At 34.9% G+C, this 72,089-nt stretch overlaps 4 protein-coding genes across 4 annotated transcripts; 1 reads left to right on the forward strand and 3 right to left on the reverse strand.

Moving 5' to 3' along the window:
• Positions 1-13,073: 13,073 nt before the first annotated feature.
• On the reverse strand, positions 13,074-32,001 carry LOC142639208 (putative leucine-rich repeat receptor-like serine/threonine-protein kinase At3g14840). The gene is made up of 22 exons (XM_075813337.1): positions 31,919-32,001; positions 31,766-31,834; positions 31,605-31,676; positions 30,965-31,036; positions 30,675-30,746; positions 30,472-30,543; positions 30,303-30,374; positions 30,126-30,197; positions 29,969-30,040; positions 28,692-28,766; positions 27,862-27,927; positions 25,610-25,666; positions 25,495-25,530; positions 24,620-24,660; positions 23,369-23,745; positions 23,077-23,272; positions 22,300-22,446; positions 21,901-22,019; positions 21,545-21,755; positions 21,199-21,436; positions 16,254-16,404; positions 13,074-13,701 (listed from the first exon to the last, which is right to left on the reverse strand). The coding sequence occupies exons 1-20, from the start codon at positions 31,999-32,001 to the stop codon at positions 21,420-21,422; spliced, it is 1,998 nt and encodes a 665-aa protein (XP_075669452.1). The 3' UTR covers positions 13,074-13,701; positions 16,254-16,404; positions 21,199-21,419.
• On the reverse strand, positions 13,309-16,379 carry LOC142639620 (putative leucine-rich repeat receptor-like serine/threonine-protein kinase At3g14840). The gene is made up of 2 exons (XM_075813770.1): positions 16,317-16,379; positions 13,309-13,701 (listed from the first exon to the last, which is right to left on the reverse strand). The coding sequence occupies exons 1-2, from the start codon at positions 16,377-16,379 to the stop codon at positions 13,309-13,311; spliced, it is 456 nt and encodes a 151-aa protein (XP_075669885.1).
• An 8,163-nt stretch (positions 32,002-40,164) lies between the features above and the next one.
• On the forward strand, positions 40,165-43,275 carry LOC142639621 (uncharacterized). The gene is made up of 4 exons (XM_075813771.1): positions 40,165-41,078; positions 41,125-42,099; positions 42,162-42,417; positions 42,976-43,275. Exons 1-4 carry the CDS (start codon positions 40,165-40,167, stop codon positions 43,273-43,275), a joined length of 2,445 nt encoding a protein of 814 aa, XP_075669886.1.
• Positions 43,276-63,277: 20,002 nt separating this feature from the next.
• On the reverse strand, positions 63,278-63,829 carry LOC142639236 (dirigent protein 22-like). The gene has a single exon (XM_075813376.1). The coding sequence runs from the start codon at positions 63,827-63,829 to the stop codon at positions 63,278-63,280; it is 552 nt and encodes a 183-aa protein (XP_075669491.1).
• Positions 63,830-72,089: the final 8,260 nt, after the last annotated feature.

The following is a 72,089-nucleotide window of genomic DNA, read 5'->3' on the forward strand; positions in this document are numbered from 1 at the left end:
TTGACTTCATCCAATTTTGCAATCAAATCATCTTTTTCAAGTTTGACCTTTTTAAATTTAGCTTTTAATTTTGTAGAACATTCAAGAGATTTCATACAAAAAATTATAAAACTTACAATAGGCATCATGAATATCATCATCATCATTTAACACAAGATCATGCAAATCAAAACAATCAAGAGTTTCCATGACAACAGGGGTCAATGGATCACACAACAAAGATTAACCCTAATCAGAGTGCCTGCTCTGATACCACTTGATGGGAAATTTAGACCCCGGTTGATAGTGTTGGGACATATGTGTTTCATTTGTTTAGAACATATGTCATTCATTTATGTAATTGGCTAATCCTTTGACAAAATGCACTTTACTTGTAATTTGGTAGAATTAGGATGAGTTTTATACTTCAAGAAACTGTGTTTTAAGATCAAGCGTTGAAGTCATCAAGTCTGTTCAAGAAACAAGCTAAAAAGTGCAAGTTCATTAAAGCTCGACAGCTAGCATGTGTCGAGGTTTAAAGAGCTATTCCAGCCCCGTGGCTCGACAGCTGCTCGACAGCTTCTCAATACTTCTATCTGTCGAGATTTAAGAAAAACAAATTATGAGTTCTGTTTTGATTCCAATTCGTGGCTGTGTCTTTGGTCTTTCTTTTCTCCTAACCTAGACATATAAAATGATTATTTTAAGGGCCGTCAAAGTGTACGCAAGTTGCACAAGTATTGAGAAATCCTTGTTCATGCAAATTGTGACTTGAGACGAAGTTCTTGCCCTAGTTCATCTCTCTTGTGAAGAAGTTGCTGTGTCTTTCACCGTAGGATTTTGTAACCAAGCATCTTCTTGATCTTCAAAGTGTGGATGAATTGAAGAACTTTGCAGCCAATAATCTTCTTTAGTTGGTGATTGAAGCCGCGTACTGGGATCCGCGCAATTGGTTAGTCACATACTTGGGATCCGTGCATTAAAAGGAGAAATTGTCATTACAGAACAAGTCCAATTGGATATTGGGGTAAAGGTTCAACTGTAGGTTGGTAAGGTACTTGAGATTCCTTTACTTGTAACCACTTGCTGTAAAAATAGTGGAATTTTTGGAGTGGTGACCTTAAAATCAACCGGTGGAGTTTTTTCCGTGTAGGTTTTTCCCATTTGTAAATAAATCGCCGTGTCATTTATTTTTCAGTGCATACTTTAGATTATTGGTGATTTGTTTATGCTACCATGCGTTTTCATGTTAATTTGATTAATTAATAACTTGACTAATCAATCAACTTAATTCATCACAAAGGATCAATACGATTTTGGCCTATCAAGTGGTATCAGAGCAAGCACACTTTGATTAGGATTAATATTTGTGTGTGATCCATTGACCCCTGTTTGTCATGGATGGAGGTCAGCCTCTTATTATACCTCCATTGTTTGATGGTACTAACTATGCATACTGGAAAGTACGCATGAGAGCTTTCTTGCAGTCACTAGATGAGAAGGTGTGGCAAGCTGTGGAGACAGGCTAGGCCAAGCCTAAAGAAGCGCCGGCCGATTGAGATGAAGCTAAGATCAAGGTGACAAACTTCAACAACAGAGCATTGAATGCCTTATTCAGTGCGATCACTAATGAGGAGTTCAAGAAGATATCCTCCACTGAAGCTGCTAAGGAAGCATGGACCATCCTCCAGACAACTTATGAAGGAAAAAAGGCTGTAAAAGATTTGAAGCTATAGAGGCTCACTACAAGCTTCGAAGAAATTAAGATGGAGGAGGATGAGTCGTTCGATGAGTTCTATGCCAAGCTCAAGGTTATCGTGAACTCAGCCTTCAATCTTGGGGAATCCATTCCTGAACCCAAGATTGTGAGGAAAGTGCTCAGATCTCTGCCTGAGAGATTCCATGCCAAGATCATGGCAATAGAGGAATCAAAAGATATTGACAAGATTCCTCTGACTAAGCTGGTTGGTAATCTACAAACCTACGAGCTAGGGTTGACAGGAATTGGCAAGTCGGGTAAAGGCAAGAGCATGGCATTGAAGGCCAAGAGCAGTGAGACAGATGAGTCTTCAAACGATGAAGATTCTAAGATGAAGTCCTACATCACCAGGCAATTCAAGAAATTCATGAAAAATGCCAATGAAAAAGGCTTCGACAAGGACCGTAGGCAATTCAGTTCTTTCAGTCAAGAGCCAAGATAAAGGGAAGAAGGATGCTAGGGATGGCAGTCAGTACACTGTTCCCACAGGACCTAAGTGCTTCGGGTGTCAGGGCTTCGGTCACATGAAATAGGAGTGTCCCACATATCTCAAAAGCCTTGGGAAGAGCAAGGCACTTGCTGCTACTTTGAGCGACACTGAGCTTGAGGATGATTCCGACAATGAGGATGACGGAATTTTGAATGCGTTCACTGCCACTGTCAATCCTACTGAAGGGGTTGTTGAAGATGTGGATGAAGAAGAGAAACTGGTGGAATCTAAGTTTGAAAAGATGGATAATCAAAATGATATCCATACAGCTTATGAGAAACTTCTGAGAAGCATGAGAAACTCTATAGGCTAGCCACCAAGAAACTTAGTGATGTGGAACTTGACCGTGAAGAGCTTTCCACTAAGTTTGATGAATCTAATCAGACTATTAGGGCACTAAGATTTGAGAACAATTTCTTAGCTGAGAAGACCAAGAAACTTGAATCGGAGCTGTTTCAAGTTAGAGCTCAATTGGAGAGGACATCAAGTGCGAAGCTGGATGAGATACTCAGCAATCAGAAATCTGCTTCTGATCGAACAGGATTGGGGTATGAATTCTCTTCCTCTAATATTGCTTCTACTAGTACTACTGTTTTTGTTCCTCCTGCTAATAATATTAAAATTGAGAACAATGATGATAAAACTGAATTAGTCAGTGAGAACCTAGACAAGGGTAAGTCTATCTTAGGAGCACTCCGTAAGCTTGAGAAGAAGGAAACTAAAAACCCTAGGACTAAGAAGGCTAACTCTCAAAAGCCTAAACAGAAGAAGCAGCATCTCTGTTAGCATTGTGGTATTACCAGTCATACTCGACCAAATTGCTATAAGTGGTTAGCCACTCAACAGAGCAATGGCATGATAGTATCTGGGAGATCTTCTCTTGCTCCTCTTGGAGATCTTCTCAAAGCTCTTATGTTTCTTTCGAACTTGAACGGTTTCAATCCTTCCCCTTCATCACCGGTTCAAGGGTTTGCAAAAAGAAAAGGTTCTTCCAAAGTGTGGAAAGAAAAGGGTTCCAAGTGATTTAATCACTTTTTCTCTCTCTCCCTTTCTTGTTTTGTTTCTACATTACTTGTGTGTGTTGCTTTACTGTTTTGAGTCAGTCTAGTTTTATGCATTGTTTTGCTTTGATTAACATGTTTTTGTTTGCTTACTTTCAGTTTTTGTTTTATTTTTTTTTCAGATAAAAATAAAAAAAAATTGAAAAAAAATTTGAAAAATACAAGAACAGTGTGTGTATGTGTACATTGGTTCTTGTGAACCTTAAAATGGCCTTTGAAACAGAGTTTTCTAAACTTTGTATCTCTTGTAACTTAGATGAGTTTCTCTATACATAACTAAGCAAGTGAGCTTTGTGACTTTTTGTTTGTGATGAGTAAGGTTAAGTGATCTCTTGTACTTAACACTTATATCACTCTTTTTGACGGGTAGGACTAGAAAATCCTAAGAGAAAGGCATAAATAACCATCTCACCACTATTACCCGCCAATCATGATATGACATCTGTATGCTTCGGCATAGCAAAAATGCAATGTCAATGACATCTGTATGCTCCAACATAGCAAAAGTGCAATGTCAAAAGTTTAACATATTTGGGTATTTCTTTTCTCTCCTTTGTATACCCATGCATGGTATGCTTAATAAAAAGAAAATATACAAAGAAAATAAAAGCAAAAAGAACAAAAATGCTTTAAATATGATTGCAAGCGTGTTTTTTAGGAGATGTGAGAGTTATAGGATGTACCTCGAAGGTGATAGTCCCTATCAAAAAATTATGATTGTGTGTGAGTTAAAGTGATTTTCTCATATCTCAAATCGTCATAACTTTGAGACACTTACGCATTCTTGTGATGTTTTCACACACAACACGCAATATTCTTTACTACTCTTGATACATGTGCAGGTACGATGTGATTTGGCCATCACAAGGTTTACATATGTTGATGTATACTCACTAAACTGTCTTGATTTGTTTTTGAAATATAAAATCAGTTAAACTTGTTTAGTATGTGTGTGTGTGTGTTTTGGGATCCATGTGCTTAAAATTATTGTTGAGAGATGATTTTGAGAGTCTAATATGTTGATTGGATCATTGGTTGAGTTGCACGTGTAATTGCATTCATGTCTTTGTTTTTCTCTTCTTGAAAAACTGTTTTTAAAAGCTGGCTCGACACCTCCTCGACACCTCCTCGATAGCTCTATCTATCGACGTTGTGTTCCTCGACAGATGTCTCGACACCTCTCGACACCTGTATCTGTCAAGATTTACTGAGGATCTATATATAAAGGTTCTGTGCGATCCGGTCTTCTTTTCTCTCGATCTCTCTCTCGATAGCTCTGTCTCTTCACCTCCCAAACCTCTTTCTCTCACTCCAAACTCTACCTAAGGTTTCCTCACGCTTATTCAAGTTTTTCTTCACTTGGTAAGCATCTAATCTTTTTCATTTACATGCATTTCATGTTTTGAAACCTAGGTTTTGGGGTTTTTTTAAAAAATTTTGGGGTTTTTCAAAATTGATGAGTTATTATTGCAATTTTTGGGATGGGTTTTGTAGATTTGATCTTAAAAACTCCATGCATTGCATCACATTAGCATTCTAACTATATTCTCATGCATTTAGATATGTGCAAACTGTTTGTGTGCTGGTAGGATTGGATTGGGCAGAGCCCATGATATTTTTATTTTGCATGTCACGTGCTCATGCGTTCCCATGCATACGTTCTCTTTTTTCAATGTACTTGTTATATTTGAATTGTTTTGGGAATTTTCTGAGTGTTTTTTTCTCCCCTCCCTTCTCTTTCCCTTTATGTTAGTAGTGTCTATGGCACCAAAACGTAAGTCTATTCCGACCCAGAACCCTCTTCGTTCTAGAGCCTCTTCATCTTCCAATCCTACTCCTCTTTCTATTCGGTTCCGTGATGAGAAAGCCCATGAAGACTTCTCGGAGAACTTTTCTAAACGAGGTGTTCATCCGGAACGCCAAGTTGTTTTGGCGGACTTCACTGACACTGACCTTCCCGATGTCTTTCACAAAAGGGAATGGGAGTCACTGTGTGATGTCCTGGTCACATGTCCTACCGTGCTTATCTAGGAATTTTACTCCAACATGCATGGATTCGATTCTTCAGTACCTCTCTTTCACACTCGCGTTCGAGGTATGCGCATTGTTGTCACATCGGAGTTGGTATCCGATGTGCTTCATATACCAAGGGTTGCACGTCCTGATTACCCTGGTTGTGAGAGTCTATGGACTATGTCCAAAGATGAGATGATCACTACCTTCTGTGAGCGCCTTTCTGATTGGGGTGAGCACCAATTTACGTCATGTCGACCTTTTACTAAAGGTCCTCGTTTCTTAAACATGGTGATGACTTTTGTGTTGTATCCTCTCTCTCACTACAACTCTATCACAGAGCCTCATGCTCATTTTCCAGTTGTCTCTTCTTGAGGATCTCACCATTGATTTTCTTTCACATTTCATCTTTTCTATCATAGTTGTGTATAAGGATACGGCTACCCATGATAAGCTCATCTTTCCTTCTGCTATCACGAGAATTTTACACCACTTTTCCATCCTTTTTCCTATCTCTGACCCTTTTCATGTCATGGTTGCCATAGACGTTGCTACCGTAAAACGTAGTGAGGCGCAGTTTAGGTCGCGACAAATAGGTTCAGCAGCTCCTTCCTCATGTTCCGCTCCATCTAGATCTACTCGTGTCTCATCTGCTCCCTCCTTTTCTTCGAGCGATGTGTCATTAGGAGACATCATGATGCAGCTTCAGCGCATGGATGCTCGCCTAGATACACTCTCTACAAAGTTGTATCAGGTGAATGTTCGTGTTGGTCGCATTGCTCGGCGACAATCGACCATGGGTGGTTTTGCTCCTGAGATTTCTCCTCCACCACCTCCTATGGCTTCTGTGTCTGAGGATGATGATGGTGATGACGATGATGCTTCGAATGATGATGATGGAGATGCTAGCTCTACCGATGAGATGTCTACTTGACACTTTACCCTTTGTCACTCGTGACAAAAAGGGGGAGTAGTTTTGCGTTATGAGAGTAGTCATATTTAGGGGGAGAGCTTTTGTATAGGGAGATTTTTTATAGGGGGGTGTTGAGGGATGTAGTGAGGATTACTTGTATCTTTTTCTTTTCTCCACTTTAGATACATTTTCTTCTTGTACCTAGGTCTTGTGACCATTTTTACATACACTGTGCTTATATTTGTTATATATGTGATGATATATGTTTCTTTCACCTATCTCTACATGTGTTGTTTCTTTTCTCTCTTTATACACATGATTCTTTATTTGTTTGCAATCTATTATTTCTGTTTCACACTAAGATGCCTTAATGAGTTTTGTTTAAAGTGTTTCAGAAATACAGGTTGTCAAAGTTTACTTGTCATAAACTCTCTTCTTACAAAGTTTTTCAAGAGTTTGTGTTAGGATAGATTTTATTGTATTTAACAAGTGAATATGAGTTGAGTGATTTATGACTTCTCTCATATGTTCCTTTGTTGGTTGTGGTTTTGTCACGGATTGCCAAAGGGGGAGATTGTTAGGACATATGTGTTTCACTTGTTTAGAACATATGTCATTCATTTATGTAATTGGATAATCCTTTGACAAAACGCCCTTTACTTGTAATTGGGTAGAATTAGGATGAGTTTTATACTTGAAGAAACTGTGTTTCAAGATCAAGTGTTGAAGTCATCAAGTCTGTTCAAGAAACAAGCTGAAAAGTGCAAGTTCATTAAAGCTCGATAGCTAGCATATGTCGAGGTTTAAAGAGCTGTTCCAGCCTCATGGCTCGACAGCTGCTTGACAACTTCTTGATACTTCTATCTGTCGAGATTTAAGAAAAACAAATTCTGAGTTCTGTTTTGATTCCAATATGTGGATGTGTCTTTGGTCTTTCTTTTCTCCTAACCCTAGACATATAAAAGGATTATTTTAAGGGCCGTTAAAGTGTACGCAAGTTGCACAAGCATTGAGAAATCCTTGTTCATGAAAATTGTGACTTGAGACGAAGTTCTTGCCTTAGTTCATCTCTCTCTTGTGAAGAAGTTGCTGTGTCTTTGCACCGTAAGGTTTTGTAACCAAGCATCTTCTTGATCTTCATCGTGTGGATTAATTGAAGAACTTTGCAGCCAACAATCTTCTCTAGTTGGTGATTGAAGTCGCGTATTGGGATCTGCGCAATTGGTTAGTCACGTACTTGGGAGCCGTGCATTGAAAGGAGAAATTGTCACTACAGAACAAGTCCATTTGGGTATTGGGGTAAGAGTTCAACTGTAGGTTAGTAAGGTACTTGAGATTCCTTTACTTGTAACCGCTTGTTGTGATAATAGTGCAATTTCGGGAGTGGTGACCTTAAAATCACCCGGTGGGGTTTTTACCGTGTAGGTTTTCCTCATTCGTAAACAAATCACTGTGTCATTTATTTTCCACTGCATACTTTAGATTATTGGTGATTTGTTTGTGCTACCACGCGTTTGCATGTTAATTTGATTAATTAATAACTTGGCTAATTAATCAACTTAATTCATCACAAGGGGTCAATACGTTTTTGGCCTATCAGATAAAATTAACAAGTTTTAAACCCAAGTTGTTAATTCGATTTATTATACGTAAAACTTGTTAAAACAAATAAACATCAATATCATGTCAAAACTAAGTACATCGGAAAAATAAATAAGACAAGATATGATGACCTAGGAAAACCAATGAAACCAACCAGTTTCACAGTAAAAAACCTAGGGGGAAACCTTCCCGAAAAACAATTCACTATAGTAAAGAGAAGTTTCAGATCTAGTACAAAACCTTTGTCCATAGACTCTACAGTCCCTGTAGATGAACTCACAGCAGAAATCTTCTACCGCTTCAGAACCTCTGAACTCTTCAATATATGAACGCCACCCTTGCTGCACGGATCCCAGTAAATGAATCACTCATTTGCACGAATTCCAGTACGTGACTCACTCACCAACTTGAGAAAAAAGAATGTTGGTTTCAAAGTTCTTCACTTCATCAACAATGAAGATCAAGAAGCACTTGGTTACAAAACTCTAAGGCGCAAAGACAAAGTAGCTTCTTTCTAGAGAGAATAAGGCTTTGGTCACCTTTTGCTTATGTTCTCCTTTTTATTCTCTTATGTGACGGCCTCTAAAATAAGCCTTATATATGTCTAGGGTTGTGAGAAAAGAAACCCTACACAAATACAAAAGCCTAGCCCAAAAATTAAATTTGAAAATTCTGATTTCCGTAACCTCGATAGATACCTTGATAGATAGCAGGTGTCGAGCCTCATTAAATCTCGATAGATAGTTATCTGTCGAGCAGTTGTCGAGCAGCTGTCTAGATTTAGTAAACACCTTTTCTTCACTTGTTTCTTGGTCCAATCTTCATGGCTTTAATACTAGACTTGAACAGCATGTTCTTTGAAGTATTAAACACATCTTAGATCTACCCAAATACAAGTAAAGTGCGTTTTGTCAAATAATTAGCCAACTACATAAAATATGTCCTTAACAACAATAATTTGTTGCAATAACTTATAATAATTGGTTGCAATAACTTATAATAATTGGTTGCAATAAAGGATTTAATACTTTATTGCATTACAAAAAATTGTTGCAATAACATGTGATATTTTATTGCAATGAATATATCATTGTAATAATTTGATATCAATTATTTTATAATAGGTTGTGTTAATGGTGCCCTTAACATCCAACTTTATGTCAGTATTTTTGCCAGCCATATACGTAGTAGAGTCAATTTTCTATAGTGTCATTTTTTTCTCCTATTTATCCAATTTTAACCTTAATAAGCACCACACAGGGTTTATTAACATTTGCCATTTATTATTTAAAACATGAAGTGCATATTGTTAGGTGCAAAGCACCCATGCATGGGCAAAGCTCAAATGAGCTTGACTTATCAAACTTCCAGACTCAACTTTTTGTTTAAGGGTCATTTTAACGAATACCCTCAATTATGGCAGTTGTTAATAAATCATAATAGGAAAGTTTTGAAATACTTTCATGAGAAATATAAAAATTTGTCAACAACATTTATTTTTTTTATCATTCTCCCAATAAAATGTTTCTAAAAATAGTTCTTAGGCATTGGTTAACATTTTCCATTGTTTAAAGCAAAGTTGAGCAAACATGTACGACACACCAAAGAAAAAAAGAAGAAAAGAAAAGAAAAGAAGCCATTCGGCCTTGGGAGAAGCTGAAGCAAAAAGGGTCATTTTTGGCCACTTTGGTGAGGAGAAGTTCCAGTGACTGTTTGAGAGAAACACACCAAGAGCTTCAGTGAGGTGCAGCCCTTGATAGAGAGAAAATACGGTGAGAATGTTAGAGTGAAAAAGATAAAGGAGACATTTTAATTTCTTTGCTCAAGCTACACAAACAAGAAGATAAATTGGTGGAGTAATCTTGGAGATTTGAGTGCTACAGCCACAAAGTGTTGGAGTGTTTAGAGGAAGATCTTTGCTACTGGTTTTGTGGTGAAATTGTATTTACTCCTTGAGATTAATTTGTTGTATATCGAATTATTGTGAATTCAAGTTTGGCATAAACTCAAGAGTTGTAGTCTCTATTTTCATAGAAAATATTTTTTGAAGCCGCCTCGTAGTTTCTCTCTCTACATTGGAGGGTTTTTTACGTAAAATTTGGTGTTCTTGTGGTTGTGTTTCTATCGGTGCTTGCTGAAATTTTTGTTTCCATATATATTGCTATTGCTTGGTAGTCATTTATTTTTTATTCACACGTAAACATTAAGGGGTTTAGGATTTTTCCCGAACAAATATATTTTTACAATAACTTGATATCAATTATTTTACAACCTATTATAATGACAAATATGAAGCAATCATTAATTCCAACGAATATATCATTGCAATAACTTAACCCGAATTATTTTCAATCTAAATTCGTGAAGTAATAGTCTATTGCAATAAGATATTCGAAGTAGTAAATTTTTTATTGCAACAACATATATATCATTGTATCATAGTTGTCATTAAAATATCTAGAGTTTATTGCAATGAAATTTTTTGTTGCCCAATCTATTACCTCAAATTTTATTGCAACACCTTGTATCAAGTATTGCAATGACATAGTTTATTGCAACGATTTTTTTCGTTGTAATCAAATTTTTTTCTTGTAGTAATATCATGTGCGTGGTGTGTGTATAAATTTTCACATTAAAATATAGTAGGGACAGAATCGGGATTTAAACCTAGGGAGGCTAAGGTATAAACAATTTTTTTTCCTATGAAAATCTAAGCTAGCATATATTTAATATGAAAAAAAAAAAAAGAGGAAAGAAAATTATCATTTTGTAATACCTTAAAACTACATCATCTAAAAGATAGAACTCGATATTCTTTTAAATCACAAAATCACCTAGGATTTATTGTGCACTAAATTTTGATCATAAAATCAAAGATGAAAATCTCTAAATGAATTAATTAGGAGGTTTGATCCTATTTGAATAATTATGTTGATTTGATTACAATTCTAATAGGTTCTTGATTTGTAAGGACATGAGACTTTTTTTTGATGAATAAAGACATGATACTTTATCATATAAAAACCTAATGTTTATAATATTACATTCCATTATTTTTTTAATATTTTTAGATATTTCATCATTTCCATATCTTATAATTTTATTGAAATTAAATAGAATATATTGGGGGAAAAGAGGGATTAAAGAAAAGGTATATAGGATTCATAACATATACTATTGTAATAGTTCAACAAAAAAAAAAACATAAGTAATGCTACAGAAACAAACTATTTTACAACATTTTTAGAAACTGCTGATGTGGCATTAAAATTTGTCACCTCAATAGTTAGTAAAATAGTTTGTCTATAGCTTTATTCAAAAAACATATACTAATATAGTAATAAGTGTGATTGGTTCTATTTCAACACAAAGTAAATAAATATTTTAATTACTGTTTTATGATTGATAACACATCAATTTGTAATATTTATTTACTAAAATTTATAATGTTCATAGCGTTAATCTGTATATATAAAAGATAAAAAATTAAATACAATTTTTACTTAGATTATTTTCATTAAGTTCCCCAATTTCACAATAATAAATAATAATAAATATATTTCACTCACTCACCTTAGTTGCTTGGCACTAATTAATTTATTAACACAACTAATTAATTTCACAAAGGCTGGAGGCCCCAAATTAACACTACTTTATTAGCACAACACTCAAAATTGGTTAATGCCACTACTTTAGCAGGTTTATATTTCCTTAAAACTACAAATATATATATATAAAAATTATAGCGTAACACATTGCTCCCCACCTCAATGAGATTAATCAATGACCACACACACAATAGTCACTTGCTACTGACACTTTGACTTGGTTTATGCCAGTCCACCACCAAGCTCAAATTATTCATCTATTTCATAGTCTAAGTTTTATACAAAGAAAAAAAAAAAAAAGTAGTGAGAGAGAGCCAACATACCATCGTTGAGCAACTATGCAGTGTGTAGATGCTGAAGTTTGATTTAGAGTCAAGACCAACACCGATAGGTAAGTGGGTAAAAATTGGGGATTTGTGTTTTATGATTTCAGATTTTTGGTTGTTTTGTATGTCTTTTTTGTTTAGATTGGATTGTTGCTTAATTTGTTGATAATTTTGGTTTGTGTAAAGGTTATTCTTGTTATTTTTGGGACAATTGGGTTTGTTTAGATTGGAAATATGATATGTTTTGCGGGTATTTTTGGTTGTTCCAAAAGTTTTTCTTATTATTCTTGGGACAACAGACAAAATGGTTGGGTCAATTTGTAAATTACAGTAGAGGAGGGGGGCCAATAATATATATTTTGGGGAAATTTCAATTTTCTATGTGTATATATATACTAAGAATTTTCAAAGAAAATTTGAGGGGCGGGGTGACATGGCCCCCCTTAGTTTGATGACACTTAGTGAATTTACAAGAAAATTTTTTTGTGGTGATTAAAAAAAAATTGTGGAAATTCACGTTTGTTGATTCTGGAAGGTGGAATGGAACTTGACAATTGGAGTCTTAAATTTAGAATCAAATTTTAATTGAGTTGGTATTAAAAAAATTTTAGGACCTTAAATTTGTCTAGAGTTTACTGACTTGTGGGAATTTTCTATAAATTATAAATCTTGTTCTTGCTACAATGTTGCACATTTTCTTAAATTGACTTGGAGCAAAATTTAAACCTTTCCTAGCAAAGCCTAGACACTTCTGTTACTAGAGGAGTGGACCTTCAAACCAGAGGAATGGAGCTTGAAACTTCAAGTTATGAAATGTTAGATTGACAATTTTAAATTCAATGGGAGGTTGGATGGATAATCAATTGCATATTCAAAATCCAACTCTTGAATCAGGTAAGAGAATCTCTTATTTGATATTTGGGATGCAATACATTATTTAGTTTGGGCATTCCTTTACAATTCCAGTATCAATGGTGGAGACTCATTTTAGTTGCTAATAAAACCTAGATTAACCCAACATATGCCTGATGTAGGACTCAAAACACTCACACAACTGACAACACACACTCAATAAATATTTAATCAATTGGGAGCATCACACATGGTCTAGCAACAATTGGGTAAGGCAGACATTAAGGAAATAGATATAGGGCTGTAGCAAATGTGGAACCTTGTTTAGTAAAGCTCTTGTCAAACACCTCCCTGTTATAGCCTTTAATGCAGGGTTAAGGTCAAAATAGTCAAAACCTTTTTCTCTTTTATCAAAGCAATAACTTTTTTTTCAAATTCTTAAATGCAAAATCATGTAAAAAAAAAAAAATGGCAAAAGCCTCTGAACATGCACTTTTCATGTGTAAGGAGGCTAGTTTTTATTATCATCCTCATCTTGCAAGGGAATTCCACCATCTATCAATATTGTGTCTCGCTCTCCCCTCAGAGTTTTGAAAAAATAACCAAAAATATAAAGTGCTATGATTTCAACTTCATGGTTCTTAAATTAGTTAGGCATCAAATCATTTGTAACATTAAGAAATGATGAGAAACCTTTAAGATTCTCTAAAATCTATTTTCCAATAGACCAGAATCTAGACTGATTGGGTAGAGGTCAGCAGCAGATGAAGAAGTAGCAGTCCACGCGCCGTCCATTGACATTGTTCGCCTCGTCCTCTCACTCATATTGATTTCCTCATTGATTTGATAATACTTTTGCAGTTCCTTCGCTTTCATTTCATCATGTAATAAACTCGTATCTGAAACCAAATCCGGAACAATAATGTTGGCTTCGAGCATGCTCACAACTGAAGACATGGTGGGTCTAGCTGCTGAAGAAACATTAGTGCATAGAAGAGCCACATGGATCATGACCATCGCCTCTTCTTTGCTATAGTCTGAGCCCAACCTTGGATCAACCAGCTTAATTAAATTCCCTTCCTCTTTCAAAAGGTGTGCCTAGAAACAGAAACATAAAAACGAAGAATTATAACAGGGGATGAAGATTAAATCCTAGATATTTATGTTGGAAACACAAAGAGATATTAATTGAGTTATAAGGCTCTCAGTAGAGACACATCTAAACTTGCTACTAGTCAATAATCTACGCCCATATTGGGAATAAAGACATATTAACATATGCTTAGCAAGTATATAAATAAGAAAGAAGAATTTAGGAGTAAGGGAATAAAATAAAGAGTTAAATTTCTTAACGTTGATTATAAAACTTTTTATCAATATGGAATTAGCCTTAAATGAAAATGTGACCATCAAAATTTTTGATTGTAAATTGAGCCCTTAAGAGTATGGGATCATTTAGATTTTGCCCCCTAATATTTAAAAATTTAGATTTGAACGTTTAATGTTATTTAGTATTTTGACATAAGCCCTTTCATCCATGCTCGCTGATAATGTGGCCGTTAAATACCACTCATGCTTGTCACATGTGCTAATTAGTCCAAAAAAATTATGACATGTCATTTTAATTATTTCACATAAATTAAATAGTCTAACAAAAAAGTTTTAAATTAAAAAAAAGAAATACATAAAAACTAAATGAATCAAAAATAAAATCAAAGAATTCAAATCCTAACGTTTCTAGGCATCTAAATAGAGTGAAATTCAAATAGCTAAAGGCTATTGTGTTTTTTGAATTCGACTTCAAGGCTCTTAGTTTAGGGAGTGCAAAGAGATTTGGGTCGATCATGTAGAGACTTGGGGATTTTGAGATTTGGTGGTTTGATTGGCTAAGTGGTAATTGTGGGCATCATGATCAGTGATGTCACTTCGACTCAGTTAACCCAAATTGAGAGTTAGAGGGGATTTGACCTACACAACAATTTTAAAAACTAGAACGAAGAAAGAACTAAAAAAGAGACTAGTTCCCGATTCTCTAGTCCAACAAAGGTTAAACCGATGGTTGAACTGGTAATGTCATAAATAATTTAATAAATTATTATTAAATTAAGCAAATAAATTATACATTTATAATAACTAATAATATTAACTAGAAAATATTTTAGATAATTAAAATAATTTGTGACTGACTTTTTCCATCTTATTATACTAAAAAAATGGAAGCAATAACATGTTCTAAATGTTTTAACAAAGAAAATCTAAAAATAAAAAAGACCTTTTAGGAGTATTTGAACCAAAAGAAAATACAAAACAATAAAATTATTGGCACAATTATGGGATCATAATATATCAGATGGGAGAAGAACCAAATAGTTTGTATATTCTATTTCTTTTTTATTATTATATGTTAGGGGTAAATTCTAATAACCTACTCTCAGGTTTGGGCTAATACCAAACAGGTCAAAACATTTCAAAACAGACCAATTTGGTCCCTAATCCAATTTGGTCCGTAAGAGAGAAGAGAAAAAATTACTAACAAGACTGATGGTGTTTTGGGACTAAGTTAAGTTTAGAGACCAAATTAATCAATTTTAAAATGTTTTGGTCCTAGTTAATATTAACCCAAATATTACAATAAGCTAATGGAATTAACCATCATCATCATCATCATCATCAGTATTATTATTATTATTATTATTATTATTATTATTTTTATTTTTTTTATTTTTATTTTTTTTATAACTTGTATTGTGTGTTGTAACTGGTAAGTTGAAAGAGAGCAGTACAAATGATGAAAAAAATAATAATAAAAGAGCCACACAATAAGAAAATTTTATAGAGCCATCTAAAGTTTGAAGTCCAGAATCTAACAAATAAGTTGCAAAGAATAATACTAGCAAGTGTACCAGTCGCATCACAAACTTCAAATCCAAGTTTTGAGATTCCTTTCCAGCGAAATTGTTTACAGTTATTGTTCGTTTAGATCCAAGATCCAGCTTCTCCTTTTCTTTGCATTCTCCTTAACCACTTCAACCATTCAAATTGTCGACCAAATATCTAATTAGATCTGAAAAATCTCTCTTCACTCAAAACCAGTTCAATCATCCTAGTTGCCAATTCAAGACAATTAAATCACTGGTTCTCTAGTTTTGAGCGGACTTTTTATGCATTACCAGTTTTTGTGAATATCTTGACTGGTATTAGCACTGGTTCACTATTGAATTGGTTGAACCAACTAGTCTGGTCTTTTTTTAAAACCATGCTATAAGTGTCTTGGTTAAAAACACTTAAGAACTGCTTGTAGACTTACAAGGCTCTTAGCAAGAAAAAAAAATTTAAATTTGGTATGGACTTTTTTCTTGACCTAGACAAAATGACATAGTTTTGGTGCATTAAAATTTAGTCTTTTTGAGCTTGAGTAACATTTAACGGCCGTCTCAAAAATGAATATACGCAGACGGGCTTGAATTAAGCCAATATCTAATAGTAGGGTTTCAAATCCAAAATTTTAAACATATTTGGCATAAAATGACCTTAACTTGCATGTATATATACCTAACTTGTGTTTTCCCAAAAACATAAAGTGCCCAAATAAAAATTAAACAAGAACAATAAAAAGCAATAAAATGAAAAGAGTAAAAGATCAAACTTACCCAATCAAGAAGATTAAAAGGTTCCTCCTATGGTCGGTGACTAGTGTTGCTCCTCCCACTAACAATTTCCAAGGTAACAACCCCAAAACTATAAACATCCGCTTTGTCAGTCAAATAGCCCCGCATTGCGTACTCAGGTGCCATATATCCACTGCAATAACACAAAATTATGCACAACTTATCCACCAAGCATATTTCAATGTTTTACCCTTTTTTTAATAGGTAGATGAATGCTTATTATAGCAATAAGCTCAAAACATTTTCCTTGCTTTAAGCTCAATATTAAAACTTTCCTATAAACATTTTCCCCCCCTTTGTTTCCTCACCCATTTCCGTCAAACCAAACTAAGTGTAAAAATTCCCTTGATTTTTCTCTCGTTTTCTTCCCTAATTAATAAATAGTTTCCCCAAATGTCTTCTATTCTAGATGTGTTTCCTTAATACCTTCATTCAAAAAATCAAAATTCTTGTGAGTTTGATGTCATTTAATGAAGCATTTGCGAATTCATCAATGAAGTTCTCAAATGAAAACCTATGTAAAAGTAAGATGAAAATGGTCTCAACAGGTTGAAGATCAAGAAGAAATGCTTTTAAAAGCCAACAAAACCTTCATGAACCAAACTCATGGTGCCATAAGCCAAAGTCCAGCCACCCCTAGAGTTGCAACCTTTACAAATATTAAATTAAAATTTCCTAGATAAAGATTATAATGAGATGTTGACACTTGACATCGATAGCAACATGCTGTTGGTTTTGTTGATGTAGTAACAAACTAGCAATGGAACAAATTCTTATATAAGTCTTAAGATTATGCGAAAAGATATGAAGGATTTTCTTTTAGATTGTTTTTGGCTATAATGATACATGACAATGTGGGATTTCTTAGACTGGCTTGAGTGTTTACTTGTTGACCACAACAGACAACATAAATTCAACCTTATCCATATTCATGTACATGGCATTGTCCGTATCATTTTGGTATAAAGATAAGTTAAGCTAATAAGTAACCCAAAATTGTGACCTATATGATCTTTAGAAGTTTAATTGTTACTACTCTAGCCCGCTAAGAAAACAATCTAAAGGGAATTTTTTCATATATATGAGGCAATCTAAAGGGAATTTGTAAGAAAACAACTAGAACAAAATTAAATAGCATGAGGCGGAATGAAAGACAACTTGTATTCATGATGTAGGATTTTTTGGAATTCAACACTAAATTGGATTTCTTGATGAGATTTTGAAAGGTTCTTGAATTAGGATTGATGTTGATGGATGTTTGGCATTAAAACTGTGGATAAAACAAGATTTAAAGAAAGGTAAACCCTAAGCCAATCACACCTAAGTAGGGGAAAGGCAATCACACTCTCAAAGCTTAAAATAAGTTGCAGGAAATATATTAGAATCAATTTCATTATGAATATTATTGACTACAATAAAACCTTAATATAAGCTATTGTTAAAACCTTTTCTAGAAGGAATAGGACTCCTAAATAACCTAATTCTATAAAGACTAGGATTATTAATAACAAAGAATACTTACGAACTTCTAAACCTAATAGGAAAAGGACTCAAAACACAAAATAAGACTCATGGGCCTTTCCAACAGCCAATGACAACACGTTCCAGAAAATATAGAAATTACCAAGTTGCCCTTATCCAGCCATACTTTTAATTAAAACTGAACCAACAACTTTCTAACCAAAAAACTTCAAAGACTCAGTAATAATTGAAGTAACCAATGAAATGTGGCAAGAAGGCCCTGCATCAAAACTAGACCAACTCTTATTGACTGTCTGCATCAATGGACCATTTTTTATGCAAGAAAATGAATACTTGCATTTTCTAGGGAGAGAAGGGCAAGTTGAGAAAGATACCGTGTGTTTGGGTGCGCCAATCATAGCCATCATTTGGGTTCAATATTTACAAATTCTGGTGTGAGAATTTAAAATTTCCAATTGGATTTTAAGTTAGGATTTGAGGATGATAAGTTAGGATTTGAGGATGACAAATCTCAGCTCTAAATCCTCACAAAACCGATGGATTTTTCTAGTTCCATAATTACTATCAATGCACAATTTCTTCTCTTTGTGTGCTAATAAACCCAACTTCAGATCCAATAAAGAACTCAAATGAGGTCAATTTCAAGTAAACCACCACCACCTTCCTTAATTTTAGAGGGCAGCTCTCAACGGTGAAACCTTGCTTCCAGTTGACCAAATATCGGCTCGGGAGATCCAAGTCATGAACATCCCACTCACCCTCTTGGCGGACCACTTGCTTTCCATCTCCAATATACCAAAACGATTAATCTAGTAGGTGGAGAAGTCTAATGAATACATAAATCCATAAGCAAACTTAAAGTGAACTAATATGGGATCCCTAAACACCTCCTTACAACAAGTCAACATGTTATAAAATTCGAGGCATAGCGTCATAAGCTATGACACTTAGAACTCTCTGACTCTCTGTGTGTCTTCTATTCCAAACGTGGCCTCGGTGTTTGATCACAGATCCCCTATGCTTATTACTTTAGATTTTTGGCAAACACACAGTACGTTGATGGTTGATGACTATAATCAACTATACCAAAATGATTAATATGTGATAATGCAGACATTTATGAGAACATGTTTATAAACTTCAAATGTTGCGTGTAGGACATAGAACAATCAGGGAAAAACTTAGATACAATATCTTAAGTATGGTTCCTTAGGTACCCTCTTAAATTTCAACAACTTGATTACTTAACCAAAACACTAAACAATGTAAACACCATCCGACTTTTGTTTCCCCAAGAAAATCAAAAAACCCATTCCGTGAGAAAAACTTAACTCCTTCCCATTAAAACGATTCCCCATAAAATATAAGTTTTTTTTAATTGGTTATCGGCTCTATGATGTAAGTTCAATGCCTGCAATGCTTGTTCTGGGTTTGGGCACATGACTACTTTATGTGTTCTATTTTTTTTTTTTTTAGTTTAACTATGTTGGACTCTTAAAGCAGTAGATGTGAGCACTTTCGTTACCTCCTTTCCATGTGGTCAAATTGAACTTCTCAAGTGTACCTTTTATATTTGGTGATTGTTCGTGTCTTGGACCAGTTTTTTTGAAAGGGAGAGAGAAAGAAGCGAGCAGAGCTTAATTTCTTCACAAACCTAGAAGTCAGCGATTGAGGGTGAAAACTGAGAAGTCAGAGAGATTGGGATTCTAGGATTTCTCTTGTTTTTGTGCATATGGTGTTAACACATACAGGGGAAAACAAAAAAGAAGAATGAAATTGATGTTGTTAATGCCATATAGTGTTTTGGTTAAGTAGACAGATGACTGAATATTAGGAGGGTTACTTAAGGAACCATATCTAAGATACTGTATCTAAGTTTAGCTTGAACAATTATATATTTATTCTCCTGCTACATTTAGAGTTTGTTTGGGTATAATTGATGATAAAAAAAAGGTATGAATTTATGATACAAGACACATATAAAGGTGAAAATTCAATTTTGGTCTCTACATTTGGGGGTTATTGTTAATTTGGTCCTTATAGTTTGGTAGAAGTCAATTTAGTTCCTGTTATTTTCAATATATAGTCAATTTATTCCCTATAGTCAAATCATCACTTTTCTTGCATTTTCTTGGCAACCAAATACAAAATTGCAAATCAAATTTACCACTCTCCAACTCTGGTAGACACACATATCAACTTAGCAACTAAAAACAAAACCCAAATTTGGACCCACAATGACTATAAATTGAAAATAAGATGGATTAAATTGACTACAAACTGAAAATAATAGAGACTAAATTGACTGCTACCAAAATATATGGACCAAATTAATAGTGAGTCAAAAATGTAGGGACCAAAATGGTATTTTCACCCATATAATTTGATCATTGTGTATCTCAGTTTGATTATTACAATGAACATGATACATGACAACAGTACTCTACGTTTTAACCACATAAATGGTGCACCTATTATATAATCAAATTTACAAAAGTGATTATTATATGGTCATGGTAGCATAAATGAGACCATGTCAATAAACTTAAAAGACTGTGCTTGTTGTGTGTAGAACGTAGAATCAACATATCCATGCTTTAGCCACATGTACAGTTTATGTGGGTTTAGTTGATATTGAAGAAGGTATGAATTTATTATACAAGAGATACAGAATATGATCATTGTGTATCTCATTCTTATTAAAGAATAGGTATGTCTTTAAAATTAGTTTCCAATAATTTCATAAAGATGAAAAGAATGAAAAGAATGTGAATGCATTGTGGATGAAGTAGAGAAGGGCATAAGGAGCATTTTGTAGTAGAATAGTTAAAGGAAAATTTTTTGTAAGAGTAGTTATGCTCTATGGTATTGAATGTTGATTTTTTTTTTTTAGGTACAGATTTTGAGTTTTGAGAAGCAACATGTTCGTAAAATTAGCATATCTAAAATGAGGGTCTTAATATAAATAAGTGCAAATATAATGAAAGATAGGATTCTTCCTATTAATGAAAAGATGAGGAAGAATAGCTTAAAAATTTTTGATCATGTAGAAAGGAAAGTGATTAATGCACCAATGACAGAGAAAATTGATTCAAGTCAAGAGAATGGAAAAATGTAGAGGAAGACCTAAAATAAACTTAGTAGAATTAGTAAAGATAGACATGTCAATTAAGGACGTAACAATGAATATGATAGTAAAAAGAATGCATCGGGCCAACTCTAACTACTCCATTGAGGATCTATAGCCAACCCTAATATTTTGAGATTAAAAATTGGTTGTTCTTGTTGTTTCTGTTGTGGTCCTCCTAATGTCACATAACCATTATCCTTATGATATTTTCTTACAAGAAAGAACACCTATTTTTCCCTTATATAAATAAAATTTTATTATCAGCACTTTTTTATAATATTCATAAAAGAGAAATTAACAAAGGCAATAACTCACTAGGTTCCAGCGATGCGGGTGCTCATGTGTGTATTATCTTCTTCATCAAGCTTGGCCAAACCGAAGTCAGATATCTTAGGATTAAGATATTTATCAAGCAGAACATTAGTAGCCTTGATGTCTCTATGAACAATCTTCAATCTTGATTCTTCATGAAGATAAGCCAAACCTCTTGCTATCCCAACACAAATCTTATGTCTTGTTGTCCAATCCAACTTCACCTAGCATTCTTCTGAGCCTTTAGTTTATCAAATTTAATAGAAAATCAATTAAACATATATACATTATTTTACTTACAGCATGTTACAAATACCAAAAACATCAAGTGTATGAAGTAAATTTTTACCAAACAAAGCTCGAGCAAGGCTATCGTTTTCCATGTACTCATATACTAGCAATAGTTGATTTCCTTCAATACAACATCCATAGAGCTTAACAAGATGAGGGTGTTGAAGAGCAGAAATCATGCCTATCTCATTCACGAACTCGCGATTTCCTTGTTTTGATTTGGAAGAAAGCTGCTTTACTGCAATTGTTGTACCATCTGACAAGAGGCCCTGTGAGAATATAATTTCCAACATCTTATCATAAGAAGGAAGAAACTGCAACAAGGATAGGGATTTTTTTTTTTTTATGTGGAGTCAAAACTCAATAATGAAAGTTCAAATAGAATATATCAATGTTAAATTTAGTGTTAAATACCTTATAAACAGAACCAAAACCACCTTCTCCAACTTTATTGGAAACATCAAAGTTGTTAGTTGCAGCTCTGATTTGCCTCAAGGTAAACAAACCAGTTTGCAAGTCTAAACCCTTTAGATCTGTAGAAGAACCAAATTCACATACGAATTATATCTAGGAAAATTGAAAATTTTTACACTTTTTTAAGGTTTTGTCAAAACATTTGAGCAGATGTAATAAATCATAAGTTCTAAAACACCCATATGCAGTCAATTCCTACAACAGGCATTCAGGCATTCTACAAGCATGCGTATCAGGGGCATATATACACATGCAAAAAGCTCCAATGCAAAATCCAATTCACTGAACATATAAGTTTTCCTTAGGAACAGATCAATATGCATTTACAATACTAAATACCTTGTCCCATTCTGCTCTTCTGTCCTAGACAGCCTTTCCACCAGAGGATACCCAGAACCAGAAATAGAACGAATGCTCCTACAGCCACTATTCCAACTACTTCTCTTACTGATACACTGCTGCCATTTTCTGATGGGGGTTTGAAGTCTAATTGAAGAAGTAGTTCAAAAGATATAATATTAGTGCCTCAGAAAGGGGGTAAAATCATGATCCAGCCAACCATGTAATGCATAAAGAACACAAAATATTCCATCAAAACCATTACAACCACTTCAATGAAGAAATAATCAAGATTATTTCTCTTCTCAAGTTCTAAATTTAAATGAACACGACTGTTTTTCAAAACACTAGGGCAATTATCAGCTTAAATTTTCCTGAATCCAGTTGAGATTTTACGAAAAATAAAATAAAAATGAAAACAAAATCCACTCCATCTGAATTCTGTGGGATTTGTACCCACATACTGATGAAGGAATGCATTAATCATCAGAATAATAGTATAAGAGTTTAGACACATTCTGGGGTCCTATATATCAAACTAATAAAATTAGACCCAAAAAAAAAAAATCCTGATTGAAAAGCCAAAACCCGAAAGACTTTGGTCACATAGTTAAATAAATGAGTAGATTGTAGATCCTAGGGCATTACCCTAAAAGAATTTCTTGACAATGTTGAATTTATAGAATGAAGATAAACATGGATTTGCAAGTTAATACATGGTCTATTTCTAAGAGTCCAAAATTGATTACAAGTAGCTAATGCAAGGTCTAAACCTACCAGGATGAACAGAAATTGCCGAAATAAGAGGACCATAGACTCCTCTTTCAGGGATGCCAGTTGTACCCTTCCCAGCCCAATAAAAACGGATCTCTAAGGTGTTATTATTCACAACTGCGAGATAAGGTTTTATGACTTCAATGCCAACTCCACCAGCTTCATCTGCAATATTGAAATCCTTCTCCACTAGCTCTCCCTTCAATATTCTAAACATGTTAGTGACCAGCTAGTAACAAGCTATAAACATAAGAACTTTGGTTGATGAAGGTCAGAGCATAATGTCATTAAATACCTGAATATAAATATCAAATACACGCCTTCCCAAGCTGCTATATGTATTATCATTGGTGAACTTTATCTCCGCAAAATGGAGGTTTATTTTGTAAGGTCCATTTCCCAAACAAAAGGCATAATAAGTAAAAGACAGAGGAGAAAGGCGTGCAGTCATGTATAGTTCAGGATTAGCCATAGTAAGTTTGGAGGAATTTCCTAAAATATAAATGTCTGTAATATCGCCATCATCCATGAAGTCACCAGTGCTGCTAAATGCCCAATTTTCTCTCTTAAGGAATTTTGACGCTTGACCAGGCTCTATATCTTCATCATACATAGTATTACCATTTATAGTTATATGTGGTCCACCACAATTTATCTGGAGGGAGTAGACATCTGGGGAAATAGGAAAAATGGATTAGTAACAGCTGAACATTTTAAACATATTTAAATTAATACTAATGCAAATTATATAAGGAAAATATTTTTTTTTCACTTTTTTTTTGCCGGGGGGGGGGGGGGGTGTTGGGGGAGGAGTGTGTGATGAGACAGAGTTTCATTTGGTGCAGAATCAAGCCAAATGAGACGGTCATTCAAGGACACTGCTCATTCTTGTGTTTAGTACTATTAGGAGGGTGCCCTCATGCGTTACTATATCCAATGAGACTTATGCCACTATTAGATAAGATAGCCAGATAACTACATAAAGGCTAGAAATGGATCCTACCAACAAAGTTCAATCCCAGTGCATTAGCATTATTCTGCAGACTTCAGAAAGACAAAATTTGGAAGATTTATTAAAAATTAAAATGTTTAGTAAGACAAAAATTAGATGTGAAAGATTTATAAACTTGGAAGCATTTACAATAAATTTCCAATCTTGGGGGCCACAAGCAAGGGAGGGGCCCTCAATTCCAAACAAAAAAAAAAATTAAAACATGGTTAGTGCCTAGTCACATTAAAGACTGCAAGTCTGTAAGAAAGACTTGAAACTGTAAAATGATTTAGCAACCGCAAAATTGTGTAGCATAGAAGAATTTTAAAAGTTAGATGTAAAGTAGGATCTCTTAAAACAGATTCATTATTCAGTATGGTTACAAGTGTGAGAAAAAACCCTTCAGGATATATTTGAGGAACTGCTACAGATCTGAACCAAAAGCAATCATGAGCATAACAATCTTGAAGATTTTTTTTTTTTTTTTTTTTGATAGGTAAATCTTGAAGAATTTTATACTAAATCAATTTTATAATAGCCCAAACAAGAACTTACTTTTTGGACAAGAAGAGCTTCTCAGACACGAAATATTTCCACTGATAAGGCAATCCACCAAAGCAAGTCAGCAATATTACATTGTGATAAAATATATGTTACTTGACTCAAGACAATATTACATTGAAGATTATAAATAATTAAATAAAATGAATCAAGACAGTATACCAGAAAGTTAATATCAAAAAACCTTTTTAATTCATGCTTTGAAAGGTGAACTTAAAATCTATGAAGCACGGGTGCGTTTCGGGATTCGGGTGCGGGTGCGGCGATTAAAAAATTATTAAAAATATTTATATTTATATTTTTAATATATTGCTAAACATACTTTTTTCACATTATATAAATATATACCAAATTTAAGAGCAATGATAAATAATAATTAGAATACAGCGAATAGGAGAGAGCCTAGCTGAAGAGTGAAGGTAGAGAGTGGGAGAGAGGCTCAAGAAAAATGAAGAGGGAGAGGGTTGGGTCTTGGTTTTTTTCCAAACGGTGCGTGTGCACCTCATTTTTTTTTTTTTTTTTTTTTCGCACCTGTTGTTGTTGTTGTTGTTTTTTTTTTTTTTTGAATTTCGGCCGGTATCGGCCGATATCGGCATATTTCGGCTGGTATCGGCAGATTTCGGCCGGACCGATTTCACCCGATACGGACCGATTCGGGCCGAATCGGCCCGATTTTGCGCGCGTCGGCCCGAATCGGCGCTGTATCGGCGTGAATCGGCGCGAATCGCGCCGTATCGCGCCGAAAAAAATGATTTTTTATTGCTGGACGCGGCACGGACGCGCAGGCAGCGGCGTCGCTTGCGCGTCGCCGCGTCCGGCTGCGTCCGACGCAGGTGCCGCACCTGTGCTTCATAGCTTAAAATACTTACGTGTCACTCCCCTTTGAAGAGGTTGTAAACAAGTTCCTACATAAAATATCACCAAGTCCAAAGCTTAGCTAGTAAATAAAAGATTACACTTACACACAGACAAAAGCATTCTTACAAGCTTTGGTGTTCACAAATTAAGCTTCCATTGGGAAAGTTGTTGTACGAAAGATCACTGCACATAAAAATTATGATGTAATTCATTACCTAACAGAATGAAGCATGAATAATAAACTTTTATTTTATGCAGGATAGTTGATAACATATATGGAAGGGGTAATAATATTTCATTTTTCATTCAGTAAAACTCAATCCTACATATTTTAGGAGATAAAGATTTCGTCCAAACTCCCACATATAAGCTAAACCACTCTTATATGGGAAAGATGCTTACCATTACATTACCTAAGCCCAATATACCTTTGTGTTTTTGATAATGTAAATAACCAACCCCGTATGAAAATATCAAGATCATAAGAGCTAACCTAAAATAAGGAGACTCCTTCCTTCATGATAAACTATGAACTATACAAAGATACTAAAATTTAAAGTTTGAAGTTAAAAAGGAGATATAGTACGATAGCTGGAGCTTAGTGATATGACTCATCAATGTTCAATTCTTGGATGATGCATGGGTGGATTGCAAGGGGTGGGATAATTGATGTGTGCATGGGTGAGGGATTGCAAGGGATAGGACAATTTGTGTGCATCAATGCAAAGGATAAGACCACATAGAAGTAGAAGATTAGGCTTTTGAAGTGATAGGCTCCTGAAGCGATGAAGTGATTAAAATTTTATCAAATAAATGATTCCTTTTTTTTTTTTTTTTGAATGAATATACAATAGCTGAAGACTATGGAGAGTAGCAAACATTTAGAAACTTTTGGAATCCCCACAATACTTTTATGAGTTCTGCAACATGCTAGGGAAGTGTATAGGCAACATGTTCGATTTTTTTTTCCATTTGGCCTTAAATTTTTAACAATTTCGTTAGTAGTGATTTTGCAAAACAATGTGAAAAATTAGCATCTCGAGTTTTTAAAACTCGAGTTTCATGATAGAACTCAAGTCTTAAATGCTCGAGTTCAAGAGCTGGCAAACAAAAATTATCCACGTGGAACTTGAGTCTCTAAGACTTGAGTTCCTTCATTAGCAAATACTATTCAACTCCATTTCTTCGTTCTGGGTTTCTTCTTCTTCTTCATCATCTTCGTTCGGTTCTTCTTCTACTGGGCTTCATCTTCATTCTGTTCTTAAGAAAAGGGAAATTAGAATTTACTGAGAGTAGAATAGCAAGCAATGGTGAATTCGAGAACCAAAAACGCAATTCTAACGAAGAGAAATGGCAGCACAATCCCGAGCACTAGCGCCACCGTAAGCAAAGTCCAGCTCGGAATCCGACACCTCAACGCCGTCGTCGCCTTCGCCGTCTTCGGAAATCCCTTCCCGGCGTTGGAGCTCGATATAGTCAGCCGCTTTATTTTCCTTCATCAATATGTAAAACTTCATCTTCTAGAACCTTCCTTCACTTCCCTTAACAACAATGATAAGATCTCCTCTAATTCCATGAATATGAGACTAATTTCCACACAACTTCATTGTTCAGGTTGGGTCTTTTTTTTTGGAGATGCTTTTCTTGTTCTGCTGGTTTTCTTCTACTGGTTTTCTCTTCTTTTTGTTCTACTGGGTTTCTTCTCCTTCTTCGTTGTTCTTGTTGTGCTCTCTGTGGAACTCGAGTCTTACAGACTCGATTTCCATGTTTTTCACTAAGAAAATCAAGTCTTAGAGACTCGATTTTGATTTGGCGAGATCTATGTGGCATTTTCTTGTCCAAGTCATCAAGTATAAAGCGAGTCTCAGAGACTAGAGTTTTGTATACAACTCGAGTTTCTAAAACTCGAGATGCTAGTTTGCTAAAACCTTTCAAACGTGTATTAACTTACTATTTTATCCTCCCTTACTATGCTAGTCCCCAAATATCCCCCAACATGTTTCCTATGACTCAAGTATTTAATATATTGTGATGCACTCGTTTATGCTGCAATTGATTAACTATCTAAGATGGTTTTGTAAATTAACCTTGAAAGAAACAATATTCATTGCAAAAAAGGTTCCTTTATACATAACCATCCACAACAAATCAGATGGAAGAAATTATATCCAATGCAAATAACTACTTAATACTAGTGGTTATCAACAGATGTTGAGAACACAATTAAACCTAGATTGCCTACATTATACAATACATTCTCCACAGGAGTTGGCAAATTAAAGGGGAACAAATAATGCATGAATTTTAATGATTTACCCTTTAATGAATTAATGCATATGATACATACTCCTTCACATTAATTTGGAATAGAAGCTTACATGCTGCCGCTTCTTTTTAGCATCCAAGGAGGCTCTGGTCCACTTAGTAAGTTTCCAGTTAGATACCTAAACAAATTCAGAACAACTTATGTAGTTACACGGCACATTGATATGACTTGCTAGTGACACAAATTTTGAGCTTAGTGAAATGGCTAACTTGAAATACAAACACACACATGTACACATTCTCATGATTTTGGAATTTTGGAATATATATTAACAGCGGTGAATTGGAGGAAAAATAAAAGGGTCCCCCACCTCTAGCCAATAGAAGTAGGACTGTTAATTATGTCCACCATATGATAGAGGAACTCTGACTCAGAAGACAATAAAGAAGGGTCTACATTTTTTTTTTTTCATATACATATATATAGGTAGATGATAGTGGGAAAGGGGCAAGGAGGTTTGAACCACGGGCATGAGGCTCCATAAAGGATGCCATCACTACTGGACTATCACTTGAACCCCAAGAATGGTCTACATTTAACTTCAGTAATCATTTTATGGATGGCCAGATTTTACCCTAAAGGCTTTTTGATAACTCTATCCTTAAAGCATATTGTTGGATTAGGTACACACTAGCCAACTTTAAGCCTAAAATTCATCTTGCATTTTAATTTAATTCAAAAAAGGTTATCATTACTTGATTTGTTTATCTTACTCGAGATGTTTTAAGGCCAAAATTTTGGATTTGTGCAATTAATCAAATTGATATAGTGGCTACTTGGTATGTTCAGAATGGAGCAAAATCAAACATTTTCACACAATTTCTTAGACAGCTTCCTTTACTTCAGTGTAAAGAAATCTACATCTAAAGTCAAAACACTTACATGAAATCCATCTTTGTTAGAAGACCAACATAGCTGCTTGGAATTCCTCCAGTTAGTTTGTTAAAACTGAGGTCTCTGCAAGAGAACTTATATAATCAAATTTTAGTGAAATAGAAAACTCTCCCAAAAAAGGGAAAAAAAAATTCAAATCATTTACTTGAAAAATTGTATTATGTAAATAACATATTGAAGTTTGCAATAGAAAGAAACGTAAGAAAAAAAAAATAAAAAAAATAAAAAAATACACAAACTAAAAGACTATTTATTTAACATAACTATCTCATAAACAAGTATTTATTGGAGACTTGTACTTGATTTGGTTATTATATAAATATATATAAAAAAATTATCTCTTTTTTTTTTTTTTCAAGCAAGCTGGGGGGGGGGGGGGGAATCCTACTGTAGACTTGAGCATGATTTGGATATTAAATAAATGAGAACAAAAAATTCTTCTTCTTTTTTCTTTCAATGAAGCTGAAAATAAAAATGAACTTGATTTATGTGCAGTGGTAACTTTGAGCCAAAATGGCTATTCAAATTTGTCATTTTCCTGCTAATGCATATCACTTCACAAAATATGTACCAACAATAACTATTGAGTAAACATATTTGTATCAAGCATCTAATTCATTTGAGATGGAATGAGACAAAACACATGCACATGACTTAGATAAACACACACAGAAAACCGTGAACTTGTGTTCCACATGGGCATTCAGAAATCATTTGCTTACATGGTAATGCTCCAGTGGTGCAGGAAACTCAAAAGTTTTAAGATACAACTCTTTTTCTTTTCTTTTTTTTTCACTAAGTTAAAGAAAAATTTTATTTCCATTCTCAAGGACATCACTTCTTGTGGGTTCCTGATATGATTTCACCATAGAAGCCTTTTTCTTCATTTTCATAACCTCTGACTGGTCAATCACAAGATTCACTTTTTCCTTATTCTCCTAAAACATTAGTACTCTTTTCTGAGAAGGAATAAAAAGGAGAAAGACATTTAGATTTATAGTCCATCAGCATATATATAGATGTCTTGTACTTATGCTAGCATACATTCATGTATATCCATGGTTGGTAGTTAAAACTTAAAACTGTCTGCAAGCATGCGTGCACACATGCCCACACGCATGTAAACTGCCTTTTGGATAATTGCTACCATCAGACAGCCAAAATGCAGAGTCAATAATTTGATTTAGCCTATCCTACATGACCCTTAAAATAGTAGGAAAAAAATGTCCAGCAAACAAGAAAGTAAAAAAGAATTATATACTGACAAGATTTTCAGCACATTCATCTTCCCAAGGTATTCAGGTAGTTGCCCAGTAATATTGCAACTCCTTAGTATCCTGAAACAGAACCAAATATTTTATATTGAGTTGCAAAATAATAACAATAATAAAATCAAACTTTTAATTGAAGTTTCTAACTCACAGAGTTTTCATCTTTGTCATATTATGAAGTGGTGGAAAATTTGCTTCAGGTCCTCTTAAGCCACTAATTCTCCTAGATATTGAAATTTGAATAGGAGTAAAAAGTTTAAAAAAAAAAAAAAAAATGCAGTTGCCTATAAAACAATAAATAGCTACAGATTTATAAAGCCACACTGACAAGTCACTTAAGTTTTCCAAAAAAGCAATGTGGAGAGGAATCGGCCCATTCAAACCACTTGCTTGAATCACCCTGTTGTTAAGAAATTTTGATTTAATAAGTAAATAATACATCAAGTTCAATTCTTTTCTTAAAAAAAAAAAAAAAAAAAAAACAGTCAAATTCTCACAATTTTTCGAGATTTGTCCAATTCTGAATAAAATCGGGTATCTTTCCAGAAAAATTATTGTCACCAATCCGACTGCATTATTGGGGGAGGAGCAATATGTGAATTTAGAAGGTAAAATAGACACATAAAATCTTCAAGATAGTTAAAAAAAAAATAAAAAAAATAAAAAATAAAAAATAAAAAATAAAGATCTTGAAACTTACAAGTCTTTCATTGTTGTTAGCCCTGCAAACGTTTCAGGTATCTCCCCAGTAAAATAGTTTGAAGTAAAGTGTCTATGACAATAACAATACCAATTTAGAAAAGCCAATAAGCTAAAAAAGATATGCATCAATACACTTATACAAGTAAAAAAAAATTAGTGTAAATCAATTTTGCTTGATCATAATGACATTTTTACATCTTACTACAGGGAGGGAGGCCAACCAAAAGAAAAAAGAAAGTATAATGCAATAAGTTTTTAAAATATAGTAATTCAAATGAAGGGTCTTACAGCCTTTCTATATTGATTAGGTTCCCAAGCTCTTTAGGAAGACTTCTAGAAAGCATATTGAACTCAAGGGTCCTGTTGATAACAAATTGAAATTCCTTTATAACAAAACATCGTGTAACGATACAAGGAAAAATACTAGCTACATTTGCACTTTACCTTAAAATGACTAGTTTAGTATATGCCTGAAATGGGGAGAAATTTTGTAAAACAGTACTTTTTAAATATCACCCTCAAAGAAAAAAAAAAACTTTTTAAATATTATTTATTTAAATTGGTACCGTTTTGGAGTTATTTGAGAATCTAGCCTCTAATATGAAATCAAGTTTTAGAGATAAAATTTCAACACTTACAATCGTGTTTTCAATACACGATTTCAGCTGACTTGACTGAATTTTAAGCGATTGTGTTTTTCAACACTTCAAAATTGGGTTTTGCTAAATACCCAAATGATTTCAAAACAGTACCAATTTAAATCATTATTATCAAAAGAATATTATTTGGCAAAATTTGCCCGGACATGAGAATTATCATACATTCACACTACACTCACTCAACTAATTCAATATCAATAAGGGGGCATCATACATTGTACAGAAACAGAGTGAAATGGTGTGGGTGCGCAGTAAGAGTAAGAACTCACAAACTTTTGAGAGTGGAGATATTTCCAAGCTCTTTGGGAATGGAACCGGTCAACCGGTTTCCAATAAGAGAACTGCAATACAGGAGAAGCCATGAAAAACAATATGAAAGTCAAACAAAAACACACACACACACAGGGAGAGAGAGAGAGAGAGAGAGTACATGTTGACAAGCCTTGTGGGGGCCCATTTTGGAGGGATTGTGCCGTTAAGGTAGTTACGGGTCAGGTCACTGTATAAGGAGATGCCATAAATTATGAGATGAAAACCACAAAAACATAGACAGGTTAAGTATTTGCTGTTGACTAGTACTTACATTTCTTCTAGATACGGCGAGTTCACCAGTTCAGGTGGCAGAGTACCCGGGAGATTTTGTGCTTTCAGAACTCTGTATTTCATACCAATTAAAGATGACACAAATAAATATGGTTAGTCTTAATCATACCGATACTCTTTTTTTTGGATGGGAAGTCATACCAATACATTGGTTCCGTCCTTAATTTTTTCTTTTTTTTTAGTAAAAAAGAAAAAAGAAAAAAAAAGGGTCATATCATTATTACATATTTTAATAATGATATGGTCCATATAGGATCACTACCAATTTTTCTCTTTACCTCTATTAACCAAACACCACTTTATACTTTAGTTATATTCTAAAAATAAATAAATAAATTTAAATGGGCCATGTATAGTCTTTTCTCATCTATCATTTAATGTAAAGTTATGGAACATATTAGCCATTTCTCATTTATAATAGTTACGAAACAAGTCTTTTTTTAGTTCTTCATCATCTTATAGATGTAAAAATTCTATTTTGAACGCTTGTAGTTATAAACAAGTAAGGATGAATGGATGGGTTTAATAATGTAAAGTTGTAATTTGAATGGTGGCTAATCATATGTGGGACCAAAAACATGATAAAAATGAGTATGCTATTTTCTTATTTTTGTTTACTTTGTTTCTGGATATTTAAGCATTTCATAATGTAGGGTGTGTTTAGATACCGCTTATTTTGCTAAAAACTGAAAACTTATTGCTGAAAACACTATAGCAAAATATTTTTTATTGCTGAAAATACAGTTTACGTGTTTTTCATCACTTGGCTGGTCCATAAACAGTGCCATGGGACCAACCAAGGGAAACGCAAACACACGCAAATGTAAAAATGCCGCTACGCAAACGCACACGTAATTTTGTTGATCTCAAGCTCAAAAGCTTGATTTTAGTTTGAGCTTGATATTAAGCTAGAATTTTGCTTGACTAATTAATTAAGTCAAGTTAAGCCAAGCTGAAACTCCTTGGCTTTTCCAAGAGTTAAAGCTCAAACATTATTTTTGGCTTATCTCAAGCTTGAGCCAAGCTTGAACTTTTGACTTTTACTATTGAGCAAATTTCAAACATGCATAACTCGGCAGAACACTCCTCGTTTATAACCCTACCTGAGGGGGAAAATATTTTCCCCCCTTTAACATCTGTTTAACCAAACTTTTTTAAGTTAATGTTGAAAATATTGTATACTAACATGCCATTTACTTAAAGGCAGGTTTCCAAACTATCTTCCCTAAATTAAAATTCCATTTTTAAAAAAGTTTAATTAAAGTGTATTTTAAAATATTAAATACGATTTTTGCTTCATTTTTTTTTTCTTTTTTCAATGGCTATGTTTATACTGACTATGGTTAAACTTTTGAAAAGAGAATCTTACAAAAAATTTGAAAAGAAATCAACAGATAGTTTACACTTTACCACCCTAAACTATACCCTATATTATACTTTACACTCTAAACTTTTCGAATGCACATTTTGCTCCCTAAACTATAACCCTTGTAACACTTTGCACCCTATCGTTAAGTTCACTATTAACTTGGATGGAAATTCAAAATTTATGGTACAAAGTGTAATCAAAAGTATAATTTAGGGTGGTAAAATGTAATTTTTTTTTTTTAAAGCATTGAGAAGAATGACAATTAGGTCTTTTCACGTGGTGCCATATTTTTCTATCCAAGTTAACAGAAAACTTAACGTTAGGGGTGAAAAATGTAACAAGAGCCATAGTTTAGAGTGCAAAACATGCATTTGAAAAGTTTAGGATCCAAAGTGTAATCAAGGGTATAGTTTAGGGTAGTAAAGTGTAATTTCCCTCTTCTTTTATTTAGCTTGGCGTAAAAAAATGACTCTATTTTACACCAAGCTTAATAAGGAAAGTAAAATGATATTTTCCCAACTCACTTTAAGAATGCTACTAAACATAGAAAAATAAGATAGTTTTTTTTAAATAAAAACTTTTTAAAAAATTACTTATTTTCCAAAAACTGTTAATGTCAAAACAAACAGAGCACCTATTGTTTTCTTTTATTGTTAACATAGGTGTTCATAACTCTTCAAGGCTTTATTATTCTGTCATATATGTGTAATCCCCCACCCCACCCACACTAGGTAACTATAAGGAGGTATCTATTGGGGTGGCCCCAAGATGCCACCTACCACCAGGGGCAGAACTAAAAAGGGACTAAGGGGTTGAAATTTTATAATATTTTTAAGGGTTGATAACAATTTACCAACCTGTGGTTATTGGTTAGGACTAATTTTATGTTGTCTCTTTGTAGTTCGAAAAATATTATTTTAATCACCTATGGTTAGTTTTGTTATGCGGTCGTTACTCAACTCATCACTTTCATGACCGGTAAAATACCACAAAACCTCCAAACTTATAGAAATATTCTTTAAAATCTCCAAAATAATACAAATACCCTCAAAACCCCCCAAATGACTACAATGAGGCCTTTAAAATAACCAAAACACCTCTAAATCCCTCAAAATGGCAAAATATACACCAATTTCCAAAATAATCGAAATACCATCATTACATCCAAAATGCCACTCAACTTTCAAAATGATCAAAATCCTCTATAATGACTAGAATACTTTGGAAACATCTATAATGTCAAATATACACTTAAAATTAGGGGTGTGCATCAAACTCACCAACCTAAAAAAAATGACCAAGCCCGATGCCTTGACTTGGTTTTCATGGGTTAGTGGGTTGGGTTAGGTTTGAATTCTATTTTGAGTCTTAGGTTGGGTAGGGTTCAGGTGGATAGTTTTTTTAATCCATTTAATCCACTATTTATATAAGTTTATTTTAATATCATTATTTTAAATTTTAAATTTATAGATTTTGGTGTTATAAGAATTAATTTTGATGAATTTGATATAATCTAAGTATATTATATGAATAGTAACAATTTATTGAAAAAAGTGTTTAAATAATTAAGAAAAACTAATTTTTTACAAGGTGTAAAATATATAAAATACGTATACACAACCTACTGACCCAACCTAACCGAACCTGACCCATGTTGGTTGGGTTGTTTTCCACACATGTAATGAATTGGTTAAAAATTTCTCAACTCAACCAATGCACTCCACAACCTAAAATCTCCGAAATGACCAAAACACCCCCAAAATTACAAATTGATCAAAATAACCTTGAACACTTCAAAACGACTAAATATCTTTAAAATCTTGAATGTGACATAAATGCCCCTAAAATAACAAGAAAATGAAACCATGGAAATGACCAAGATACCCCAGGAAAACTTCAAAGCAATCACAATATGACTTAAAACTTTGGGAATTGCTTCCAATTTTTTTTAAGTCATGCAAAAACATTTTCAAGCGTTCCTTTGAACATTTCAAGTGTTTTTTAATTATGCAAGCAAAAGTTTAATTCGGTGAATGAGTAGTTTGGGTCTCACCTAAAATTAAAAGTTGATAGTAGTTTGTAGGCTAAAATGCAAATTGCACCATCTAAGTTTGGTTGCAATTCATTTTAGTTTTCTAACTTTACTTTCTCCCAATTGAGTCCTCCAAATTTCAAATTTAATTAATTCAAGAATCCTGTCAATTTTGTTAAAAATTTTCCCTTAAAAAAAATTTTCCAAATAAAAAAATATAAAATTAGTAAAAATATTTTATAGATTTTTTTACATAAGAATTTTTTTTCATTAGTTAATTGCATACTTAATGGCAATTTTGTTAAACTAAATTGGATAAAGGCCTAAATTAAATAACTTTGAAACTTAGAGGACTCAATTGAACAAAAGTAAAGTTAAAAGACTGAAATAAATTTCAGTAAAACTTAGAGGATGCACTTTGTATTTTAGTCTATTTTGTATATATATATATATATATATATAAGTTTAATTGATAGTTTTTATTAATTTTTTTTTATTATTGCACGCTTATTTTGATTGTACGTACTTGATAGTGTAATTTTAAATAATTTCATTTTGATTTTCGTATTTTTAGAATGATTTTATACGTTAGGTATTAATATTTTAAAGTGGTGAATCAAAGTTGTAATTTAATATCATATAAAAAATATATAGAAAGTTTTTTGGTTTTTCGTGCAAGCCAATTGCTGAATTTATATTCCAGAACATTCTTATGAACATAGCCAAACACTAGAAAATAAACAGTTTTTCCCAAAAATGTTTTCTACTAATAATCATTTCGAGTACTTGAAATTTGAGCTGGGATTTTTTCTCCAAATGGGAGATCATACAAAAGAAGATATGTTGGAATATGGTCAAATCCACTAAACTGATGTGTGATTTGCCAATCAAGACAACCCACTTTTCAAGAATTGATGGTGTTTTTGCAATTGGAGATGATAAAAATATGAAGGTATAGGATGGAAGTGGGCAGCCTTATTGGTGCCTGTGATTGGTTGAGATTGTGGGTCATATTTGCTAATTTACAAATATGACCAAGAAAACCATAAACAGTTTTGTGTCATTTTCCCTCGTTTCTATCTAAAAAAAAAAATTATATCTCAAACCTGTTTTCCCAAGAAAGGTGGTTTGTGTATGATTATAAAAAGAAGATGGTTCAAACGATAGTTCGGCAGTAATAACATCCTTTGCCACCACCCGTATCTATGATTCGAACTCCATCTCACCCTCCCCCCTCCCCCCCCCCCCCCACAAAAAAAAGAGGAAGAAGAAGAAGACACTCATATACCTTTTTTATTCTATTTCTCTCTCTAACTTAAAAAATTATTTCCATTATTTTAAATAAAAAATCTTCACATAGTTCCATCAAACATCTCTCTCTCTCCAACCAGTCACCAACAAACCATCACTCTTTTATTGTCTCACGTGCCACATTCAAGGTAAATAAGTTTATTTTATTTCTATGATTAATTAATAAGAAAAATTCTATTTATTAATTGGATTTGAAATGAAAAGTTGATGCTATTAAATGATTCTATTAAGTAAAGTTATTATAGGCCAAGCGTTTTATAGCTCAGCTTGTTGGTGTTACCAATGGTGATTGGTGAATTTGAAGTGGAAAGTAATTTTTTTTTAATGATTCTATCATTAAGTAAAGTTATTATTGGCTAAACCATATAACTCAACTAGCTATGTTACCAACACTAATCAATGGTTGACCCAAGTGGTGAAATTGTGGGGGTTTTTTTTTTTTTTTCATATACAAAGTTGCAAATTATGTCCCCACCTATAGTTGTTAGTATTGTATGATACTCGTTGTATGGTGTACATAAGATTTTGTATTGTAATGGAAGTTCTCATGAATCATATGATACATAAGTACATATGGTATAAATTGTATCGTATCAATAATTGTATCTATTGTACAATACATTGACATGTGGGTTTAAAATGAGTTTTTTTTTTTTTTTTTAAATTCCCCCCTCTTCTCTTTCTCCTACAAAATTTGAGCTATATACTTGACACTTCACTATTATATTTATAAATTTCTTTTCTATGCTATGAATAATGTATTAAATTAAAAAAAAATTATTACTATTGTTATAAGTCTAAGAAGCAAGAATGCCAAGAAGAAATATAAAGAAAAAACATAGAATAAAAGAGCAAGAAAAGAGATAGTGAATGTTGATGATGATGAAAAAGATGTTAATGAATAAATAGTTTTGCAAGATGATGAGCATGATAAAATTAACTTAGATAGAGTTGATTAGGCAAGATGATGAAAAGTAATTATTATTTTGACTCATATATAACATTTGTTATTACTTTCGAGTTTAATCCATTTGAATATGTTATAAACATATGTTAATTTGATTAATTTAGTTAGTTTTCTTAAATATTACTACATAAGTGATTGTTAAATTGGTTATTAGTTGAACATATTTTGAATATATACTATAATTTTTTTAAAAAAAATATTAAGTGTTTGTATATTTTACTATACATGATGTGATATAATATACTATACAAAAAATTAAAAATCGATTCATAATATTAATTCAATTTTGACAACTATATACACATATTTTTGACAACTATGTAGGCACATATAATTTTTTTTTTTTTGGTTGAGAAAAAGGCATATATAATTGAGTAGCACTATTCTATTTGTTTTTCCTTCTAATAACTAGTTAAGAGCATTAGCATCCAAGAATGTAAAAAAACGTCTATTATACATCCTTAGAACCTACTTTATCTATTTTACCATCCTATTTTGCAAATCACCCAACATCCCAATTTCTATTTTTACATACAACTCATTAAAATAATATAAATTATACCAACAAATAATATAAACAAATAAATTCTCTCCCATCTCTCTCTTCCTTCAATTCCTCTCTTCATCTCTCACTCCATTAAAATGTGTTTTTATTTTTACAATCCATGAACAATAGGATTGTATATATACAATCTTAGAGCACTAGCATTGAGGGTGTAAAAACCCCTAAGTTGCTATTTTAGCAACCAACAGGGCAAAAAGAAGCTACATCTGGGGATGGGTTTTAAATTTTTTTTACCATTTGTGAACAGTTAGTTCTCATATATGAGAAACAACTATAGCTTAGGATGCAAAAAAAATATATTATTTTCTTCACAAATATCTCATCTTTCTCTCTCTTCATCATGTTTTATGCCTGTCCTCATCACTCAGACACTCTCTCTCTCTTCCTCTCACTTTCAAACTCCTTTCTCTTCTTTCTTTTCTCCTCTCTTCCTCTCACGGTAACACTTGCCTCTCTCTCTCTCTCTCTCCCCCAAGATTTTGGTTGGCTATTTAGGGTGGCTTTAGATCGGTTTGGGTGTGTGGGCTTTGAATTGACCTTGGGTGGGTAGTTGTAGATTGGCCTTGGCAGTGGAGGGTTTCAAGTTGTGGGTTGGCGGAGGGCGTGGGGTCGTGGTGGGCATGGGTTGTGGTGGGTGTGGGTTGTGGATGTATGGGTTTGGGTTTTGGTGGGTCATGAGGTGGAGTCCGATCTATGTGGTGGTAGATTGCAGTGGTGGGTTTAATAGTGGTGGTTGTTGTGTTTTTGTGGTTGGTGGTTGTGCATTGTGGTTTTGATTTGGTTTTTGTTTTTGTTTTTTTTTAATATATTATTTGGGTTTGTGGGTATGGATTTGGTAGTGGTTGTTGTTGATGTTGGTGGTGGTGGTGGTGTTGTTGAATTTTAGGTGGTGATGGGCTATGTGGGTGGTGGTTGTTGTGTTGTGGTTTGGTTGGGTTTAGTTTAGTTTAGTTTAAGTTTTGTTTTGTTTTGTTTTTTTTTTTTTTTCTATGGGATTGATTTTTGGATGGATACTAATTGTGGTGGCAGTGGAGGTTAGCTTTGGTTGTGGTGGAGGAGGCTAATTTTGATAGTGGGTGTGGTGGTTGGTTATATTTGTGGTTGGAGTGTGGTGTTTGTGATTATGGATGAAGAGAAAAAGAGACTAGGAGGAAAGAGAGAGAGGAGTACTTTTTATTATTTTATTATATAATTTATATTATTTTATTGTGTTGTATGTAAAAATAAAAGACTGGGATGTATGATGAGTTGTGAAATAAGTTAGTAAAATAAATAAAGTGGTGTTTAACAATGTGATTTTTTTTTTTTTTTTGCATCCCTAGATGCTAGTCCTCTTAAGACACGTTTGGTAGATTGTAACGGTAATTATATAGGAATAGGAATTGTATTACAATGAATACAAGATGTTGTGCTGTAACACTTAAAACTGTTCATTTGTTTGGTGACAACACAATAATAGAACGTTGAAGACAATTGAATGAAAATATTTTAAATCAAACTTAAAATATATTTTAAGAAATATCTTACTCATATAATTATATATCCTAAAATATATATATATATTTTTTTAATTTGAAAGAGAGATTAGTTATTTTTTTATGATTTTTTATTTTAACAATTGTTATGTGCATATGAAACGTTTGTTTATTTAGAAATGTATTAATTTTTAGAAATTAATACACCTACTAAGAAATATCTATTACAACCCTCTTAGAGATGAATAACTATTTCTCATTTTAAAAAATAGCTATTTATAAGGAATGACTATTTCCTTTGATAAAAACATAACCAAACTACTGAATAACTATTACATTATAACACCATTTACAATCTACCAAATGTGCCCTTATTGGTAACGGATGATAAAAAAAAAAAAAAAAAAAAACTAACACCCGAATGTTAATGCTTAAAGATATATTGCAAGTGAAAGGCCAATCAGCGTTTGAGCTATAACGGAAAAGAAACACAGAACAATAGCTAACATGGAATGCTCTCTCTCTCGTGAAGAAAAAGATGAACTTGCGAGAAGCAAGAAGAAAGTAAAGGATGCGAACCATGCTGGTTTTTGCGAAGACCAGTGCTCGGGTCCTGCCTCACCAAGCCACGATGAGGGGTCGTGGAAACCAAATGTTTCGTTTAGAGATAAGGTGGTGGGAGAAATTCTAGGGGCTTTCTCACAAGCTTTTCGCTTCGAGGATGTTATGGATGATGATGCTGAGTCAGATGGGGAGGTGGAAACGCTTCAGCAAGGGCTGTTATCGGTCAAACTCTCTAGGGAGTTTAAACAAAAAATCTGTAAGCCATGGGCAAGAGCTTTTATCGTGAAAGTCTACGGACGGAATGTGGGGCTTAATTTCATTCAAGCGAAACTTCTTGCTCTATGGAAACCTGCAGGTAGATTAGACTGTGTGGACTTGGGTCATGGTTTCTTCCTCACGAGACTATCTTTAGGAGAAGACTATGAAAATGTTTTGAGAAAAGGACCGTGGTTCATCGAAGAACATTTTCTCTCTATTAGACCATGGGAACCGGATTTTAAGCCTGCTTTAGCAAGTGTATCATCCATTGTAGTATGGGTTAGACTAAATGAGTTGCCCATTGAGTACTACAATGCGGAGGCACTGCAACTCATTGGGAAAGCTATCAGTAATGTTCTTAGAGTCGACACTTTCACGGCGTCTGAAACTAGAGGGAGGTTTGCTCGGATCTGTGTCCAAGTGGATGTGGAAAAGCCTTTGGCTACTGCGATCATGATAGGGAGGCTTGAACAGCAGATATGTTACGAAGGAATTCATAAACTGTGTTTTGGTTGTGGACGATTAGGGCATAGGAAGGAGCAGTGCCCATACATTATCCGGCAAGAACCGGCAGCCTCGGAGATGAGGGCAGAAAAATGGTGAGACGGTCTCAAGTTCACGCATTCCTCATGCTACTGACACCAGCAAGGTAGTGGCTGGTTCAGAGCAGTACACAGGACAGGTCGACGTGCATGATAGTATGTACGGGCCATGGATCGTGGTGGCTTGTAGGAAGAATGGGACAAAACTGTTGAAGAGTGGTGGGACCTCACCTAGGCAGAACAGTGGGTTCAGCTTCAAAGATAACGGTAACATGGGGAAGGAGAGCTTGGACCGGGCTGTTGTGCTTCGTGGGCCTTCAAGGGATGTGAAGAGGAATCTGTCTCCTCCGAAATTATTAGATAGGGCCCAAATTGCCGCTGTGGTCCAGAGCATAAGGAGTGAAGGCTCGAAACAAGCCCAATTCAGCCCAAACTTGGAGTTAAAAAGTGGGGATGCTTATTATACCTCAACTCAACCCAAGTCTGACCACAAAACACAGAGGCTTTCATCGATGAAGGGAAAGAAAGGGGCAGCTCGCAGTGTGTTTTCCATGGGAGAACATAGCAGCGCCGTTGGGGGTAAAAAATCATCTAGTGCAATGTTCAGTCAGCCCAAGGTGATTGTCGAGCCGATGGGGAAGGATGGACAGTGCAGCAAAACAGAGGCAAGTATGAGAGCTGATGGCTTTCAATTTACGGCCGCCAAGGTTTCACTGGTGGACATTCAAGGCCAATCTTCGGGCAAGTCCGATCTAGCCCATGAGGTGACTCAGATGAGCAATCAAGGCCGAGATTCAAGCAAGTCTGATCCGATTCGTGAGGTGGTTCAGCTCCAAATGCAAGAAAGCACCGAGGGGTATATGACCATTAACGGAGATAAGTGTGAAGAAGGAGAGGCTGCCATTCTCAGTTTCAGCTTGGGAAGCCCCTGTGCTATGCAGTGTGAAGCTATAGGAGGAGATGGAGATGGGGGTTTTCCCGCATATGGGTCCTTTGGTTTCAGGAGTAGGCCCGACAAGGGAGGTGTTGAAGCGGAAAGAATGGATCTTGAAGGAGGAGGCGGAATTGAGGAGCCTCAGTGTTGAGTGTCCCATCCCTTCGTACAAGTTTTATGATGAATGTTATTATATGGAATTGCAGAGGTTCTTCAAAGCCCTCCTTTAAGAAGTGTGTTAGGGAATTGGTGCAGAATCACAACCAAGCTATATTGGTTGTTATGGAAACCCGTGTTAGGGGAGATAGAGCTAGGGAGATCACAAACCTGTTGCCGTTTGATGAAGCAATCCATACTGATGCCACTAGCTATGCAGGAGGGCTGTGGGTTCTGTGGAATGCTGATAGGGTTGATATAACTTTGCTCTCAAGTACTGAGCAGGAAATTCATGCGGAGGTAAAGGTACATTTCACAAACGTTAGCTGATTACTTTCTGTTGTGTATGCTAGTCCTAGGAATGCCGAAAGGCAAATTCTGTGGAAGAATTTAATGAGTGTTGCTGAGTTACACAATATGCCCTGGGTTATAGCGGGTGACTTTAATGAGCCCCTCCTTAGTGAGGATAAGTTTGGGGGTAGGTTGGTGAGTGTTAATAGGTCTTTACTGTTCAAGGAGTGTCTGGATAAATGTAAAATGTTGGATATTGGGTTCGCGGGACCTCGTTTCACTTGGACTAACAGAAGGGAGGTGCAAGCTTTGATCTAGGAGAGAATTGATAGATTTTTTGTGAACCCAAGTTGGTGTGTGATGTATCCTGATGCTAAAATAACACATTTGACCCGGTGCCACTCAGACCATTGTCCTGTCCTGTTGGAGGTGCAGCCGGGAACCCAAAATGGGAGGAGTAGGCTTTTTCGTTTTCAAACGGGGTGGTTGTTGGATCCTTCCTTTTCTCCGATAGTGCATCAGGCGTGGGAAAGTAATAATAGGCTGGTTGATGCTATTAATTGCTTTACTCAGAAAGCTAAGGAGTGGAATAAAAACCAATTTGGGAATATTTTCACTAGAAAAAGAAATTTGATGTCGAGACTAAATGGTATTCAAAGAGCTCTAGCTTTAAGACCTTCGGATTTTCTTGTGAAGTTGGACGATGAGCTTCTTAGGGAGCTGGATCTGGTACTTAGGCAGGAGGAGGAGTTGTGGGCTTTGAAATCAAGGGTGAATTGGATGATTCAGGGTGATCGTAATACAAATTTTTATCATGTTTCAACTTGGTTAGACGAAAGAGGAATCAAATCATGGCTATCAAAAATGCAGTAGGGGTTTGGATTCATGAGGAGGGGGAGATAAAAAATTTCATTAGGTGTGGCTTTGATCAGGTTTTTTTGTCTTCTCTCTCTTATGTGCCTAGGATGGACCCTGCTGTTTCTCAATGGCAGCCTAGGCTCTTGGAATTGGAGAAGGAAAGTATTAGTGGGGGGGCTTCTGAAGAAGAGATAAAGGCTGCCCTTTGGTCTTTGAAGCCTTTCAAAGCCCCGGGGCCGGATGGGCTTCATGCGGAGTTTTTCCAAAGGTTCTGGCATATTGTGGGTAATTCTGTGATTAAGGAAGTTCAAAAGATTTTTGTAGATAGAAGAGTGCCAGAGGTTTTGAATAGTACCCACATTGCTCTGATTCCGAAAATTCAAGGACCGGAAACCTTGGGTAACTATAGACCAATTAGTTTGTGTAATACGGTGTATAAGGTGGTTACTAAGATTATTGTGGCAAGGTTGCGGCCTTACTTAGACAAACTCATCTCTCCTATGCAAACGGCTTTTGTGCCGGGTCGTAAAGGGATTGATAATGTTATTATTGCCCAGGAGATAATTCATTCCCTTGGGAGGAAGAAGGGAAGGGCTGGTTATATGGCGCTTAAGATAGATTTGGAGAAAACTTATGATAAGCTGGAATGGAATTTCATCAAAGATATGCTTATTCGGGTAAATATCCCAATGGATATTATAGAGGTCATAATGAGTTGTGTGTCTACAGTCAATACTTCTATTTTATTCAATGGTGAAGCCCTTGATCCAATCTGTCCCTCTAGAGGTATAAGGCAGGGAGATCTGTTATCTCCATATTTGTTTATCCTATGTATGGACTATCTTGGGCAGCTTATTGAAGAGAAATGTAGTGGCAAGGTGTAGCAGCCAGTAAAGGCTTCTCAGAGTGGCCCAGCTTTTTCCCACCTGTTCTTTGCAGATGATTTGATTCTCTTTGCCAAAGCTGATTAGGTAAACTGTGCAGCCATTAGAGATGTTTTGGATACATTTTGTAGTATTTCTGGCCAAACGGTGAGTAAAGCTAAGTCAAGGGTATACTTTTCTCCAAATGTGGATAGGGATACTAGGGAGTCCCTGTGTGACATTTTGGGGTTTGCGTCAACTCCATATCTGGGTAAGTACCTTGGATTTCCGCTAAAACATCCGGGTTCTTCTTCTCATGATTATAATTTTATCTTGGATAGAGTGAAGCAAAAACTTTCCAGGTGGAAGGCAAATCTTTTATCCTTGGCTGGCCGTAGAGTACTCATTCAATCATCATTGGCTGTCATTCCCTCATACATTATGCAGTGCTCTTACCTTCCAGGAAGGGTTTTGGATGGGCTAGATAGAGTGAATAGGAACTTCCTATAGGGGTCTACAGAATCAGCCAAGAAGATTCATTGGGTTGGTTGGGAGAAGGTGACAAAATCCAAGGAGGAAGGGGGGCTGGGGCTGCAAACAGCTAAGCGAAGGAATGTGGCGCTCTTATCCAAACTTAATTGGAGATTTCATATAGAGGGGGAGGCACCGTGGGTTAATGTGTTGAAGAAGAAATATTGCAACCACCGAAGGGAAGCGTCTATTAATGCAAATAACCTCCCTTGCTCCTCAACATGGACAGCTATGAAGAAAGGGATGGACACTTTTAACAAGGGTTGTAGATGGTTGGTGACAAAGAATAGCACTTTGAATATTTGGCATAATAATTGGACAAATGGGGGACCCCTTAGAAAGTTGATTCAAGGGCCTATTTCTCAAGAAGCTAAGCGCTTGGAAATTAAGGATATAATACTTGATATGGGCTGGGATTGGGAGAAGCTAACTTTTGAACTTCTTGAGGAAGTCAAGGGTTTGATTTGTGCTATTCCCATGTCAACTCTAGGAGGTGGCTCGGACAAATTGGCGTGGGCCGGATCATCCAATGGGTCCTTTGATGTCAAAAGCGCTTATGGGATTGTTATGGAGTTTTCAAATGCTATTACTTTTTCAGCTAGCTGGATTTGGAAGGCAGACTTGCTTCCAAAAATTAAAATGTTTCTTTGGTTATGTGCTCACAATAGTATCGGTGTCAAGGTGTGTTTAGGGAAAAGAGGAGTGGTTCAAGATGATGTATGCCCTGTTTGCTACAATGGTGTTGAAACTATCTTGCATGCCTTGAGAGATTGCTCTCACCTGAAACTTGTTTGGAATCAGCTAGGAGTCACGGCTTCTAACTATGATTTTTGGCATGCTAATTTGTTGGATTGGATGTCCCTAAATATTAGAACAAATGATAAATTGCATGTCACAGGTACCCCTTGGAAAATTGTTTTTTCTTTTTCTCTTTAGAGCATTTGGAAGAGTAGAAATGAAGTCGTTTTCAATAGGAAGGGTAGGAGTCCTAAGTTGGCTATGGAGATTGTGCATCAAGCTATGGAGTATCTCCACTGTGTGGCTGCTCCAAGGCTGCAAGGTCGTAGAGTCTTAAGGAGTATTCGGTGGGAGCATCCTGAGGAAGGGTGGAAGAAATTGAACACAGATGGGTCTTGCAGTGAGCTTCATGGCCTGGCTGGTTGTGGGGGAGTGGTAAGGAATGATGATGGGCAGTGGGTAGTTGGGTTCAGCAAGCGGATTGGGGTCACCAGCAGCTTTGCCGCTGAACTGTGGGGGCTGCGTGAGGGCCTTACGCTGTGCTGCAACTTAAATATCCATTGTCTTGAAATTGAGATGGATGCTAAGGCCATTATTGATGTGTTACGGAATGCAGATTATGCTAATAATTTTATATCTCCTATATTAGATGATTGCAGGCAGCTGCTTAACTGCTTCCATCAAGTCCATATCAAGCATTGCTTCCGGCAAGCCAATCAATGTGCTGATGGTTTAGCTAGGATGAGATGTAGGATGAATGATGATTTTTGTATTTTTGATAGTCCGCTTGTGGACATTTTAGATGTTTTTGAAGGAGACCTCAATGGGATGTATTTTAATAGGATATGTCCTGAACCTTGTATTGGTGCTTAGTTTTAATGCTATCTTCTTTTCATCAAAAAAAAAAAAAAAAAAAAAAAAGATATATTACAAGTTGCAATAGTTGATGGAGACACCAAACCAACACGGTCGTATACCTTTGATTTCGGAGAAATAAAGTCTTTTTCAAATAATGAATTCTTTTACGGAGCAATTACACGACGCGTTAGAAAAAGAGAAATGGGACAGGACAAGCTTTGTGGTCCTTAATGTTATTCCTCATATCATACACGAAGACAGGACAAGCTTTGTGTGTGTGGGTGTGTATTTATCAAATAAAAAAAATAAAAAAATTGACAATTATCAATACTGACGACCTCATCATCATACTTTTCAATTATTGGGGAATAATAATTGCAGAAACGAAGACCAGGTCTAACAATTCAATATCAGTTTTTTGACCTTTTTCCCTCAAGAAGTAAAATATTTAATAAATGTTTCCGTTTTCGATTTTTCCTTTTGCTAAGCAAGCTTTGTGTAATTTGTGAAAGAATATAAAGTTTGTCCACAGACCCATTTTTTTAGAAGACTTGATTGAAACTAATCACCACATCTCAATTCAATATTTTTTATTTTTTTATTTTTTCTATTGAATGTAAATTTGACAAAGTCCAAACCCCTTATTGGAGTGGTGAAAGAGTATGTTACTCATGAATATCAGGCTATTTTGTTGAATAAATCTTAGTGCAACAAAATTATTCACAATTTATTTTACATCGGTTAAGATGGTACAGGGGTGGATCCACTTGGAAGGGTGGAGGACCATGGTCCTCCCAAACTTTTCTAATTTTATAAAATTACCACTAAAGTTTCTTAAATTTTTCAAAAAATATATGGTTGGCCCCCCAAACTTCTTAAATATTATATTTTTAGCCCTAAATTTACCTTAAATTTTCAAAAGAAATATGATAGCCCCCCAATTCTTCATATTTCTTGTATGATACTAATAAATTAGTTCAATTATATATTTATTATTATTTTTCCCTCCATTCATAAAATTCTAGTTCTGCTCTTGAGATGGTATATATATAATTTATACACAGGGAAAAAAAAAAAAAGTAGAGTAGCAATAAGTGACTATATAAAAATAAGGTTGGTACCCATCACATTGTCATTTCAACAACTTTTTATTTTTTATTTTTATAAATTATGTTCTTAAAATTGTTGTATATTATTTTAGCTTTGCAACTTTTTTTTTTTTCTTTCCCTTTTTGATATGAATAACTTTGCAACCTATTAAGACTGGGTTATAACTCATGTAACATCATTTTTACATGGTATCACTAATAACACTATTTTTATCCAATGTTATGAATTTTGTTCTGTTTTCGCCGAAATGGATGGAAAATACCGTATTGGTAAACAAACAAGAATGGTAAACCCCCCAACCCCCTCCATTTCACCTAGGAGAAAATTCAAGCCGTCTTGGATCATTTCGGGTGTTTCGGTAAATACCTGCCAAAATGCAAGATTTGATTGGCATTAAGTTTGGACTTAAAAAAATGAGGTACAAGTATTGTCTGGTACAAGTACTAGCCTGTGTGGGGATGAACATAAAGAAAAACTAAACATAACTAATTTTTATTTATTTATAAAAAAATATAATCTGAAAACATAGAGAAAAACAAAACATAAATTGCTGTAGCAAAAACAAAATATAAAGTGAAAACACTTAGTAAAATAATATTTAAATGGGTGAATAGTACTGTAGGATCCAATTTTAAAGAAAAATTTATTAAAATTTGTATTTGTGAGTCCCGTAAATAATGCACGGATCCATACAAAAAACACAACTGCTAGCACAAATGCAAATGCGTTTGCATCCAAACTAATGCAAAATGAAAGAAATGATATAGATGAGAAGATATTTAACAATGAGAAGTGGATAAGTGATAGGGTAAGAGACTTGGAAGACGTGTGTGGAGGAGAAAAATCAAGAAAAAAAAATTAAATAAATATGATAAAAAGTGAAACATGTGGGTGGGAAAAAAAATTAGTTAGGGGTGTTTGGTACATGATTTTAAACAATAATTTTTTGTTTTTAAAACAATATTACATGTATTTTTATATATTTTTTCACTCACATGTATTTCTAAAAAAACATTTTAAACTTGAAAACTGTTGTTTAAACGCATGTACCAAGCAGCCCTTAGAGAGGAGTTAGCTTGGTTAGTGTGCATGGGCAGAACTATTATTTGACTAGGGGGCAATGCCCCCCCCCCCCCCCCCCTAATTTTTTTAAAAAACATATATTACTATATTAATAGTTACTAATTTTAGCAATTTTGTTCAATAAAATTACACTTTACCCCCTTTAATAAGGCCATTAATTTTTTTGAGAGTAATGTTATAACCATAAACGTTTTTACAACGTTTATACAAACTATTGAGGTAGTAAATTCTTATTGATTCGTACACTTGCATAACCTAAGTTGAATTCTCTTGCAATATGCTTCAATTGAATTCCTTTCTAACTTAATCATCGAAGGGTTTTTGGCAAACACCACATTGGTGTATTTCTCTTGCTCTACTTTAGATCTTATTGCAAGTTTGTTTCTGGACGAATCCATTGTCATCGTCCATCCACACAACAAAAAACTCAACTGTTTCTGAATCATCAATAACTGTTTAGAATTTTTTTTCTAAAGTAATAAGATATGATATATATATATATATATATATATATATATATATATATATATATTGTGCAGAGAGCACCCTAAGGCTCAAATCAAAAACAGTAAATAAGCGAAAATTAACTAACAAGCACATACAAAGAATAGAAGAATTTACGTGGTTCGGCAAACTACCTACCTCTACGGCGACGACGGAGATTCACTATAAAATATGGAGATACATTAGAGCACAAGAATACTCTTAAAGATTCCAAATCCCAATTACACCCTAGCTCTCTCTCTCACCCACAAGACAAGAAAGCTCTCTCTTCTTCTTATGCGGTTACTGCTAGGTTTTAGGAATTCTCAAATTTTCACTATTTTGTGCCGCACATAACAATACACACACACACGTGTGTGCGTGCGTGTTATTAACCAAGTCGGCAGGAGCATTCCTTTTACAATTTGGATTCGGTCAACTAAAGTGACCAAATTTGGGCTTGGCAATTCAAGCGACATGGGCCCAATATCAACAATATATATATATATATATATATATATATATATATATATATATATATTAATCCTAAAATAGTATGTTGAAGTAGACTAGTATTAAAATATCTCGTTCCAATTGTTTTTGTCATACACTAATACAATCTCAAAAATTTGTGAAAGTATTTGTGACTAAACTTAATTAGATAGTGGTTTTTGTTTTTGTTGTTAAGATCACTTAAGAGTCCATATCGTGTACCTCAACTTAATTAGATCTAAAAAAAGAGAATGCTTATTGTACGTTTGGCAAAAATTATTTTTGCTAACTTATTTTACTATTCAGCTTATTTTTGCTATTATTTATAGGTCCACTGCACTTTTGGTACTATTTATGGATCCTACTATACTATTTTAGCCCATTTTTACTTTTATTTACAGTACTTTTAGTAAAAAAAATTTCAGTTTCAGCAAAATAAGTAGATCCCAAATAGACCCTTAATTGTTAAAAATAACCATTTTTTTTATGAAGTGTCTGTTTGAAATCTACTTATTTTGCTGAAACTGAAAACTTTTTACTGAAAATACTGTAAATAAAAATAAAAGTTAGCTGAAATAGTACTGTGGAACCATAGATAGTACCAAAAAGTGCAGTGAGACCCATAAATAATAGCAAAAATAAATTGAATAATAAAATAAGTTAGAAAAATAATTTTTGCTAATCTAATCGCATACGAAATTAAAAATCACATTTCTATATGCACAATTCATCCGACCACGCGCGCAACTCTAAGTTATCGTTGTGAACAGTAACACACTACTTCAATGGCCAAAATGGCCAAATACCACAATTTTCAGAAATTTCTAGCAAAAAAACACTGTTTCGGAACTAAATAGGGAAATACCACTTTTATGGTACTCGAGTTTGGCAAACTCGAGTACCATTTGGAACTCGAGCTTAAGACACTTGAGTTCCTAGAAGTTTTGCCACCGTGGCACTGTTGAGGTAGAAATTTGGCGAATAAAAATAATAATGTGGTACTCGAGCTTGGTATACTCGAGTACCATGCAACACAATACTCGAGTATAACATGCTCGAGTACCTTTTATAAATAAAATGTTGTTTATTTTATTTCTACAGTACTCGAGCTCACCAAGCTCGAGTACCATGTAACTTTTTTTTTTTTGTTTTTTTTTTGGGATTATCGACAAATAAACATAAACATAAAATGTTGTTTATTTTATTTCTACAGTACTCGAGCTCACCAAGCTCGAGTACCTTGTAACTTTATTTTTTCTTTTTTTGGGATTATCGACAAATAAACATAAACATAAAATGCTGTTTATTTTATTTCTACAGTACTCCAGCTCACTAAGCTCGAGTACCTTGTAACTTTTCTTTTCTTTTCTTTTCTTTTGGGATTATCGACAAATAAACATAAACATAAAAATAAGTAGCTTTTTTATGCTTTTATTTATTTAAATAGAAGCATTGTAAAATACAGAGATTTTAATTTCAAAATATGAATTTAATTTCTAACATTAACTAAAATTGTTCACTGTTTTCTCATAAAAATTGTTCACTCTCTTTTTTGCGTAAATTATTTTCTGTTTACTATTTAAAAAATTGTTCGCTGTTTTCTCATAAAACACCTAGTGAAATCATGTTTTCTAAATTTAAACGCCAAATCTGAATGCTTTTTCATGTTTAAATTTCACAATAATCGAATCTATTTTTCTGCATTGATAAAATCTGTTTCTACATTAATAAACTTTGCTCTCTGCACATCATGTTTACTGTATATTCAACTCTGCTTACTGCATTCATAAAATCTGTTTTTTGCCTTAAGTAAAATTGTTCACTGTTTTCTCATAAAAATTTTCACTGTTTTCTGCATAAACTATTTCTAGCATTTTGCTTAAAATTGTTTTCTGTTCAGCATTATTTAAAAAATTGTTCACTCTCTTTTTTGCGTAAATTATTTTCTGTTCACTATTTAAAAAATGGTTCGCTGTTTTCTCATAAAACACCTAGCGAAATCATGTTTTCTAAATTTAAACGCCAAATCTGAATGCTTTTTCATGTTTGAATTTCACAATAATCGAATTTATTTTTCTGCATTGATAAAATCTATTTCTACATTAATAAAATTTGCTCTCTGCACATCATGTTTACTGTATATACGAATCTGCTTATTGCATTCATAAAATCTATTTTTTGCCTTAAGTAAAATCGTTCACTGTTTTTTCATAAAAAAATTTTATTGTTTTTTGCATAAACTATTTCTAGCATTCCGCTTAAAATTATTTTCTGTTCAGCATTATTTAAAAAATTGTTCACTCTCTTTTCTGCATAAATTATTTTTTGTTCACTATTTAAAAAATGGTTCGCTGTTTTCTCATAAAACACCTAGTGAAATCGTGTTTTCTAAATTTAAACGTCAAATCTGAATGGTTTTTCATGTTTGAATTTCACAATAATCGAATTTATTTTTCAGCATTGATAAAATCTGTTTCTACATTAATAAAATTTGCTAACGGCAAGTGGCGAATGTGCGTGGACTTCACTGATTTAAACAAAGCTTGCCCCAAGGATGATCTATACATCTAATGTAATTAATTTTCCATTGAGTTTACTTAATTTGGTATGTTCTTCAATTTTCATTTGAATTTTCACGATTTTACAAACTCAATGAATTTGAATTTTTCAACAAATTCGTATTATCTGTACATCTAATGTACACTATTTTTCCTTGAGCTTTCACGGTTTTGTACATTCAACAAATTCAAATTTTTAAACAAATTCATACGATCTGTACATCTAACGTACATACTTTTCCATTGAATTTTCATTATTTTGTACTTTCAATGAAGTCAAATTTCTTAACAAGTCTAGAATATCTGTACATCTTATGTACACCTTCACGATTTGGTACGTTCATTAATTTTCCATTGATTTTTCCCGAATTTCTACATTCAACTAATTCGAACTTTTTTACAAATTTGAATTATTTGAGGCACTTACCATTAGGTGATTTATACGAATCACTCATTTTTCTTTCATGGAGTTTGTCCATTATTCATATGGTTACATATTTATAAAAAAAAAAAAAAAACAAAAACCATTTAAGTGCAATAACCGCGCCAATGCTAAAACAGTTTATGCAGAAAATAGTGAACAATTTTTATGAGAAAACAGTGAACAGTTTTACTTAATGCAAAAAAAGATTTTATGAATGCAGTAAGAAGATTTGAATATACAGTAAACATGATGTGCAGAGAGCAAATTTTATTAATTTAGAAACAGATTTTATCAATGCAGAAAAATGGATTCGATTATTGTGAAATTAAAACATAAAAAGCATTCAGATTTGATGTTTAAATTTAGAAAACACGATTTCACTAGGTGTTTTATGAGAAAACAGCGAACAATTTTTTAAATAGTGAACAGAAAATAATTTACGCAGAAAAGAGAGTGAACAATTTTTTTAAATAATGCTGAACATAAAATATTTTTATGCAGAATGCTAGAAATAGTTTATGCAGAAAATAATGAACAATTTTTATGAGAAAACAGTGAATAGTTTTACTTAATGTAGAAATTAAATTCATATTTTGAAATGAAAATCTCTATGTTTTACAATGCTTCTATTTAAATAAATAAAAACATAAAAAAGTTGCTTATTTTTATATTTATGCTTATTTGTCGATAATCCTAAAAAAAGAAAAAAAAAAAAGTTACAAGGTACTCGAGCTTAGTGAGCTGGGGTACTGTAGAAATAAAATAAACAGCATTTTATGTTTATGTTTGTTTGTTGATAATCCCCAAAAAAAAAAAAAAAAAAGTTACAAGGTACTCGAGCTTAGTGAGCTCGAGTACTGTAGAAATAAGATAAACAACATTTTATGTTTATGTTTATTTGTCGATAATCCAAAAAAAAAAAAAGTTACAAGGTACTCGAGCTTAGTGAGCTCGAGTACTATAGAAATAAAATTAGCAGCATTTTATGTTTATGTTTGTTTGTCGATAATCCCAAAAAAAAAAAAAAAGAAGTTACAAGGTACTCGAGCTTGGTGAGCTCGAGTACCGTAGAAATAAAATAAACAGCATTTTATTTATAAAAGGTACTCGAGCATGGCATACTCGAGTATTGTTTTGCATGGTACTCGAGTATACCAAGCTCGAGTACCACATTATTTTTTTAATCGCCCAATTTCCACCTCAGCAGTGCCACGGTGGCAAAACTTCTAGGAACTCGAGTGTCTTAAACTCGAGTTCCAAATGGTACTCGAGTTTGCCAAACTCGAGTACGATAAAAGTGGTATTTCCCTATTTAGTTCCGAAACAATGTTTTTTTGCTAGAAATTTCTAAAAATTGTGGTATTTGGCCATTTTGGCCCTACTTCAATGGTTTAAATGTTTGGTGCAATGTACGTGTGAGAGAGAGAGAGAAAGCATACATGGTGACAACATGGCAGCCGGTGGTATTGGGGATACTGCGATTAAACGGCATTTTCTAAATCTTTGGCCCATACAAATTGTGCACTGCATGGATCTACATTGAAATTCTAGTTCTTCCCCAAAGTCTTCCCTATGTCACGTAAAGCTTGTACTGTGAAGCGTTATCACCACCGAAAACAAAATATATAAGTAAGCTTAAAAAGAAAATCAAATCAATCATACTTGTGAATATTTTCAACCAAATTTAAGTTCCATTCCATACTCATGGAAACAAACTTAACAAAGATTTTATAGAGAATAGAAAAGAGAACGGAAAAAAAAAAAAAAAGGAACTCAAGCTATATATCACATACACAACTGTGAGTGAGAGAAACAGAGAGTGAGAACATACTTTCATCATCTACCAATACGGTGTCAGTCGCTCCAAAAATAAAACTTGTGAAGTAAAAGGTGACAGCTGAAGCAAGGAAAAATCGAATGAAAAACATCTTGAATTCTTTGGATAAACAAACCTAACTTTTGAAGGCAAAAATATTCGGTGTCCAAAATGGTGTAAAATTGTTATACATGCTAGAGAGAGATCGTGGGAGATAAAAAGTAGTAAGACAATAAAGTTGAGAATATATATATATATATATATATATATTTCTTCCAAAGAGGGTGTGAAATGGGAGACCTTAAAGACACTTGGAGGTCAACTATTAAGTTAAGCTATTCCCACCCGATTGATTCAATAATTGCAATATTGCAAATTATGATGAAAATAACAAATTCAATTGAAAATTTTGATTTGTACAGTACCAATTTCGCATTTAATCTTGAATCGTTTTTTACCTAAAATATTTCTTGTTTAATTTTTCAAATTCATCTAATGGTATTCATGGCTACTCAAAGCTATTTGCCTATTTCATGTTTGGCTTCTAAGTTCAACCTTGTCTCTCTTCACAAATTAATAACTTAAAGACATTTTGTTTGTAAGTGTGAAAGTCTGAAAATTTGGGTATTAAATTGTAGGCTAAAATCCAAAATTCACCTTCTAAGTTCTACCAATTTTTATTTCAGTCCTCTAAGTTTAGGTTTTGTTATTTCAGTTTTTTAAATTTTATTTTTTTTCTCAATTAAGTCTTTGTTAACCATCCGTTAACTGCTGCCGTTAAAATTAAAATTAAAACTTATTATTTATTTATTAATTTTAAGAAAATATTAATTTTAAAATTAAAAAAAAAAGGAAATTAGACGAAGAAAAGGCGTCTTATTTTAGGCGCAACAAGAGCTGTATCTACAGATTCTACTTGCTGAGAAAAAAAATTGTTGTTCCTTGCTCCACCTGACCAATGTAACCACCGAGAAGGGTAATGTAGAGCTGGTAGCAAATGTCCGTCCCCTTGAGGTGGCTGAATCATACTACTCAAAGCAGTATCTAGATGGTTCCAAGTGGCTTTCTCAATACATTTTGGTGGTAGCAGTAGAGGCAGTGTCTTAGGCATTAGATTCATGAAGCAATTTTCTCATGGTGAGGTGGTATCTATGTATCTTTTAGGCATTAGAAGTGAAGATTTAACATTTTATTTCAAGTGGAGCTATTGGGCACACTGTCAATTTGATTGTTGATTTTCCTCCTTCAATAACCTGGTTAATGATTTGTGCAACATGATATGTGTGATTGTAATATAAATTTCTTATTTACTCTCAAGAAAGCCTGCATGTTTTGTGGTTGCCCAGATCTAACTCTTGCTGTCAAGCTATTTTCTCTCTCTCTTTCCCCCTCTTTCTCCCTCTCAATCTCTCAATATCGGGCTAAGGATTCAATTTTTTTCTCCAAGGACCAAATACGAGGTCACTTAATCTAATTTATGGTTTTTTTTTTAAATTAATGTTTTCTTAAAATTAATAAATAAATAAGAAAATAAAAATTAGATAATTGACAAAAACAGCGTTGTTTGGGTAGGATAACGGCAATAGTTAACAGATTGTTAATGGATGATTTAATTAAGAAAAAAATGAAATTTAGAAGATTGAAATGACAAAACCCAAACTTGGAGGACTAATATGAAAAGTGATGAAACTTAAAGGGTGAGTTATGCATTTTAGCCTAAATTGTAAATAATCTATACTATTTATAAGAGAATTCTCTTCTTTGAATTGGACTTTTATGTGGTTTAGAAATACTCCTAAATCTTATGTTTAATAGGAAAAAAACTTAAACCTGTATAAATATATCTCCAACTAATCTATGTCTTCAAAACAAACTTATCTAAAATTTTTTTATAAAAAATGGGAAATTATGACACTAGATAAAATTGTTTTAAAAAAAGCCTGATTGCAATCGGGCTAGTAAAGTATAAGGGTCTTGTCTTATACAGTATATAGGTAGACAAAGTGTTGTGTACAAGTAATCTACAGCTATGGGCCTAAATCTATTGAGATTAATTATATTCTAACAGTATTTAACAATAAGCGTTGGGAACAAGCTTTAGAGCCTTTCTAAACAAATAAGCCAACATCAAACACAGCGGTGTAAGCATAATTTAGATTTTGCATTTGCCAACCAAACTCAGACAACAATTGCGGTTTATCTAATGATCCCTCCAACGAAGAATCTCTCTTTAGCTTGCTTTAGGGCTTCATTGGACCTACACTTGATCTTAGCCAAAAGGCTGAGAAAAGTTGTGACTTCCCTAGACCCAACATCTCCCAACTAAGTGTGTAGATAATTACATAAACGCACTGACTCACACTGCCACTCATAAGGGTCTTCAATAATAATACAAAGAAACATAAGCCAATACTGTCCAAATTATATAATCACATACGAGAAGAAAATTGTAAGATAGACATTCGAATAACAAGTATATCGGTAAGTACATGTTCTAAGTATAACTGAAGTCTGAACATAGAGCTGCATCTGATAACTACACAGGAGCAATATCACTTTATTAGAGCATTCACACCAAAGGTGTGAAAATTGTTAAAAACTTATTTGAGCAACAAAATCACCAAAAAAACTCTTCATCAATGTTGTCAAACCTTTTTTTTTTGGGCAACTTGCTACAGTTGCTACTACTAGCAACCTACTATAGCAAGTTGCTACCAATAAAAAACTATTTTCTCTTTCCTTCCCACTTTATTAATTAAATTAGTTTCTCTTTTCTCTCTCTCTCTTTCTCATCCATGTCTCTCACTCTATATCATTCTCTCATTCGTGTCTCCTCCTTCCTTCTCACTTTATCTGTTCTCTCATTCTCTCTCTCAAGTGGTGGCTCGTGGTGGCTATGGTGGGTGGTGGTCAGGGTGGGTGGGTCAAGATCGAGGTGGGGTGGGTGGGTTGAGGTCAAGGTGGTTGGAATTGAGATTGGGTTGGGCCAGATGGGTAGAGGTCGAGGTTGGGGTGTTAGGATTAGTGTTCTAAAATCCTATTGTATGCTATGTATGACATTATGTTGTATGTAATAAACTTGTTTTTATTATTATTTAAAATAATGATAACATAAATATTTGAACATTATCATATAGTTCTTGAGATGTATAGTATGTAATTTAGACATAGAAGATATAAATCACCAAGTTTTTTGTAAACTCAAAATCTTAATTCGTAGTCGGTGATGAAATTGAGTATTTCATCTGCGAAGACCATAACATGTCAATTAAGATGATTTGTCTTGATCATGGAAGTGAAGACTTCTAGTTGATATGTTAATATGTTTTAAGTGTATAAGACATATTGAACTGAATCGCTGTGAGATTTATTATTCTATTAACAACTGTCAAATGAATAATAAATCTTATGACTTTTATTTACATAAACTCTCAATCCTAAGGGAATGGTAAACCCAATCATGAAATGTAGATTACTTTAATATATTATGAGTAAGATCTAGATATACGATCAAAATCATAGTATGTTGGGCAACTACACGTAATGTTGAAGGAACACCTATTCTCAAGATAAAATTCATAGTCTCTTTATAGAGATATAAAATATTCCCTTGAGATAAGTTTAATGGGTTTGGTTATTCAGAATGTTAGGCCTAACCACTTTAGTAAAGAGTTACTAAAGTTTATATTTTATGAAATTAGATTCATAAAATATATATGAATAACTTAAAGGATTAAACCGGGTACTCAAGGATCAAAATGTAGTAATCTTCAAAGTGACAATTATATATTATGATTTTGTATTACTACGAATATTTTCATGAAGGGGTTAAATGTTTAATAAAGTTTTGGGATATAATTTATTAATAAGGCTTAAAATGCAATTATATTTATATAGTAGTATTAAACATAATTAATGATAACTTTGGGCTTGTCAAGAGTTGACAGATAAGTCCAAAGCCCATTGGAGTTAGAGTTTTATTTTTCCCTTTTGTTCACACTCCAAACCACACACTAAAACCCAATTGGGCTTGCCAAAAGGCTAACCCAATTAAATAATCAGTTATTTATATAATAAGAGCTATTAAATAAAGTAACTGCCAAGTGTAGAAATATACGTATGATTAAAAGAGAAAGATTCAGAGTTTACTCAAGACACTTGATTATTCTCTTAAACTAGTATGTATAGAACTAATTGAGAGACTGCACATCTTAGGCACATTATTAAATTGGAGTGATGATTGAAAGTCTTCCCAAGTTCAATCTTCATTTTGTTTTGAATTTCACTGCATCAAGGTACGCCTTTTTGTTCTTTGTTTCTAAAATTCAGATGTTGTATGTTATTTCACATGAATGAAGTAGATCCATTTATATTCCGCTACGTGTTTTTGTATGAGATACAAAATTGTATTTTCCCTACATGGGGTGGTTGGAGTTGAGATCGGGTTGGGGTGGGTGGCTTAAGATTGGGCTGTGGCTGCTATGATGGTGGGTAGTGATTGTTTAGGTTTTATGAAAGCTTGGCGGTGGTGGTGATTGGCTGGTTGTTGATTGTGGGTTTATGGAGATGATGAATGGTGGGTTGTGTGTGTGTGTCTGCTGTGCATGAGAGAGAGAGAGAGAGAGAGAGAGACTGACAAAAAGGGAGAAGGAGATAAATGAATAAAAAAATGAATAGTTTTTAGGTGTGATGTAAAAAATAAAACCTTTTATGTTGGATGAATTGTAAAGTGAGTTGTTAAAATAGATAAAGTAGTGTTTTGAGTTGTAAAAAGTTAAAATTCTTAAGTTGTTTGATGTGAAAGCTCTTATGGGAGCAATGTATCCAAACTTAGGAAATCAAAAGCTAAAAGAAAAGAAACAAGCACAATAAACAACTTATGTGAGAGAGAGAGAGAGAGAGAGAGAGAGAGAGAGATAGAAAGAGAGACTGAGTGACAAAAAGGGAGAAGGAGAGAAATGAATAAAAAATGAATAGTTTTTACGTGTGATGTAAAATATAGAACCTTTTATGTTGGATGAATTGTAAAGTGAGTTGTTAAAATAGATGAAGTAGTGTCTTGAGTTGTCAAAAGCTAAAAATTCTTAAGTTGTTTGATGTGAATTCTCTTATGGGAGCAATGTATCCAAACTTGGGACATCAGAAGCTAAAAGAAAATAAACAAGCATACTAAACAACTTATTCCAATAAAGGCGTTCTTTAGTCTTTAGGGTGAGTTTGGCATTAGCTTTAAACTTTTAACTTTTATGGACAACTTTTTAAAACCTCACTTATTCCTGCATTTTCTCACTTTTTAAAAATTTTCAAGATACAATATACAAATATACTTGAGCACACTTTCAGCAAAAAGCTAGATAATCTGTTCCTAAACAGACTCTTAGTCTTTACTTGCCACCTCTAATAGAATTTCTCCATGCTAGTAGTCTACGTAAATTTGGGAACAACACCTATAAATTTTTATTTTTTGTTTTTTCTCAACATTCTTGAAGATTATGATAGTTGGGATGCTTTCAAGTTCTGAAGTTCTAATCCCATAACTGGTTGCAATTGAAGGTCTCTTATAATTATTAACTTTGTATTAAGATCTTCTAGAGTTACTAGCTAGGGTATTCTACTGTGTAGAATTTTTTAAATCCTCACCATTCACTTAAAATATAAGGCTAAGATTATGCCATGTCATGAATCCATTAACAAAGACAATAAAAAAATTGTAATATCTCCCATAAAAAGTTCAAATCATTCATGGTAAAATTAAAAAATTCCCCTTTTTCCCTTTCCACTACTAATCTTCGGCGATAGGATCCATTATCAATGACCAACTCCAAACACCAGTCGTCAAGTCAAAATGAAAGCAGAGTCGAAGTAATTTGTAACTTTTAGCATATTTTTCCTTCCCTATTTCTAATAAGAAGCGAATTAGAGATTCAACTCAAATCTCCACCGTAGAGATTTGAGACTCTACCAGCTGTACCTTTGCTATTGCACAGAGTGGCATTAACACGTGCCAAGTGACTCACCAAGAGTGGCCCTCGTTTGAATAGCATGTGGAGGACTATTTTAATAAGTTTTTGATTGAAATGCCCACTGAAACAAGTTTATTCAATTTTTTTTTTCAATATCGTCATGTAAGTTGGATATTCATATATTACATAATGAAAGTTTCAGTTTTGATGATTAAGTTGTCCATGTGATTTGATAAGGATAATTTTTTAATTAACCCATGACGAAACAAAAGGCGACGGACATAACAAGGTCGTCAGCATTGCTCATGAGAGACGATAGCAGTGTAAGGTCTACAGCTTTACCCCGAAGCTGACGACTACACTTTGGACGACGAAATGGAAAGCTGACGGGGATAAGATGAAAGGGGATATATAAACCTTTGACGGATCTGATGTGGCCTTACTTGGTCTCCACGCATGCATGTACAAGGAAACATCTTGTGCCTCACGATCAACCCTAATAAAAAAGACTCCTACAAGGAAAGAATTCCAAAAGATACGCGAGTTGAAGAGGTTCTCTCCTATAAGGAAAGAACTTCTTAACTAAGGTATGGATGTCAACCTTACATTACTATAAAAAACCCCAAAGCCCTCACAAACTAAGGTACACATAATTCACCCCAGCTCTGACACTCTAGAGTTGTGAGAAATTCTCTAACTTGACTGTCAGAGGGTATTTAGTCGGTACCACGCCGATACCCCTCTTAAGGTCTTTAGATTTTGTGTTGTGCAGGATCTTATCTAGAGTACGTGAGGACTGTGTGGTTTACTGACGATTTTCGGCATCATCAGTTGGCGTCGTCTTTGGGGAAGTACGACTTGTAAGCCTTATAATTACTTCCCAAACAAAAAAGTTGCATGGTACTCACTCGCTTGATGGTAACCACTAATGATGAACCACGCACAACCGCCCTCGAACGACAGGTTCAAACTCTCGTAGCTACAGTGGAGCGCCTCACCCAAAAAAAACCATGACCTTGAAGAACAATTGTGGCAAAAGAATGCAGGAATTAATACTCAAGAGGAAGACCAATAAGGAACCAGCGCTGAGAGAAGGAACCAGGAGGGGCCGGAAGGTAGCAACGCCCCAAGCAGGCCGGAACGACAGGACACGAGCCGGCTATCTGTCACCGATACCTTCCCTCCTCACATAGTCGCTGAGATGCAGATGATGAAGGAGTGGCTGGACTTTATGATGAACACCCTCAAAGGAAGGGTGTCTAGCGACCTCGATGACTTGGTCCAGTGAACTGACTTATCATTCAAAGCGTCTGTCACTTCATTCCTCCTTCCACCGAAGTTTCGCATGCTACAGGTGGAAAGTTATGATGGATCCAAGGACCCCTTAGATCACTTGGAGTCTTTCAAGACCCTGATGCACATTCAAGGGGTGCCAGACGAGATCATGTGTAGAGCCTTCTCCACCACGCTGAAGGGACCCGTAAGGATCTGGTTCAGCAGGCTGACGCCCAACTCCATTGGTACTTTCAAGGAGTTAAGCGCCTAATTTGCCTCACACTTTATCAGGAGGCACAAGTATAAGAAATCCACTGCATGCTTGATGAACATTAAGCAGCGGGAAGACGAGACGCTAAGATCTTACATAACTCGCTTTAACAAGAAGGCCCTCTCCATCGATGAAGCGGACAACAAGATACTCGTGGTGGCATTCACCAATGGGCTATGGAAGGGTAAGTTCCTATTTTCTCTGTATAAGATACTTGTGTTGTGCAGGATCTTATCTAGGGCACGTGAGGACTGTGTGGTAAATTTACATTCCGTTTATGGAGTTAGACTGGTTGGAGTTGATGGGGTTTGTTGGCATTGTTTGATTAGAGATGGCAACCGGCAATGGATTTGTTTTGGTGGTTTGAGTTTTCCATGTATTCTCACAGAAGATTGCTAGGGAGGGAGAAAGAGAGGAGCAAATTTTCCTTTTTGGTTTTACCATGAATAGTTTTGAACTCTTTATGGAATATATTATTTTGTTAAGTTTTTGTTGGTGGATTCATGATGTGGCATAATCTTACCATTTTATTTTTTATTGCGTAAATCTTAACAAAAATTAGGGAAAATAGTGATATGAAATAATAATAATAATAAAAGAGTAATGCATATACAAACTTTTTGACAAAAATTTTATAAACTGTTGATGTGGTGAGTAGTTATTGGTAAATGAAAAAGTGATGTCAATGGTGTGCCTAGGTGAAAACTAATAAAAAGTTGGTCACATCAATAGTTTATAAAATTTTACAATATCTTACAAATTGTGGATGTAGGCAACTTCTTATTAGTTTTTATCTAGGCTTACCATTAACATCATTTTTTCATTTACTAATAACCACTCACCACATCAATATTTTATAAAAAATTTTGTAAAAAAGTTTATATCTCTAGCATTACTCTAAATAAAAACCCCAAAATAGGGTAGGATTACCACTAGCAAGGTTTCATTAATTTCAAATCCTGAGATAAACTTGGATGGTCAACGTCTATAGATGGCCATATCCAACTGTGTTTGGGATAAAAATAGTAATTCTCAAAATTCAAACATGAAATCGAGTTGTTTATTTAAGTTGATCACAATAATCATTCTCAAAAAAAAAAAAAAAAAAAAAAAGTTGATCACAATAATCCAGGTTAACAATATTTTGCCATAAATATAAATAGGCCACCAAGATTAATAAATCTCTCTTATATTTTTCGACAAAATCTGTGGACACAATTCTTGTACTTCAAATTTTGCCACAATATTGTGGCCATGAATGATGGAACAAAAATGATTAATCCTGATGTGGGTGACCATGAATGGTGGAATAAAAATGATAAATCTATATAAAAGTGATAAATAATTATTTATAATTTTTCATATCAAAATTACGAAATAAAAATTGCGATTTTTATTGTACCAATTTAGTTTTTAAAGGAGAATGTGCCAAGCACAATACATTTTCTTGAACAATGGGACAGTTATTATTATGGTAATCCTATTTCTCAGGCCTTGTTTATTGGCCAAGAACAACCAGTCCATATCTGATCTCCGTAACCCATCAACATTTTCAACAACAATGTAGTTGCACTGTGATGTCGCACCGAATAATAGCATAACGGTTAGGAATGTCCAAGTGATGCGTTGCAAAAGTAGCGTAGCCCCTAGCAAACCGGAATTTCCCAGTGCCGCCCACCACTGAAACCTCTGCACCAGGCATGAATTGGTTGCTAATACCTTGTATCTCTATGGTGCTTCCTTTGTACCCTTCATCTGTGAACTCTATTGATATTGAAACTTGTGAATCCAACCCATTCGACCCTGCTGTCACGTACATGCCTTTGGCACGGCCAACTTCAGCTGAGTTCTGACCTGAGGTTTTGGTGATAAGGTCCTCCGTGACAATGACAGTGCCAGTTTTGGGGACATTCCAAGCCTTGCCAGCAATACGTGTAACTGGGATCGCCTTGACATTGAAGTCACACCGGTCTGGGGTGTCATGAAAGTATAAGGATAGCGTGGTTTTTTTAGGTTCGGTAGCTTTGGCTAAATATGTGATATTGGCTAGAACCAATACCAAGAACAAATTTTTAAGTCTTTTTGGTACTAAGTTTGTTGCCATGGATGGATACTGGGTAATTAGGCAACAAAGAGGTATGTAATCTAGGACTAGGATTATAGCTAGGATGACTCTCTTAGTTGGGGTTTTGGTCACTATTTATTAACTAGGTGAGAGACTTTTTTTTCGGTCCCAGTTATTGATATAAATATAAGAGAGAGAGAGAGAGACCGAAATTGTGCATACTATTCTGTATAAAACCTTAAAAGAGAGAGCCTTTATATAGACACTAGACTCATTATAAGAGCACGTGTAATAAGGCTATTTTTTATTTCGAATTTAGTGAAATAATTTTTAAAAGTGTGATATTGGCTAAAACCAATACCAAGAATAAACTTGTAAGTCTTTTTGGTACTAAGTTTGTTGCCATGGATGGATACTGGGTAATTAGGCAACAAAGGGGTATGTAATCTAGGACCAGGATTATAGCTAGAATGACTCTTTTAGTTGAGGTTTCGATCACTATTTATAAACTAGGTGAGGGACCTTTTTTTGGTCCCAGTTGTTGATAAAAATAAGAGAAAAGAGATGGAGAGAGAGAGAGAGAGAGAGAAACTGAAACGATGTATACTAGTTCATGTATAAAACCTTAAAAGAGAGAGCCTTTATATAAACACTAGACTCATCCATTGCGTTTTACACATGTAATTTGTAGAGAGGGAAAATTCCCGACCTATCACAAGCTGACACATTATACTACCAAGTCCATAAAATACAACCAATTACAAGGCGCCACGTACTACTGCTAGGTTTTGCCATCACTATTCGGATTCCAATAGAAATTTGTCAAGTGTCATTGAAATAAAGGCATGAAACTGCATCAGCAGGTGTAAGCGATGACACAAGCAGCCCTGCACGTGTAAGCGATGACACAAGCAATCCAGCACGTGTAAGCGATGACATAAGCGGACCAATCAAGCTGTGACAAGTGTCACCAATCAGACTCCGCCACGTGTCGCTCACCCACCCCTAAACTCCTATAAATAGAAGCCTTCCTAAAACATTTAAGAGGGGGGACACAAAAACAGAGAAAAGGAAGAAGATATCTTGAGTTCAGAAATCCAGAAGCTCTGCCGGAATCAAACTCCAAAGCCTTCAAGAATTTCAAGAACTTCAACCTCGAATACAAACAACATTCGAAGCAAAATCATCCAAACTACTCGTTCAGATCTCAAAGTTCACTGGAATCAAGCTCAAAAGCCTCCAGAAACCTCAACAAACCACAAATTGGTGAAGCTCTACGGATTCAAGCCTCTAAAGCACCGAAGAATTTCCACCACAAACCTTCAAACACGAAGAACACACGAAGAACACAAAGAACACGAAGAACAAAGAATTTCTAACAAGCTCATAGCCAGAGATTCATTGTAATTCCGTTTCAAAGATCTTCGATCCATTCCTCAGCTAAATTGAAGAATATCTTATGTTCAAATCAAAATCACATTACCACAATTACAATCAATAAATCTTTCAAGGGGATCGAATTAGAGGATCACTCTTTTGTAATTATAGAGAATTGTACCACACATTTATCAATACAAATTTGTATTTGTGAAACTATTTTACTTGTTTGATTTATTTCGAACTAAGAAATTTAGTCGTCTACAAATTCTGACACGCCCAGTGGGACTTCTCTGCCTCTCATCTCATTCTCCTTCAAAGAAAAAAAATCTTAATCATCTTGCTACCAACTTCAATGGCCTCTAGCAAGAACATTCAAGCTTCAACAATAGCTACTTCAATTAAACTTGGTACGGCTACCACCAACAGTTGCATTGAAGCAATCAATTGTAGCCAACCTAAAGCTCACAATCAACTTCAATCTCAATCAACCAAGGAAGCCAAGGTCCAGACAATCATCTCCTTAGACCCTCTTAAAAGAAACAAGGTCATCAACAAGGACATCTCCACCCTGGAACACCACAAGTATGGGGGCAAATCCTCTTCTTCCTTCACAAGAAGTTGGTCGCACGATTTCTCTCTCATCAAAGGGAACCCAAAAGATGAGATTTCACGTGCTCACTTCAATTCACTTCCTTCTCCATCATCTGTGGAAGTTGTGTCAGTCATGATGACTAACACCTCTACCATGGAAGAAAAGATGGCTGAAATGGAACAAAGGGTCGTCCTTCTCACAAAAGCACTTGAAGATAAGGACCTCCAAATTGCAACTTTAATGAACAAGCTCGAAGTACAAGATCTTGGTGAATCAAGCCATGGTCATAAATTCACATCTGCGAAGGATGATGAAGGGAAAGAAATTGAAAACACTCCCCGACAAGAACAATCCACCTCAATGGCCTCAATATCTGTCCAACAACTGCAGGACATGATAACGAATACCATACGAGCACAATATGGAGGTTCTTCTACAAATTCTCTCATATATTCAAAACCCTATACAAAACGCATTGACAATATGAGAATGCCAAATGGGTACCAACCCCCTAAGTTCTTGCAATTTGATGGAAAGGGAAACCCTAAGCAACACATTGCTCACTTTGTAGAAACTTGCGAGAACGCGGGGACTCAAGGGGGCCTCTTTGTAAAGCAGTTCGTTTGTTCACTAAAAGGGAATGCCATTGATTGGTATACAGACTTAGAACCCGAGTCAATCGATAGTTGGGAACAACTTGAAAGGGAGTTCCTCAACCGGTTCTACAGCACACGCCGTACGGTAAGCATGATGGAGCTTACCAATACTAAGCAGTGGAAAGACGAGCCCGTTGTTGACTATATCAATCGATGGCGTTCTTTGAGTCTAGACTGTAAGGATAGACTTTCTGAAATATCTGCTGTAGAAATGTGCATCCAAGGCATGCACTAGGGACTTCTGTACATCCTGCAAGGGATAAAACCCCGAACATTCGAAGAATTGGCAACTCGTGCGCACGACATGGAATTGAGTATCTCTTTCCATGAAAATACAAAACCTCCCATACCTGAGGAGAACAGAGAAGGACAGAATGGAGAGAAGGAAGAAAATATCTTGAGTTCAGAAACCCAGAAGCTCTGCCAGGATCAAATCCCAAAGCCTCCAAGAATTTCAAGAACTTCAACCTCGAATACAAACAACATTCGAAGCAAAATCATCCAAACTACTCGTCTAGATCTCAAAGTTCACTGGAATCAAGCTCAAAAGCCTCCAGAAACCTCAACAAACCACAAATTGGTGAAGCTCTACGGATTCAAGCCTCCAAAGCCCCGAAGAATTTCTACCACAAACCTTCAAACACGAAGAACACACGAAGAACACGAAGAACAAAGAATTTCTAACAAGCTCATAGCTAGAGATTTATTGTAATTCCGTTTCAAAGATCTTCGATCCATTTCTCAGCCAAATTGAAGGATATCTTGTGTTCAAATCAAAATCACATTACGACAATTACAATCAATAAATCTTTCAAGGAGATCGAATCAGAGGATCACTCTTTTGTAATTATAGAGAATTGTACCACACATTTATGAATACAAATTCGTATTTGTGAAACTATTTTTACTTGTTTGATTTATTTCGAACTAAGAAATTTAGTCGTCTACAAATTCTCATGCCAAACTATCCCATCCTTTGATGACTAAATACTCTGGTGTGGGTTCTGCCTCTGTATTCAGTGAATTGTCCGCACGAAAGCAGATACGAACTGCCATCGACTTCTTTTGGCATGGGACTGCTTTTAATAAAAACTATGACCAGACATTCGTTGACATAATGAATAGCAAAACTAGCTCCAGACTTGCTCGGAGTAGGAGAGGAAGCAATAGTGTTAAGTCCACGATAAATGCTAGCCAGTACTGGGGGAGCAAGGCCAAACGAACGACCATCGGCCATAGAATTAGCAATCTTGAAAGTGCTGGGACAAATGCTATTTAGATCCTTGTTAGGCAAGACAAATATGCATAGCCAACAGGAAAGAAGTGTCGATAGGTAAGTCTCCTCCTTTAAGTCGCCCTCAATTTGAAGATCTACAAAGACCCCGTGTTCTTTATCAAACCATGGTCCAGGCTCGTTTATCTCGCCAAAGGGATTCTGACTCCACTTGGGAATGGTTGCCCGTCTCGCTGGTTTTCTGGAAGCTGGGTACTTGCTGTTTCCTCTGTACCAGAAGGTAATCCAGTCACGAACACTCACTTTCCCTTGCCTTTTCAACCGGTTTTGAAGGTGATGATACGCCATGAAAAGATAGCGGCAGCTGTGCGGTAGATAGGGTCGTCCTTCGTCATTGGTTCCATCTAGCTCTTGCGCATTGGGTACCACTTCATCATAAAATGCACCTGTGCAAGGAAGTCCGCCAAGAATGGAAAGATCCCATGGTGTGATAGAAATTTCTCCAACTGAGGTGTGGAAGGTATTGGTAGACGGACTCCAACACTCACACAATGCCTTCATGAGATTCTCATCATAATCATATGTGAATAGAAAGGCAAAAACAACGTTGTAAAGGTGGACCGCATCAAGAAGGGGCTTACACCGACCAAGCACATCTTCTAGCCAAACCCAATAAAGAAAAAAATAGGAAAACCCTCCATTCGTGCTAAAGGAAGAATCCCAATTGGCGCGTTTCGCAATTATCTCTCGTCCCAAGGTGTTGTACGGCTTTGACTTGGCGACATTTTTGTGATGCGAAGCAAGAAGAGTAACTATCTCCAAATTAGAGTCGCCATCAAAGTGAATAACTTGTGACCATTTTGGAAAATTGAGAGGATAAGAGTTACGGCCCCATCTCTCTAAAAATCTTCCAATTATGGGCGGACGAACAATCAAAGTTGTAGCCTTTGCATCCTTGTCATCTTTCTCTTTACAAATAAATAAGGCTGGTTCTTGCCCAATCTTCGAATCCTTGAAATATCATGATTCACTGGAAAAAAAAATAATAATAATCATCAGTGAAAAATTTAATAATAATAACAAGTAAATAAATAATTATTAAAATAAAAAAATTTAAAAAAAATCTCTACACTTGTATTCAGAAGATTATGCTTTGAATAAATGTATGTATGCCCGTGTGGCTTTATATAGAAAAATTTCTGAGATAAACAGACAAAAAAAAAGGGAGAAGTAACAACAATCAAAACTTCTCTTCCAAATTTTCAAATCTTCTGACAAGAGGCCATAAAAATCTTCGGAAGACTTCACACAAATAAGGAGGAGTCCAACAACAAAGCTTGCTTATCTTCCAAATTTTCAAAGTTCTCTGACAAAGATGACCTAAAGAATCAACATTCAGCGGCCACCAGAATTTCTTCATCCTGTCAGGGCGGCCACCACAAAATTAGACCAAAAAAAAAAAGCCATAAGTCCAAAAAAGACCCACGACTTTCTCATCCAAATTTGTGAAAATCCGGACCTTATTTCACAAAACTGATACTACCATTAGAGCTATCGGCCTTCGATCTACAAAACCTGAAATTTTTAGGTCCAAACAATCTACCACGCGCCACCACGCGCCGCCACAAGCTCGCGATGACCACCGGTTTAGTCCATCAAAACTGTGCAAATTTGTGCACAATTTCACAAAGCCGACCATATAGCAGTCTTCTACGGCCTTATAACTACAAGATGTGAAATTTTCAAGCCCAAACGATGAGACACGCGCCGCCACGCGCCGCCAGAAGGTCCGGAAATCCCAGCTTCAGGTGCACGCGCTCCCACGCATCGCCAGATGAGTCCACGCGCTCCCACGCGCCGGTAATCTTCCCACACGCGTTGGCACGCGTCACACGCGCTCCAGGTTGATGACGTCATCCTCCTCGGCCCGCTTCGACCCGGTTTGACCCGAAAACCCGACCCGGATCCGGACCGCCTGAAAAAAAAAAAAAAAAAAAAAAAAAAAAAAAAAAAAAAAAAAAAAAAAAATTTGGCAAATTAAGACTTTAACTTTGACTTTGACCAAAAAAAAAAATCAAAAATTTCAAAACGGACCTATCCCACTCAATTTTTCGCGTACTTTCCAATTTTGGGGTCTGTTTCTTCAACCGAGACTCGAAAATTGCACAACAGTCCAATTTCTAAAAAATTGACTTTTGCACAAATTTTGACCAAAAGTCAAAATTTTTAAGATTGACCTGTCTTGCTCAATTTTTCGTGTACTTTCCAATTTTGGGGTCTATTTATTCATTTGAGAATCAAAAATTACTCAAAATAGTGTGATTCTACAACTATTGACTTTGATGTAAACTTTGACCGAAGATCAAGATGTTCAAGCAAAACTTGTCCTATCAGGTTTTCGCAAAGATTTTGATTTTGAAATCTAGATATTTGTTTTGGACTTAGAAACTCCATCCGCTTCTCCAAAGTACTAGCGGTGTCCAAAATTTAAGCTCTCAAGATCATAATTTGAGATCCATCCATTTGGTCTAGATTCCCTCAAAATTATCCTCCAGACTTGATCAAGGCTCCCCTTTCAAAAACAGACGAACTCTCACAAGTATGTCTCAAAATTGAAATTACATTGGGTCACTACTTCAGCCTATTATTTTCGTCGGTGCCTACCAGTCTTCAACCTAATGTTCCCATTCGGCGCCTACCATTCTCATCCACCGTTCCCACCAAAAAGTCTCATCCGCCGTTCATAACTACCCAGCTACCATTCTTCATCTCCTCGCTATAAATAGAAGGGCCGGATCTGCTAAATCCATCAAGAAAAAAAAAACACATACACTGAGTCATGAAATGAAGATTTGCTTCTTTCAAATTTTCAAATCCTCCTTCTCACAGCCAGTTCTCACTATGGTCTCATCATGCTCAATACCTAGCAACCAAGATCGCTTCATGATCAGTTTGAAATCAACCCTTTCATGGTTTAGTAATAACCCTTCTCACAATATCATCACTATTTTAGGATTCAAACAAATTTTGTTTCCTCACATAATGACCACATTTGTTCATAGAGTTATTCATAACAAGGTTTGCATCGACCTTCCATGCCTCCGTGGAATTGGTTGGCCAGGAAATCCAAGTCCAGCAGAGACACCTGTTCCTAAAAACAGGGCTTCTGTAGTCTCTCTTCAACTGTTTGGTCTCCTAATAGAAGCAGTGGTTCGGAACAAACAGCAGCTTGGCTGGTCTCTAAAACCAGGATCACAAGTTAGCTCCATCTTTCATTTGTTGTTCTTTCCCAACAAAGTTGCATCAGGTGAAGATGGTAAAAAGTGTTGGGGTATCCTACAAATTGTCTCCCATCCAACACTTGTGATGACCTCCAAGGTACCAGCTCATCAGAAATTAGCCTTTGGTGTCAGTGAATGGTCACCAAAGCCTCATCCCATGTTTCCACCATCATGGGGCCCAAAGGTCATCATTACTGGTACCACAAAGCACACTTTCTGGAATTACTCCAACTTAAGATCAGCTTGAAGAATTTCAGAAAATATACTTCTGAAATTACTTCAACTTAAGGTCCGTCAGTATGGTCCAGTCACACATGCACATTCAATGACTTGCCGTCGGACTTCATTCAGCATGCAGCCAGTCCCACATCTGAAGGTGTACGTCCCAGAGACATCTACGCCAGAAAGCCCTCAACATGCAGGGTCAGGGCCATGGTGTCGTATGCCTCACCCATCCACTTTGCTTCATCACCATCTTTTTCATCATCAACAACAACATGCCCAGAATCCCTTCTGAAATTACCTCAACTTAACCAGAGTGATGCGATAACACAAGCACATTCAACCACACTCCCACATGTTCTCTCTGTAATCCGAAGTATACCCTTCAGATATAACTTCACCAGAAGTCCTTAAAAATAAGAGGCTAGCTTCAGAGCTCTGCATGCTGTACCCAGCCAACATCATCACCTCTTCTCCATCTTCAACACCCTGTGATCGCCACCAACGATCCAAAATACTCTTCTGAAATTACTTTGACTTAACCTTTGCTGAGAAAGCTCGGTCACACGAGCACATTCAAATACTGGCAGACCCTTTCTTGGTCTTATCAAAGCCTTTCATATGGGTGGGTCTACTCTTCTGCAATTACTTCATCCTGTTAAAAGCTCCACCACCTTCAACTATTTCACTAGAAGAGTCAAGTATAAAAAATCCACTTTCTTTCAAGACTCATTCATTCACCACACTCTAAAAATTGTGTGCATGAACGAGTCTCAAGGGGGCATTTGTAGAGAGGAAAAATTCCCGACCTATCACAAGCTGACACATCATACTACCAAGTCCATAAAATACAACCAATTACAAGGCGCCACGTACTGCTGCTAGGTTTTGCCATCACTATTCGGATTCCAATAGAAATTTGCCAAGTGTCATT

Source organism: Castanea sativa, chromosome 6, assembly GCF_040712315.1.
Source record: "Castanea sativa cultivar Marrone di Chiusa Pesio chromosome 6, ASM4071231v1".
NCBI lineage: Eukaryota > Viridiplantae > Streptophyta > Magnoliopsida > Fagales > Fagaceae > Castanea > Castanea sativa.

Coding starts and splice junctions, on each gene's coding strand:
- LOC142639236 (XM_075813376.1), bottom strand. CDS start 63,829: ATGGCAACAAACTTAGTACCAAAAAGACTTAAAAATTTGTTCTTGGTA.
- LOC142639208 (XM_075813337.1), bottom strand. CDS start 32,001: ATGAAATACAGAGTTCTGAAAGCACAAAATCTCCCGGGTACTCTGCCA. Junction 24,661..25,494: donor TCTTCAAAGGGGAGTGACAC/GTAAGTATTTTA, acceptor TTGCCTTATCAG/TGGAAATATTTCGTGTCTGA. Junction 23,746..24,619: donor AAGCTCTTCTTGTCCAAAAA/GTAAGTTCTTGT, acceptor CTATTTCCCCAG/ATGTCTACTCCCTCCAGATA.
- LOC142639621 (XM_075813771.1), top strand. CDS start 40,165: ATGGAATGCTCTCTCTCTCGTGAAGAAAAAGATGAACTTGCGAGAAGC. Junction 42,100..42,161: donor GGCGGAATTGAGGAGCCTCA/GTGTTGAGTGTC, acceptor ATGGAATTGCAG/AGGTTCTTCAAAGCCCTCCT. Junction 42,418..42,975: donor AAATTCATGCGGAGGTAAAG/GTACATTTCACA, acceptor TGCTTTACTCAG/AAAGCTAAGGAGTGGAATAA.
- LOC142639620 (XM_075813770.1), bottom strand. CDS start 16,379: ATGCGGGGCTATTTGACTGACAAAGCGGATGTTTATAGTTTTGGGGTT. Junction 13,702..16,316: donor GGGTTGTTACCTTGGAAATT/GTTAGTGGGAGG, acceptor TTCTGTTTCTAG/GCACACCTTTTGAAAGAGGA.